A 71,890-nucleotide genomic window follows, 5' to 3' on the forward strand; every position below is an offset into this window, starting at 1 on the left:
CAGCAGCAGCAGGGCTATGGCACACAGGCCCTGTGTTTCTGCACCCTGGCTGCAGTGGAAGGCTTCATGCAGGGTTCAGCATGCAGTGCTGTGATACAAGGGCCCTGTTTTTGTGTGAAGGAGTGAAACTGCAGCACGTGGGGGCAAAAATGCAATGTGTGTGCTTGTGACTGGACTGCCTGAGATCCTCTTCTGGAGACTGAAGAGGCACATCTTCTGTGAACACACAGGTTCACAGAAGCCCATCTGAGAACCTGTGTGTTTCTGTAGCTCTCTTTGGTGACTGCTAGCAGCTGGCTGTCAATTGACATGGTCAAGACCATGGTCTGATGGTTAGGTTCTCCATTTGGGGACTCTGAACTGATAAACCTCATCTCCAAGGCAGCATTTGCTTCTCAAGGATTTTGTTTCTCAGTTGTGGAAGAGACATGGCCTCAATGCAGACTCCACCTGCCCTTCATTGGGTGCGACCAAGTCATGAACCAAGAGGTGAAAGCCACCATATCAGTGTTGTTTATTTCTCTTGTAACAATAAACTTGTAGCCCCCGAACTTGTAGTGTTGTCTGAGATGACACGTGCAGATGGTATTTAAAGTTCTGGGTTGCTTTATAATCATATGGTCTGATTGACTTTGGTTCCAAAGGAATTTATTACTGGTAATTTCCCCTTGATAGTGTTATAGCACAGAAGTGGAATTTGGATGGCAAGGTCTGCAGAGGGTGTGTCACCTACTGTACTGCAGATATGCCTAGGAGAGTGTCCATGAGTTTAAGGGGAGCCCAGCTTAAGCTGAGAGGCTCACAAACCATTTGGTGTGATAGGTTTGTGGAAGGCAAGTCCAGAAATGAAATGGTCTGTTCTTATTTGGCATCTGAGGCAGAAGGCTGGTGTCTGGTGATGAAATTCTGAGGGCTCTGATTTTGTCTTGAAGCAGCAACTCAATACATACTGGGAAAAACCAGGAAACTGTTTCTCATGTGTGTTTCTTACAAATTGTAGATAACAATTCCTCTGTTTGAAATTCCTCTGTTTGCCTTCAGGCTTGCCTTTTTAAGGATGTTTTTGTATTCTGTCTTTGAAGATGGAAACATGTGTGGGTGGATTTAAAAAAAAAAAAAAAAAAGGCAAACTTAAAAATGTAAACCTGAGAGCATTATATCAAATTAAAAATGTTGCCTGGATGAGGGTGGGAGCCAGCAAACTAGTCTGAAACATGGGTGTGGCAAATGGACACACCTGGGCAAGTGGTTGCCAGCGTATGGCGTGGCTTCTGTGTGCTTATGGCCGTGCTGTGATTGTGTTGCTGGGTGCAGGGAAGTGACTGTCAAAGGACAACGGTCAGACATGCTGGATCTAGGAGGTGTATGACTGATTACTTGCAAAGATAACGCATTAATGTTCTGAAGAGTGTTCTCAGGGAGCAATTCCCCACCCCTGTCCAAAATAGGAAAAGGCAATTCCTATTTTGAAATTAAAGAGCTGTAGGAGGAAGAAACAAAAATGGCAATGATAGTGTTATCTGCTGAGCTGTAAAGTGTGAGCTATAGTTGCTCTCTGGATTTCTAGAGTGTTGCTTTTCATGTACTGCAAAGGACAGACACCTTTGCTTATCCTGTTACTACCACTGGGCTTTCCAGGCCTGTGTATGTGGAATACATTTTCAGCAGGAGCTAAAGCCTGTAATTGTATTAATACAATTACACCAGCATTGCTGGTCCTCCTTGGCATGCAGAAACTAATCCGAAAGAGGTACTTCTTACAGGGGTAAAGGAGAAGATGCTTTCATCCCTGTCTTGCCTTTAGAGAACCATGTCTGCACAGGGACATTTGTTGATGTGCAGAGTAAAGCCCAGTGTAGGCAGAAGTGTGAGGCTGCCTGTCCTGCAGAGAGCTACCAGGTTGCACAGTGCTGCGGGCCTGACTTTCCACAGTAGAAGCAGCAAGACTTTGTGCAGCTCAAAAGGCAGGTTGTGACAGGAGGTGTTCTCTGGCTCACTGATTCTGAATCTGGGCTCCTGGGTGTTGCTCCAGGTGTCACAGGTAAGACAGGAGGTCTTCTCCTGCTGCAGATAAGGCTTTCTGTGATCTGCTAATGGTACAGATGCTTACTGTGCTGGACATGGAGCTTAGTCTTGTGTGTTGGAAAAACCTGCTCCCAGAGCCCCAGGAGAACAGAAGCTTGGAGATCCTGAGGAATTGCACCCCTAGTAGGCCGTGAACAGCAGGGACTTTATTGTCCTGCATGCAACCCAGTCTGGGGATCCCAGTGGGTTCTTGGGATACTGGCTGCTTAGCCAGGGAGTTGCTGCTGTCTAAGGGATGCCCTTTGATCAGCTCAGCAGCGCAGTCTGGTCTGGTAGGGATCACAGCTTCCAGCTACACTGGATTCTTCTAGGGACAAATGCCATCCCCAAGCCTGGCTAAATTCCACTGTAAGAGCAAGAAGGGATGAGTGGTACTTTGGATTACAGTGGGGCCAGTGATGTTGGACAGTGCTCATGGAAGATGTGTGGGGACTCCAGCTAGTGGGGCTGCAGCACACATGAGGAAATTAACTCAGAGCAATTAACACGTTGTCTTTGAGTACTTTACAGAGGATGGCGGAGGTTCCTGAACTCTAGATGCAGGGAAGCTTGAGCCTCTCTATAAGGAGGACATCAGAACAACAAGAAAAAGTGGAGCACATGAGAGAAATAATGAGATGAACAAAGGCAGCGTGAGCATGGCGAAACCAATCATGTCAACACTCTGATTTAATCTTCCAGAGAGTGGTAAGCCTAGTGGATGTGGGATCATTTATCTTGACTTCAGGAAAATGTTATCCCACGCAAATAAGATAAGGGAATATGTGCTTATATATATCTCTCTGTGATCAGGTATATGTAAATTTGGTGAGAGAATTATAGAGGAGAGCTTACATGACAGAATGTGAGGATTTATTGAGAAGAACTTTGCAGGGTTCTTCCTGACATCTGATGCTTTTTGTATTTTTATTTGCAATTAGGACAAAGGAATTAACAATAAACAGGAAACCAGGAGGAGCAGGAAGCTTGCAGAATGACAGGGCTCTGGTTTGAAACTGCCTTGATGAGCTGAAGTAATGGCATGGGAAAATTAGGAAACGGTTCAGCAGAGAGAGGTTCGGGTCTCCAGATAATGCAGTACCATCAGACCCAGTGCAGTTCTGCAGAAAAGCATCCAAAGGCTGCATTTAATTCCAACACAACCCAGTGACATGCTGTAGAAAGAAAATGATAAATATGAACTGGAGAATATCTGGTAAATTTAAAAGGGAGCATTGGATGATTCTGTCCATGTATGTTAGTGGAATAGATATATTCTGCCAGTTTTAGGTGCAGCTGTTCTGGTAAAATGCAGATGAGCCAAAGAGAGTGGAAGCAAGGAGGACAAATTTGTCAGCTGTTCAGAAAACGTGTCTCACAGAAGGAGAATGAGGTAAAAACCGGGGAAGACTGGGAAGCTGTGTGTCAGCTGTGGAGTAAAGCTTGCTACAGTAAGAAGGCTGCCTTTTGCCTGGGATCTGGCTAAATAGAGTAAGATGCAAGGGAGAGTGATTGCACAAGGGAGAGTGATCTAATTTTGACAGTGGAGAAAAGCTGCATAATTATAAAGGCATCTGTCTGCTGGGTTAAGTTTAGTGGGATGCTGATGGTCTTTCCATTGCTTGAGAATTTTGGGGAAAAAGTCCTTAGGGGATGATGTAGAAAAATGAGTGAGAAGGACAGGAAAAAGATGGACTCAGAAGCCCTGTGATGATGTGCTTTTGGTCCACAAATTTATACTTCCCGTTGGAGGACCTTCTTGCTAACTTCATACCGTGGTGAGGAACTATCATTGTGCTGCAACCTGAATATACCATGTCACGGTGATTTTGGGTTTTCTTAATGCAGTTTGGCTTGTGAAGCCTGGCAAGGGTTTACAAAAGCTGAGCTGACTCTCAATCTTTCTCACTTTTTTCTGCGAACCTACTACGATCCACTTTTACTACTTTGATGTCATTCTCCTTTTCCCAGCCTCTCCAGAAAACCTTCTCACCTGCCTGTTCCTTATCTAGTTGGTTTTGATTGAGAGAGTTTGCACTGCGGTCCAGCTATTTTTGTTGCTTTATGTCATCTGTTTGAGTTGCTGCTTGTTTTCTTTCCCCTTAGCATGGCCCATATGACAAGTCCCTTGCAGGCAGTGTTGTGTAACAGGGATATCTCCCATCTTCACACTGCATGCACACAGAAAGTTCTGGTCTACTTTCACTGTAGCTATTTAGGATCCTCACCCAAGAGATCAGTGCAGATTTCACAGGGTCAGCATGGTTGAGGGTGGAGGTACCTCTGAACTTCACCTAGTCCAGCTGCCATCTCAGAGCAGGTTCAGGGCATTGTCTAACTGGGTTTTGAGTGTCTCTAAGACTCCACAGCCTCTCTCAGGAACCTGTGTCTCAGGCAGAGTGTGTGACCACCCTCAGAGTGTTAGAGTTCCTTTTTATGTTTAACTTTCTGATCAAGCTCAGGCTGAACAGCCTGTCGTTCTCCAGATCCTCTGTCTTGCCCCTTTGAAGGTAAGGGTGACACTTATGTTTTTCCAGTCCTCAGGGACAATACCCTATTGCCATGAGCTTTCAGAGAAAACTAGAAATGACCTTGCAGGAACAAGGGCCAGCTTCCTCAGCTCTTGTGGGTCCATTCCATCAGGCCCTTGTCCATATCCAGTCTGTTTAAATGTTCCCTGACCTGATCTCCCTCCAACAAGAGTCAGTCTTCCTTGCTTTGGATTTTCCAGATCTCTTAGGGCTCCAGGGTGCCTGAAGGCTGATCTTAGCAGTAAAGACTGAGGTGAAGAAGACATTCAGTGCCTCAGTCTTTTCAGTGTCCCTGCTGCTTTTTCTAGTGCTCCTTTGCAAAAAACTTCCTCATTTGTGCTTGGAACTACTTTGGGAGACACAACAGAGTTACAGTTTGTATTTATACTTTCTGCCTTCTCAGGGCAAAATAAAAGTTTCACATTTCCTTTAAGAAAGGAGATGAAAAGCTGGAGATCTGTTGTGACACCTGCATCTTCCTAGTGCCCCAGTGAGCAGCCTTCTCAGTACCAGAAGACTGGAAGGTGGTCCATAGAATACCATTGCCAGTTGTTGGAACAGATAATTTGTTAAATGCTTGTCTCCAAGATCAGTTCTTAGCAATATTTTTTCCATAGGGACAGCAGTGTATTTCACACAGCCTTACCCCAAAGCTTTCACAACCCAAGAGAAGGAATGTTTAAAATGAGAAGGGACAGCATGACCCTTTTAACACAAAGTTTGGATGGCTGTATTGAGGGCTTGGCCTTGATTTGTTGATGTACATTCTCATGGGAAGATCTTGTTATAAACAAGTTGGCACCGAGCAGGAGAGGACAGGAGAGAGGAGCATTTGCCTTTATGATAAAGACCTTCCTCATGGGGAAGCAAGAGCTGCTAGTAGGTTGAGATGAGGGTTGTCTCAGACCAATGACACAAAAGGATGTCTTGTCAAAGCCTCCACCCACTCTTATACCAGCCTGGCAGTGCAGTAATTCCCTTGGTATTTTGAGGGGTCTCCTCTAGTTTCTCTGCAGGCTGAACCAAGGACTGCCTCCCCACCTGCCTGGTAGTGCATAGGACTTGGTATTTTGGAGTACACCCATGTAATTAGTAACTCTGTGATTAAGAGCCCAGCTGTACTGGCTTCCCTCTGGCTGCTGGCGAGTCCTCTCTGGAAGCAAGAGGCAGGTGCTCCTGAAAGTACTCCCTGCTCTGCTGGTTCTCCACGTCATGCATGGAGAGCGTGGGCAGAAGTCTGTGAGGGTAGGTCAACCTAAGAAAGGTGGTACAGGGTACCAGGAGAGTGAGGGAGTCAAACTCTTTCTGAGTTTGCAAGGTGCAGTTGGAGACAGCTGCAGCCATACTGGTATGTCACTGAGGACAGCCTTTCTTTTAGCCAGAAAGTTAACTTGCATGTGTGATGAAGCTGTCTCTTACTGCTTCTTCAGATGAAAGGGAAAAGAGGAGAATGGGATTAGGATGAGGTCTGATTAAATTGCCTGGGACTAATACTGGTGTGGGGATGCACAAATGATGACTGGACTGTTCTCTGGTGGTCTGACTGCTCATGCCTGAGCCTGGTCTGTGTTTGCACAGGTCTGTCCTGTCTTCCAGAACCTTTTCGGGATGAGGGCATGCTACTGGAAGAAAACTACACCTTACTACAGTAGTACTTGATTTAGCAAGAGTGATGTGTTTCTCACTCTCCTGTTTCTAATGAAGCCCTTTTCATATCCATGATAGCTGGTGGCAAATGAGGACACATGGGATGGGAAATTGCACAGATTGCCTTTACTAAAAAGTGACACCTGCAGACTAGCATAACAAACAGACACCTTTCTCATTGCTTGCTTGCTTTGTGATCACTGTGCTCCTGTCAGGGTTGCAGCCAGCAGCCCTTTCTCTGCCGAAGGCAAGAAGAAAAGGTGAGGAATGCATTTGGAGCCATGTGAGGTTGAAGATATTAAAGCTGTCTGGAAGTGAGAAGTACCTCTGCACACTGGTTTTTCAATGCCTGTCTCTTTGAATTCTCTTGCTTAGCCACGGGGGCAGGGTTGCAGTACTGGGTCCTTGGGAGAGAGATCTTTGCCCTGTGAAAGAAGCATTAATAGCATAATTCAGAGTAAATACAATTATGTGATGTATTTGTGTTTGCCAAAACTGTCTCAGTCCAGCTGTGTGGACCTGGGATTTATTTGCCTTAGTTGATTAGTTAGCTGCTGAAAGCAGCCCTATCCCAGTGAAGGTTCTTGCATGTGAGTCTTGCTAGTGTGTCCCATGCAGGTGACAGATGCCTTCTGCAGGATGTGTAAGACTCATTAACCTTGCTGGCAGGAGTTATATACTGCACTGCACTGGTTCCCTGATCAGACCTGTGCCCTATGCCCTGATGATGGCTAGTAAAAGCAGAAAGTTTCAAAGCAGCCTGCTTAGCAGATGTTCCTCTGCTGAGATTCATCAGGAAACAGGATGCAGCTAGAATCACACCTCTCTGATCAGGACGGGGGACAATAGTCTGCTTAAAGCAGAGAGACACTGAAACCAGGACCCTGTGCCTGTGTGAAGAGTGCAGAAGCCTCGTTGGGAGCAAGTAGCACATGTCTTTCTGGTTCATCATAAATCTGGGGATAGCAGAGTGAGGAGAGGGGAAGTACTTTTTATGGAGTTCTCTTGTACAGTTTGCTCTGTATGGAGCCATGTCATGAAATTTACAGTGCATGTAGCTGGCTCTCAGGCAGAAAACCAGCAGTATTCCATGATATATTAATTGCCTTATTTAAAATGATGTGTTTAACTGTTTCCTTTCTACAAGTCCTGGGGTACTGGGAAGGGAATGTGTCTCCTATTTCCAATACATGTCTTGGTGTTCAGTGTGAGGCAGTACTGAAGCCGACTTAATGTACATCTTTTTGTTGTCATCTGGATGCAAGCATTGTCTTGTTGTCACTGGCAGAGACAAGATAGCTGAAAGGGTTTTCTGAGTCTCCCAAAGTGACTCTTCTTACCTTTAGGCATCAAGTTACCTTATTCATTTTTGGATGGGGAGGAATGAATTTTAAGAGAGTAAGCAGTGTGGAAGAGAAGTGGAGGGGAGGAGAGAGATTTTAGTGGAATAGGAGAAGGATAAGATGGATGAAACTGGTGGATGATTTCAAGAAAGAAGGAGACAAGGCACCAGAGAAAATAATGGATCTAGGCAGATTCTGGGAATGACAATGATTCTTATTTCTGTTTGATTTTATTACTTGGAGCTGTGTGCAGGTAAAGATTTTATTTCATGGACTGGTGGTACAGGACTGAGGAGAAGAAGATGTGTGTCTTCTCAGGAGTTTTCTAGCTGTATATCCTTGTGCCACTTTCCATCTGCTTTTTTTGCTTGAGGTTGGAAGTTTGAATTTCTTGTGGCTTCTCCTTGGGTGCTTGCAAACAGTTCTCTCAAGACTTGCAAGTCTGCTCCAATGAGTTTTTTGGCCATAGAAACATCACTTAAAAATTATTAGGCTGAAAGGGAAGAGGCATTACCAATGCAATGCAAATTTAGCATTCCAAATGAGAAGGTAGAAAAGGAAATGAAGTTTTGATGGCCATAGAAACCTCACTTAAAAATTATTAGGCTGAAAGGGAAGAGGCATTACCAATGCAATGCAAATTTAGCATTCCAAATGAGAAGGTAAAAAAGGAAATGAAGTTTTGATGGCATTTGAGATTGAAGTGCTCATTGTAACTTTCAAAATCCCCCTTCTAGTATTTGCATTCCTTCTTTTCTCCCCTTTTTATCTCTTTTGACCCTGCATACAAGAGAAGGAATGAGGACAGAGTGTATTTTTTCTCTGTTGGTCTCTCTGCTTTTCACATGACCTCTAACTTTCAAGGGATTGAGACTTCTGAAAGGTCTTTTGATTTGATCAAATTCTCTTGATTCCCTGGGAGTATGGACACAGGAGAAAGAGAGTCTGACTTGTCAGGCTAGATCACTTGAACATCTGAAGTGCTTTTCAGAGTGGCAAGTAAGAGGTACAGGCATAGTTTGGAAACCTGCCTGTGAACAGTAGAAAACAGTACTTCAACATTTTTTTTGGTAGACTGTCGTGTTATGTGCTTTCCTCGGGAGTGCACTGGGACTAGGTCTCCAGAGGTTTGGCTGGATTTCAGCCTGTGTCTCCCGATATCAGGGCAGCTTTCATGCAGGAATCCTGCACAGGCCTGTGGAGAACAGGTCTCGAGAAGAAGGGAGACTTCTTGCACAAAGCTGGGGGAGCGTGAAGCAAACATAATCATTATTAATTCATTGGCATGTGTTTCTACTCTGCTCAGAGGTGTGCAGCACCAGAGAACAGAAAACAATTGTTCGGCATGGGGCACGTACCATGCACATGATGGATCTGTGCAATGGAACCATTGTGCATTATGAACTGGAAGGCTCTGAACCCAGGTTTCTGAGGAGTGTGAGTGTGTCGTGGGTTTGCATGGGGAAGGGTGCAAGTTTGTCTCTTCAGGAGATGCTGTGCCACATTCTGGTCTTCTGAAGAGCTCTGTCAGTTCTTTGATCGATGTAACAGTGTTTCATAGATTTCACAGAATATTTTGAGTCGCAAGGCACCCACAAGGGTCATCAAATCGAGCTCTTCAGTGAATGGCCCATATGATCCAGAGATCAAGAGCAGAGGCAGGCAATCTGTCCCTCTGTTGCTTACCTGAAGGCAGACAGAGCTGGAGAGCTTTCTGTTATAGTTTACAAACTCTTATTTGGAATAAAAATACTGTCTAAGTTGGCTTAATTGAGTGCTGCTTCTGCAATCCACGCAGCCTTTTTGTGCCCTGCTTCCATGCTAAGACTGTAATACAGTCTTGTGAAGACTCACAAGACTCATCTAATGTGATGCTCTACAGGCAGTGATCATGTGTTTGCATAGGCTTCGTTTATATGAAACTCTTAAAAAAGGCTTTGAATATCTTACAGGTGATGGAGTAGAATGCCTGTTTGTGTCACTGGAGTCAGCTCCAGTGAGCCTCCTCATTCAGTGCCTTGAGTCAGTGAAACAGTGATGGGTGTTGGCATGGGCAGCAGAAGGGGTCAAGGACTTGTGCCTGGATGGATGTGTGTCGAGGGGATGCATGCTGGGTGCAGCAGGACCTTGCTGTGCAGGAGGTGTGCCAAGGGTGTAGTTCACGTCTGGAGCCAGGCCCCTTGGGAATGGGTGTTGGGATGGGCCATGGGCAGCTCTGGACACCGAGAACAACTCTCTGCAAACAGGAAGGTGATTTCCAGCCTGGTTAGCTTGAAAAATGTTTTGGTGCCAGAGACCTCAGGCACCTTCCTGAAGGAGCTTCAAGTGGCCTTGCTAAGAGCAGAAATTTCTTGTGCCTACTGGACTTGTTCAGCTCCTGTGAGCTCTCCAGGTGGCCGTTTTGTACCACTTTGAGTGCTTTTATGTATCCATTTCCTTCTTTTACAGTGATGTCATGTGATCTCTGCTTTTGAAAGTGCCACCCCTTTTGCTCACCAATATCTTCATGTCTGTATCTGGGTGGGGTGGTCTTGTCCCTCTATAAGTCTTTTTTGCAGTCTCACAGAGTTGCTGAGATTAACCTCAAGGAAATAGGGCCCACTTGTTTTTACAATGCAGTTGAAAAGGTTTCAGCTCAAAATCTGCATCAAACAAACAAATTGAAATTAAACTTTTGTTTTCATCTACCATTCCACCTCTCTTAACAGTAACCCTGAAGAGTGATTTATTTGGGAGGAGCCAGTTAATGTTTGGAATCACGGCCACTGCTAAACAGCTTTAATTGCAGCTCAGCTCCTGGTACCATAATGAAGCAGGTTGTTCTCAAGTAGCTAGATCTGATTCAGCTGCTTTGTCCCTGGATGTTAAAAATTGAAATTTTGGCATTAAGTACTACAACTGAAAATTGCTTAAAATGGAGATACCAGGTGCACTTCTGAGTGGGTTAGTGCAGCCAGGATGAGTGGTTGTGTAGCCCTGCCACACTCCGGACATAGCAGACTTATTGCACATGAAATTAAAATTATTATCTGATTTCTCTCCAATCTCTGTGAGTCTGTTTTCTGTCCAAACCAGGAGCAGCTGTAGCTCTGCAATAATTGCTAGGCTTTTATTGAATCTGCCTGGGAAATGCCAGGTGAGATTAATGCCATTCTCTCTCCCACTCCTATGACTGATAAAAGTTTTACTGCTCCCTAATTGGAAACTTCTTTGATGCAGTTAAAACACATGTCTTTTAACTCTCTTGTCTCCTGTAGACTTTGAAAGCAGATGATTTATATCCTCCTTGTAGCAATTTGTTCTGTGTTTGAAGCCTACTGTCATGGCTTCCCTCCTTCCTCTCCACCCCAGAGTTTTTAGGATTCCTTAGCAGATCTCACACCTCTGACACTGGTCCATACAGCTGTGCCCTGAATTCTCCTCTAACTCTCTGGTATGTCCTCAAGAGCAGTGCCCAGAGCTGAGGTCTTTTGTCTAGTGTTCATGTTGCTGGTGATCGAAGCACAAGCTGAACAGAAATCCCAGTGCAGGCCAGTGGAGTGGAGTGTGAGCACGCAGTATACAGCATCCTCTTGTGTGCACACTGTTTCATGTCCTTTCTCTCCTGGTAATACAGACAACTCATGCCGTGACTTGGTACTTCAGCACAAAGCCAGTCTACCTCATTTCTTCCTTGTATTTTCAGAATAGGGAATATGCCTGTAAGGAAAGAAAATACATGGAGAACATCCAGGTTGGTGAATGGTGGGATTGTTCAGCCTTTCCTCTTGTATAAAGTCACCAACAGAAATTGGCACCAACACGAGGCTCATTGTTGATTTGGCATGGGTGGCAGCAAGACACTCTTGGCTTTGAAAGAGTCACGATGCCGAGCCCTTGGGCTTTGGCATTGTGGGGGCCAGGTGGGGGCCTGGTACCTGATAGTCCTGCTCTGGGCACCTGAGAAGTAGAAAATGAGTCACCTTCCTGGCAGTCAGCAGCGGGATGCATGGAAGTCCTGGCTCCCAACTCTTCTGGTGCCTTCATAGCTGCTATGTGCATGTCTATTCAGAGTGGAATGAGGAGAGCTCTGCTTTGTGGCTACTTCTTTCCTGGGGTGACACGGTCACGCTGCCCAGCTGTGGTTCCCTGGGTGAGCAGAGTGAGAGATCTCATTGCTGCTAAAACACTCCAATTCCCCTCCTTCCAGATGTGACCCCTATCATTTGGCTCTTTTTAACCCACATCAGATACTTTCTATGATCAGATTCTGCTCAAGTGCCGTGTTCTGGTTTTTGCATTGGTTTTGCGATTGGTTGTTGTTGTGGTGTTTTGCTTGTTTGTTTGCTTGTGTTTTCATAATTCCCATCCTCCTGCACATTAATTTTCTGCTCAGAGTAAGAGAAATGAGCTTGTGGATGGGGCTGAAGGTGCCAGACCACAAGCAGTCCAGGACTGTGTGCCGGAGAGGTCACCTCCTACCAGTGTGTGGAGCCGCACCCAAGAACTGGTATTTGTTGGAGATAAGGTGCCCATCAATCTTCTTTCAGGCCTTTCCCAGGATTTATGGAAAATAATTTCTTGGTCTGCTTCCGGCACTGCCAGGGATATCAAAAACACTAAGGATATCAAAGATGAGAAGTGGTAGAATAAAGCATTGACAAAATTTTGGGTTTTTACACTATTGGGGCTGACTCTGCTGCTGTGAGTCTTTCACAAAACACTGTGGTGCCAGAGTAGAGGGTACTCTCAGTTTGATCTGGATTAAACTACCATATGTCTGGGTTTCCTCAAACATATTTCAGTTTTTTCCATGTGGTTATTTTCTCCAGGACCAAGATAAATTCATCCAGAATTCACAAATGTCATACATGATTGTAATCAGTTAACCCAGGGTAGATGCCAGGCACTCACCAAAGCTGCTTACTCACTCCTCTCTGCAGCTGGACAGAGGAAAGAAAACTTAATGAAGGGTTCCTGGGTTGAGATTAAGGAACGGGAAGTGGTCATTTATCAAATTGCATCACAGGCAAAACAGGCTCAACTTAGAGATATTAATTGAATTTATTACTAAGAAACTCAGAGCAGGATAATGAGAAGTAAAATAACTCTTAAAAACAGCCTCCCCCCACCCCTCCCTCCTTCCAGCTCTACCTCCTACCCTAGCACTGCAAGAAAACAGGGAATGGGGGTTATGGTCAGTTCATCACCCAAGGCTGCTCCCACTGCTCAGGGAGAGTCATTCTCCTGCTGCACCCTGATGTCTCTCCATGGGAGACAGCTCTCCACGAACTTCTCTGAACGTGGCTCCATCTCATGGGCACCAGTCCCTCTCAAACTGCTGCGGCGTGGGTCACTCTTCCACAGGGCACAGTCATCCAAGGACAGGCTGCTCCAGCCTGGGAGCAGGGCCCCTCTCTCCACAGGTCTCCCACAGGATCACAGCCTCCTCCAGGCATCCACCTACTCCAGCATGGGCACCTGCATGGGGTGCAGGTGGAGCTCTGCATCCCTGTGGATCCCCATGGACTGCAGGGACACAGCTGCTTCACCACGGGCTGCAGGGGAATCTCAGCTCCAGTGCCTGGTGCACCTCCTGCCCCTCCTTCTGCACTGACCTTGGTGTCTGCAGAGTTGTTCTTCTCACATGTTCTCTCTCTGCGCTTCTCTGGCTGCAATTACAGCTCTGCAACCCCTTTTTGTTTTCAATTCTTCTGAAGTATGTTATCACAGAGATGTTACCATCTTTCTAATTGGCCCACCAGAGATTGGCTCTACTGGGCATGGAAGAAGCTTCCAGCAGCTTCTCACAGAAGCCACCCCTCTAGCCCTTTGTTATCAAAACCAGACCAGGGTAAGTGGGATGCAATTAGAAAACTGGGAGCGTGCTGATGATGATGAAGTACGTGTTCAGTTCAGTTGTACAGGCATATGCCTGTTTGGTTGGTCCAACATTTTCTCAGGAGTAGTAAATATGCCACAGCATGGCTTTCCTAAGAATGTATTGAAGTGCTGCAGACATCCCTAGGCTTCACAACCCTTCCAGGATCTCACTCCTTTGGCAAGGGCTGAGACGTTTGCAGTCATGTTTTGCAGGTGAGTCATGAAAAGCTAACATTTCATAAACAGCCATGTAGAAGAGTGAGAGCTAAAGCAGAAAGTCCCTTCAGTGGTACTGCATTGTATTTCTGAAGACAAGTGGTGGAACTGGAGTCTGTCTTTAACTGCCTGTTCTGTAGAGGTCACACAACCGTTTAGATGGTCAAGTTTGGTAAGCACCGAAGAGATGAGTAGGCTGTGCTTGAGGGTATCAAAATACTTCAGTGGTTTTCTAGGCACCCTTTCAGCTGCCAGAAAGAAAATTCTCACCTGTTCTGAGTACTGGGCTGAGATTTGCTATGGCTTTGCTTTTTTATCTCATAATTTCAGACCCAACTGCCAAGCTCTGTCTAAGAAAAAAAAAAAAAAAAAAAAAAAAAAGAGATAACCAAGCAACAGATTCTTGATTGATTCCCTTCTGCTCTTCTTTCCATGACATGTCACTGACTGCACTTGCTGCATCAAGCTTTCATGAAGTTTCCTCTGCTCTGTAGTTGAAACTCTCCTCACAATCAGATTTGCTTCTTGGAGTAGTAGTATTCTTTTGGAGTGAAGACCCAGGAATACCTACAATGAGAGACTACAGAAACAATTTTAAACTGTGTGTCCTTGCTATAGCTCTTATAGTTGCATTATCCTGCTTACAGAGACAGAGGAGCTACTTCCTCTCTTCCTGCCAGCTGTGAGGAATTCTGGAGTATTTGGCTCTATTTTGTGTGAAGTACAACATATTCTTTCATGAGATAGTGTTTCCAGTGCTAATGATGCCTTGTGAAGGCTGACCTAGAAAGAGACTAGATGGAGCTAAAGAATAAAGTAGGTATTTATTAAGAGGCCTCAATAGATCCACCTTGGGCAGCACAACCCAAAATGGCCATGAAAGTGGATGACCAGACATGGGGTCTCACACTTCTGTAAGTTCTGGTCCATTAGCATATTGGAGCTAATTGTCCAATTACAGCTTTAGCCCATGATGTCCCATCCTTGTTTTCTCTCTTCAATCCACCGTTGTTTATGCTCTTGGGCCTGAGATCTGGATTGGCTGTCCTTGGGTCCCCAGCTAGAGAAGGAGTTGTTTTATCTACCTATTCTGTGAAGAGAGCTTGCTATCCCATAATATGAAGCCTAGACGTACACACTAAAGCAGAACAGAATCTGAAAAATACAAAAGCTAAAACCTGAGGCATCACTAGGGTTGCATATCTCAGCAGGCAGAAGCTGTCTGGAAACACTGTCCAGCCAGGTATCTGACCTGCTAAGCAGGGGTCTGAGAAGTGCTTGTAGTGATCTTTGTATCCTTCTCCAGGAGTTCTTGGCAGCTTCAGGAAAATACCTACTTAATGTTCTTTGCTGGGAGAGGTGGTAATGGAAACCACAAAGTCCCAGGATATGTTCCCTGAGAGCTGAATAAGAGGACATTGCTAAGGACAGTCTTTACATCAGCTGTATGGTTAGAAATACATGAACAGTACTATAATCTCCACTGTATCACTCCATCTCGGTTCTCCACTCCCCCACAGGGAGGCTAGCAATATTGGGAATTAGGTCAGGATGATGAGGAGGGAAGGCACGAGGCTGATTCCTGGATTGCAAAATCTGTGCTGTCTTCCTTCTTTCTCCAGGATGCGAGGGCTCTGCGTTACCCTAGAGGCAGAGGGTCAGTGACTTCATCAGTCACTTTTATCCTTTTGTCAGTTCAGGATCAGTCTGTGTGCTGGCACCAGAGGCCCTAGCAGCAAGTGAGGGAGGTGTTCCACCTCTTTGACCAGAAAGAGGACTCAGACCTCAGTTCCAGCAGCCTCTCAAAATCTGCTGTCCAGCGTTCATGGGTGGTCTGCACGCCCCTGCTGTGGGCACCCTGGCATCTTGCTGTGCCACAAGCAGTGAGGTGAGCTGGGGATCCCTCAGCTCTGGCTTCAGGCCTTACCCAGTGCTGCACACACAGGATTTTCAGGTCATTGGGCTCTGACCATGTGGGCTCACACATGGCTGTGCGACAAGAGACCCTCTACACCAGGCCTGACCCTCCAGTGCAGGGAGAAAGCTAATGCTTTAGCTTTTTAGTCCAAAAAACATTCAGGGAAAGCATATTGTTAAGGGACTGGGCAGAATATTAAATTTTCGGATGTTTTAAAATGCACAAATATGCCTTTTAATTATTTGGATGTGGTAGTGCCTGTTCTTGCAATGTAAAAGCAATCCTATCTTAAAAAATATTGGTATATTTTTTATCACTTTCTTCCCCCTCCACCCCATTCCTTATACCAAAAGTTGCTTTTTGCACGTTTTTGAAAATGGTTGCCTGTCCAAACAGAAGTTTCTATGAATGAGGAAGAAATGTGTAGTCATCACTTCCTGACAGAGGAACAGGTGAGAAAGCTGATCCTGCAAGACACACTTCAGGTTTATTGGGTTGAAAGTCTGCCTTGTATGGGTGTGCATCTTGGTATGTTGGCAGTGGCATTTTTAAGGCAGTACAAGATACAGATGGTGAGGTCCAGAGGCCCTAAAATCACAGGATCACAGAACAGTTGGAATTGGAAGTGATCCCTTGAGATCATCTAGTCCAATCCTTCTTCTCAAAGCAGGGTCAACTAGAAAAGTTTCCCAGGACCATGCCTCCAAGGATGGAGACTCCATAATGTTTTGGGCAACTGGTGCCAGTGTTGGACAACCCTCACAGAGAAAAGGTGTTTCATTGCTTATAAGTGGAGTTTTCTGAGTTTCAGTTTGTACCCATTGCTTCTTGTCCAGTTGCTGGGCGCTGCTGAGGAGAGTCTGCTTCTTTCTTCTCTACTACTACTCTAACACTGAGGTATTGGTATGCATTGGTAAGATCCTTCTGCACTTCTCTAGGTGAAGAGTCCTGGCTTTCTCAATAATTGCTCCTCTGTGCTTGGTGACTCCATTCTCCAGAAGAGGCTTGAAACTTCAGACAACACACTCTCTCCCAACTCGAAAGCAGTGTAGCTGGAGTTACCTTGCAGCCAGGCAATTTAGTTCATTTGGAAAGATAATAGTCCTGCTGTAAGAAGCAACTGCTACATACTGCTGCATCTGGGCAGTAAGTGATTCCTCCCCCCACCTCCTGGTGTGAGTAAACCTAACCACTAAAACTGTAATAAGCATGAAATTGTTTGAGAACACTGCACCTCTGGGGCTGTTTGGGGAGGTAGCCAGTTGCATATAACCTCAACTCACTTTCAGCCTGTGAGCATCCCTTCTTCCAATATCAGCTTTCAGGATTGCTGCTTTCTTTTTCAAATAACTTGAATTTCTTTGTTTTGGTTTGCCAGAGGTAGCTCTCACTGTGTAAAAGACCCTTTGCACCTAATGTTTTCTGTGGAAGATATTTATTCAGCTAAAAATATGGACAAATCAGGGTTAACATAGGTGCAACATGCTAAGCTAACAGAGAGCAACAAAGATGACTATGAAAGCAACTGCTAATCTGCCAGGCATGTGTACTTGTATTTGTCCAGGGTGGGGTTGGCTCTGAGCTGTGTCAGTAGAACTGGGAGGAGGCAGGAAATAGGATAGAACTTGTGTCCTAGTACTGTTCGCAGGACAGATCTTCCAGTGTGACGCAGGATTTAAGCTTTCTGGAGCTTTGTATTGATGAGAGCTTGTAAAGCTCCAGTTTGGCTGCCCAGTATCAAGCCACGTGGTTCCTTAGCCTTTGACAGACATCCCAAGAGGATGCAGTACCATGCCAGCAACATGGACATTTTGGTTTAAAATTGCTTAGACCTCCACTTGTCTGGTGATGATGCACTTGGCTTCCTGCCATTGAGTGCATGCATGCTTCCCTTTACCCTTCAAACATGTGAGCGAGCTGTCTAAGCCTTGCAATAGCTCAAAAGCTACTTGGCTGGGTTCCCTTGTCAAATTGGAGTATTGTTGATCCAGCATCACTGATAATACTGTTCACCAAATGCACATTAAAGAGGTCAATATGGGGCAAAATCATGCCTTCTGCCAGTATTTCCCTTTATTCCCAGCTGTTGTGTGAGGTGCTCTTTCACACATAATCTTCCTGCCTTTGTTTTAATTTCTGCATTTCTTTTCATTTGGGCAGTAGAATCTTCTCACTACACTCATTGTATGCCTTTTACTATCTAAATCTTGTGGGATCTGGATTTAATAGTCTTAATTACCTTCTCTGACCAGCACTAATAGTTTCCTATTTGAAAATAGCCAGTTGAAGGACAGGATTCTACCCCTCTGCTTTCATGAGACCTTACCTGGAACAGTGCATACAGTTTTGATGCCCCCAACATAATAATGGCATGGAATGACTGGAGCAAGTTCAGAGGAGGACTACGAAATGGCTAAAAGGACTGGAGCACCTCCCCACTGAAGACAGGCTGAGAAAATTTGGGCTGTTCAGCCTGGAGAAAAGAAGACTGCGTGGAAACCTCAATAGCAATCTTCCAGTACCTGAAGGGTTCTACAGGGAAGGTGGAGAACGCGTCTTCACCAGGAAGTGTAGTGGCAGGACAAGGACTAATACTTACAAACTGAAAGAGGGGAAACTTAGATTAAATATCAGGAAGAAATTGTTTACTGTGAGGGTGGTGAAATACTGGAATAGGTTGTCCAGAAAAGCTGTGGATGCCCCATCCCTGACAGTGTTTGAGGCTGGTTTGGATAAGGCCTTGAGCAACCTGGTCTAGTGGGAAGTGTCCCTGTCAGGGGGGTTGGAACTAGATGGTCTTCAAGGTCCCTTCCAACCCAAACCATTCTGTGACTCTGTGACTCTATGATTTTATGAAATCAGTTAAATCAGTTCCATTAAGCCTTACTGCTCTCTGTGAGAAGGGATTCTTGTGCTTAATATGCTTTATGTGTCATTTAAACACCATTTAAAGTGCAGTCTGCCAGAGAGCTGTAGTGCAGTTATAAACCAGACGCAGAACTTAATTGTCTGTGGAAAAAACACCAACAGGTGACTGTAGCTATTCCTATGATCTGTCAAACTTCTTTTTTCTGTTCCTGTGAGCAAAATTTAGAATAAATTTTGGTCCTAAACCAAAAGGGGCTAAACAAAGCATGCATCCACACTGGCTTGTTCACTCACCATCTTTCATGCTTTCCATGAGCAAGATGTTGTATTTTTCATGCTTTCTGAACTCTATCATACCAGAATTCATCTCCTCTTAAACTTGTTGCCATGTGGCCCTACCCCAGCGATAGGGACTGCTGGCACATGCACAGCCCAGCTGGCTGGTGATGCTGAGAGTTGTCTTCTTCCCTGCGCTCTCCTCTCTCCATCAGGGATGTGCAACAGAGTTATGGCAAAGGGGTGAATATCAGAAAAAACTGCATCTACAGCTTGCTGTCTGAGGCTTGGTGTGAGCAGCCCAAGTGGGGACGGTGAGCCTGTGGTGGGGAGAGGGGAGTGGGGCTCTGCAAGCCTTGCCAGGATGGCCTGTCCTTATGCCTTGGGACGTTGTGTTTCTCTCCTTGCAGATGTCGTGGCACCCACAGTACCACAGCTCCAAGTTCCGCCACGTGTATGGCAAAGCCGCCAGCAAGGACAAGTGCTACGACTGTGTGCCCATCACCCACAACGTCAATGACAACCACTTCTGCGCCGTGAACCCCAGCTTCATCGCGGTGGTGACCGAGTGTGTGGGCGGTGGTGCCTTCCTCGTCATCCCCATCAAGCAGGTGAGCTCCCCAGAGAGCTTACGAGGGCGTGTGAAGAGGCTGGAGGAGGGACAGGCTTTCTAGGGAGTCAGATCGCAGAGGATAGTCAGTTAATGCTGTTGCCCAAATTGCAAAATGATGGAAGAGGCCCCAGTTGCCCTAGCAAGTGACTCCTGGCATTAGTGTATTCATATGTCTTGCATTGCTGCTTGCAGATTTTTAACACCTTTCTTCATTTTACAACTCATTTGCCCTTCTTGTGTAATCATCAGAATGTGCTGTTCAGATGTTTGTCTCCTGGGAGAAACTGCAAATTAAAAAGTATTTAGTGGATAAAGGGGCAAAACCAGAAAGATGCTTTAGTGACATGGATTCAGCTGTGACCAAAGGAGAATATGGTATGTTTTGCTCTACCGTCTCCTTTGTGAAAGAATGGAGACACAGTTATCAGGCAATGAAGCTCTTAAACTTCAAGCAGTGATGCTGTGAAGACTTCTCTTTCAGAAACAAATCCCATGTATATGAGTTTTCATGACTTAGGATCTGGTGTGATGGAGAAGCTGACTGTCTGATGTTTATTGCTTCAGTAAACATCCAGGCATGCACTGGATTGACTTCAATATGGGATTATGATCTCTCTGGAATCAGGACAGAACAGATGAAAGGCAAAAGTTCAGCCTTTAATTAAAAGTTAATTGATGGTGTTATTGCAATGCCACTTTTTTCAGTATATATTTGCTAAGGATGAAAGTAAACTGGTTGTGCTTGAAGAACCTAATACAGTTTCCGGCCCTTCTGGACTTTGTTAATTCATTCCTTCAATGCTGGTGCTGTTTAGAGACTATCCTTCTAAAATTAACCACTACCCTGTTTTTCTTGACTGATTCACTTCTGCCCCCACAATGATGGTCTGTTGAGGCTCAGCAACTTGTCTTTATCATAGAACTGCATCTGTAGGCAGACAGCTGTTTACTGTGGGACCAAGCTCTCAAAGTACTGGCAAAAGTAGCTGAAGGTGCTTGTACTGCTTAATGTTAATTTTTCTGTCTTCTCACCTCTTCTCAGCTTGGCTAGTCTTTGTAGTAATTTTTCCTTCTTACACCTGTCCATATACTCCACCCAGTTTTGAAATATTGCATGCTGAAATCAAAGGCATGGTAGAACTAAAAAAGATACAGAAAAGGATAAAGCATGTCAATGAAAATGTCAGTACTTTCATATGAGGAAAGACTTTACAGGTCAGGCCTCAGTCAGTCTGGGAAAAAAGGCAAGATGTATAAAGCTGTGAGGAGAAGATGGTTAAGGAGCAGCTCTTTTTGATTTGTTTCGTGAAGAGGATTCTGGGGACCAGGGAGCAGACCATTAGCAGCAGATATAAATGCTGCTGCAGTTCAGATGTGGGGCTCACTGTTCTGGATGCTGATGAGTCTGGAAGAATTAATAGCTTCAAAATGGAGCTGTGGATAGGAGTTGGTTCCTTAAGGGTTAACATCTGTTTGTGGATCAGAGAAATTAGGTGCTTCACACAGCTTTCTCTGAATACCTGAATACCTCTGAATAGGTCTCCTGACCTATGCTGGGAGGTAAAGGAGCCTCAGCCTCCCAAAGAAAGGGATTCCCTGAGTCAGGACCTTTGGTACCAGCTACTTTGTTTTGTCTGATACACTTCCTAAGTGGTACCATCTGGTGCAAAGCAGAAACTTTTGACTTGTGCTTCTGATGGTGACTTTTTGTGCCTGCCATCTCTTGCTGTGAAGGTGAGCCATGGCAGTGTAAGTGTCCAGTGAGCATGGCAAGTGTCCAGTGTACTGGAAGCGTGGAGGAAGAGCGCAAGAGACCAAGAGCCAGGACAACATTTGGTCAAAGCAAGAGGTAGTAGCCAGGACAGGGAGGGCTACAGTTGCTGAAGAGGATAAACAACCTGTTCAGGGAGCTGTTCTTGTCCCTCCCTCCAATATTTTTTTAGTTCATTCTGCACGTGTTGCTACTAGGGGGGCTGCCTGTCTAAAGGATGTCTTTGAATGAAGCCTCAGCTTTGCTCTGTTTAACTGCACCTCCTTGCTTGTTTGTTGTACTCCTCTCCTGCTGAGTCACAGATACCAAGGTGTCTCATCTCTCCTTGAATAAATACCACTTTTTTTCCTTCTGCACCAGTCTTCTTCTCTGAGAGCTGGGGGGTGGGGTAGGGCTGGGGACAGTGGAGGTTATGTAAAGAATGAGTTCTTTGCCCTAGATACCATCCTTTCAGCAGGCCTTTGCATTCAGCTTTTAAGAAATTAGTAGAACATTTGCCATCACTTGGGAAATGGTCTGTTACAGGGTGTGTCAGTGACATCCTGGTCAATATGTGCCACTGAAACCAGCTGGGTGGAAGGGCAGCACATCTCAGCAGAGAGGGAAGGGGCTGCTGCCACAGGGGCTGCCTGGTGCCCAGAACAGGCTGACTGACTGTAAATCTTACAAGTTCGAGGAGACATGAGCTCAGTGACTGTAAATGAGAGATCAACTGCTTTCCCACAGTGTGGCCTGGGTGTAGATGTGTGGGGGAAGTGCATGCACAGCATGCCAAGGAAAGATCTTGACTGGGAGGGATATTTTGTGGCCTTCCTTTGAGAGATGAAGTCCTGCCTTTTTTCTTTCCTGATGACCAGACTTTGTTGACACTGCATCTGTCTCTTCCTCTGCAGGAAAAAAAAAGTGAGAACAAGGTCCCAAGAGACAGGAGATTATTTATGCCCAGGTCTGCAATCTCCAGTCTTTCAATGTGTCAGCACCAGGTGTGAGAGGGAGGATATCTGTGGCTGTGCAGACTTCGTAGATACAAACTCCCCTCCCTTCTCTCTGGGAACATGGTCTGTGAAATGAAACTGATGATGACCCCTCGGCCTTGTGTAACTGACTCGTGTGTGAGTGCTGTGCTGCTGCCCTTCAGGGGCAGAGGTGGGGCTGACTGGCCTCGCAGTGATCTACCCTGCACAAATCTGCTGGGACGGTTTTGACAGATGTTCCACTAGGAGTGATTTTTGTCAGCGAGCTCCAAGCTTTTCAGAAATGCTAGAACTTTAGAAAGGGAGTGGTTGAAAAACTGCTCATTTTCAATCTCTGCAGGAAGCTGTGGAAGTCAGGTACCACTTCATGGAATGACAACACATCTAGTTACTGAAATAGTTTTTGATCAATAGAATGAAATTTCCTCCAGCAATGAAGATCTTCACTTCCACATGCAGATGTGCATCTGAGACTAGCAGCTCTAGCTTTATGTCCTGTATGTTTGCTGGCTCTTGGGGCTTCATGTGTGATGAGTCCTCGTCTTGTCCCAGGGCTTGCAATGGGGCAGGTGAGGCTGGTGGCTGGGAGAACAAGGGCTCCTTTTCCAAAGCCTTTTGGGAAATTGGGAATGGGGTAAGAGAGCTTTGAAGCATGGGTCAGGCAAACTGGGCTTAGGACAACCTGGGAGTCTCCCAAAATGGAGTGGGGAGCAGACAGGCAACTAGCTCTGGGAGGGGACAGAGTTCTCTTAAGGATCAAGGGATTCTTGTCGATCCAACTGTCCACACTTTAAGCTGTCATCTTGAAACCAAGCTCTGAAGCCTACAAAAGGACACTGTGGGTGGAGGAGCACTTCTTATTAAAGGCCTTTTATCTCTCTTCAGCCTTCCCAAATCTCTTTGCATTGTCGCTGTTATAAAAGAGAATTGGTTTAGACTGTAGTTTTAAAAACCACAGTCTTTTACATTTCAAAGCCATTTGGATGTTCAGTTTAAAGCAGGTTAGTCCCAGTTTATGCAACAAACTTTCCAGTGAAACCAGAATAGTTGCACACTGGTGTCCTGTTCTGTATTCAAAATTGCAAAAACCCCCCAAAAATTTAAAATCTGGGAAAATTATATCCTATCCAAAACCTGCTTAGAGGCAGCAGTGATTCCCCTCAGCTCTGCTCTCCTAAGGCCCACCTCTGGAGAGGTGTAGGGAGTAGTACATCTACAGAAGTGTCTGCTTTCTAGGAGAGCACACATTTGCTCTGCAATTTGGTCTGCAGTTCTTCCAGGTAGGAAGCAGTAAGCTGGTAAGCACCACCAGCTTGCTATTATGTCTCTCTCAGATTGCCATTATGTCTCCCTTCTTAGTGACTGACTTTTGCTCTTTAGCTGATGCCTGGGGTGGGTCAGGGGGCTCCCCACACTTCTCCTGCTTCTTACAGAGGAAAGCAAGCATTACTTCAATGTTAATAAAATCACCACCACCCTTTCTGCGATTTAAATATTCAAACTTGACTCTACAGCAGAGACCGTGCTGGCAGTGTGGGTTTATTCAATGCAATATAAAAGAAATAGATAGCTTGCTGAAAGAAAAACTGTAATTTGTAATTTGTGTCACAAATATCTTTTTGCTAAACCCAAAATGTAAATAATTTTTTTTTTTTGTTGTTTGTGGGAAATGTCTTCTGAAGGAGAGTTTGCTGTTGTTTGTCCCTCCATCAAAAGATCTTTAAGAAATGTTGAAGATTCATGTAATTCATAAATGTGTCTCCTCCAAATTATGCTTTGGTGTCTGAACCTAATACTGTCTTCCAAATATGTAAGCATGCACTGAAGTTTTTTCACAGCAGCGTGTTCTTAGGAAAGCTTGGCAGTCTTTCTTTCCTTTGTGGTGGTATCATCAAGACTTGACTAGAAGGGCAGCAAAAACCCATCCTTACAACACCGAGAGCACCCAGGGCATTTGGAGGAGAGCAAGCGGAAAGAAGTTTCTTTCTGGAGCTGCCTTGAAAATGTCCTGTAATTCCATGGCTTACCTTAAGTTTGATTATATATTTTTTTTCCAGACAGGCAAGCTTGACCCACATTATCCCAAAGTATGTGGGCACAAAGGAAATGTTCTTGATATCAAGTGGAACCCATTCAATGACTTTGTAATAGCTTCGTGTTCAGAAGATGCCACAGTAAGTTTACCACCTTGTACTCTGTGTTAGTACCTGGCTAATGTGCTTTTGGAGGATGAAATTGAAAGAAATCAAAAGCTCATGAATATGAAGTGATGTGAGATGTGAAAGCATGCAAACACTTGTTTAAGAAGTCAGGAAAAAGTAAGATTCCTTTCTTTCTCCTGAGTTCAGACCTGTCTGATGCCTTCCATATGATATACCACATCAGTGTAATGAGGAAGATCTATTTTGTTGGGGCTTGTGCCTTTTTTTGGTGTGTTTGTATGATGAAAACAAAGTATGAGTTTAAAATGGAATGATATTAAAGTTTAATCTCTTTGAAACTCTGTATTTAAAAAAGCTTTAACACAACACTGTCTGGACCAGCTCTTTCAGATTAATTCCCCACAGAGCAAGTTTGAGCTTGTTCCTGCACTCAATTGCTCTGTAAAGTCATGCTGGATCAGTTGTGGTGAGCAATATGCATCATATAGTTCTGCAGTGGGTGCTTTGGCTCTAATTAGTGTGGTTAAGATGCAGACACTGTAGCAGTTGAAAGATTTCAGTTATGTTTGTAAGGGACAGTTTAGCTCATATTTCCCTACTGGAAGGTGTCATGGATTGACTCTGGCACAGTGCCAGTGCCCCCATGAGAAGTGTATTCCCCAATCACTTTCAAAAGGTCTTGTAAAAAGTGTGATGTTGATGTCTTTGATAGTGAGGATGTCTGACTAACTGCCATGCTTTTTTCCAGACATCCCCTGTGAGATCCCACTGGGTTTATTCTCACTCTGCCATAGAGCATCAGGGAGGTGTTTTATGTTATTTTCTCCAGACCTGGCTTGGTTCACATGCTCTGCCATTTCAGTTCTGCCAAAAAGTCACTCTTGATTATAAGCTTTTTTGATTGTCTTTCCTGTTTAGTGACTTGTCTTTGCTTGTTTGGATACTCCTTTGCCTTTTTTTTTCTTTCTTTTAAGGCTTCTTTCAGTTTCTGAGCTGATGGTAAAGATTTTATTGTATCTTCCAACCTGTATGCCAGGCTCTCATGCTGTCTTAGGAAGTATGGCATGGTATGACTTACTTGTGGCAGGGGGCACCACCTTGGTCACTCTTTTGAGCCTCATATGATAAATGCACACACTCTCCAAAAACATCCCACTACAGTTACAGAATCACAGAAGCGTTTGTGTTGAAGGGGAGATTTCTTTCACCACCTCTCTAGTCAGAGCACCTGTTCGTGATCTTCACTCCTCCCGTGGGGAATTTTTTCCTTCCAGTGTAGTTAATGACTGCTGTATTCTGTCCTCCTACCTTGCATTTCAAGACAGAGCCTGACTCTATTTTCTCAGTAGTCTTGTAAGTATTGAAAGCTTTTATCAATTTACCTGGAAGCTGTCTCTTCTCCCAGCTGAGCAAGCCCATCTCCCCCAGCTTTTACTCGCAGGGTAAAGTGCTGCAGTCTCCTGAGCATCCTGGTGGGCCTCCAGCATCTTTCTTGCACTGAGGGGTGCAAAACTGGATGCACTATCCCCAGCTTTCCTTTCCAGTTTTCTCCAGAAACTTGACACTGGATCATTCCTCAGACTAAAGAATGGAAACACATGAGCAGGTCTCAGTACCAAAAGTTATTTCAAGAAGTCTGTCTGTCTGTGACTGTACTCTCCTTTTACTACTCTCCCATCCTCATCCTAGCGCCAGGAAATGGTATCTCAGGGGTGACATGGAGACATCTCCTCCCTGCCTGCTAAGTAGCAATGACAGCAGACTGTCTTTCTTGGTGTGACTATCTTTCCTGATACCTCATAGCTGGACCTTGGATGTCACTTTGTCCATGCCCTACTAAAATCTTTGGGTTGCTCCAAGCCTTGAGAAGATCTCTAAGGCTACAGGTCCTGTGGCCTCAGTAGGTCCTTCTTCCAGGTGTTGAGTATACTTCTAGTGAAAATGGGATGCCTCTGATCTCCAGGCATTACCATATTGCCATATACATCCATTGCTTTTGATGCTCTCCTTTTGTACCTTCCAAGAGTTTTTGTATCTTCTCTGTGCCTTCATGCTGTGTAGTTGAAGGGCAGCCAGAGACTGAACAAATTATTTTCTTTTGAGCTCTCCTCAGATTTGCTGTTACTGCTTCCTTCTCATCTCTTGTCTGCTGTTGGACTCTGTCTGTGGGGTCAGAGTCTTGCTTAACCTGCCTGTTCTGGAGGGCTCAGATTGGACACACTGTTGAGACATCTTTACGGCAATATTTCCTCTGTTTTAAGAAAAGTTTGAGAAAGGTTTTTTGGGGTCACAGAGGTGTCCACCACTTCCACTGGGCTGGACATAAGAAGAAAAGTCTTCCTTCCAGTCTGTTGTTAGAAGCCTGGTGCTCTCTTCTATTTCTGATCATGAAGTAAGCCAGAGGGCAAGTAAGACTTGTGTGTAAGCATGCATCTAAGTGCTTACTGGGCTGGTCCTCCCTTTGAAGAAGGCTACAAACTTCTGAGTAGATAATGGAAATTTCACTTCTCCCACATTTCTCAGAGGTTTCTTGACTGTTAACCAGCCTTTCTGGAGCTTGCTTTGGTGGTACCACTGTTACAAAAAATTGGTAAAAATAAAAGCTTCTTAACACTACTATAGCATTAAGTAGCAGACATTCTTTATTTAGCTGGGTGCATGAGGGGATATCTCCTCTGAAATATCATGCATGCTAACTACAAAAGAAACTCCTGTTTAGATACCGTATTTTATGTACATAGTCACTGATTTTTCCCTGAATAAACATGTATATAATAATAATAATTTCCCTCAAATCAGTAACATATTTTCTCTCTCTTTTACGCATATGTTCTTCTGTCCTGGGTATCTCTTTGGTCATGCCTGGTGGTCAGTGACTCTCAAAGTCATACTTGACCGTCCAGTCAAGTGGTAAAAGTTGGCACAACTGGGCTGGTTGCTTTCCAGTTCTTCTTCTTGCAGAATGGGCATTATGCAGTTATACAGACCAGTGGTTTTTGAAGAATAGGCATTGTGTTAGCCTGCCAGGTGCAGACAATTTTTTTGTCTGACAGCACTACAGCTATCTTTTGTGGTGCATAGCTGGAGCTATGTAGAATGGTACTTTTGGGCATGGGAAGGATTGTATGTTCTCTGTGAACAGTGAGTTCCAGTTCTCACTGCTGTTTCAGGTGGGCTTAGGGCTGAGGCCTGTATGAATGCCTAGGGGCTGAGAGTTTGAGCTTATCCTCTCACCCCTTCTGTTCTTCTTGGCAAATCATCAGGCATGAAGAGTTCAACTTGTTGAAGTTCTCCTGCCCTCTGGTTAGAGGGGCAACTCTGCCTTTTACTTCGTTTTATCAGGCTTTTTTTGATGTAGCAGGGTAGACAGCTTGTTCACGCTTGGATTGTCCCTGCTTACCTGCAGACCTGAGTCTAAGATCTGCATATTCTGCAGACTAAAGAACTGGCAATTTCTGCCATTTAATGCAGCCTCAGATTCCAGCCAGATGCTTCTCTCTGCTTTTGTCACCAACCATTTCACAGCACGAGGAGTGGATGGTTCATTCTAGGCAGTTCTTATCAGCATGAACACAACTTATTTTTCCCTTTTCTAGTCTCTCAGCCCCATTCCTTTAGTGACAGCTGTGAAAACTGTAAGGAATCAGTCAGTCTGATTATAAATGATGATTTATAAGTGATGTTTTCTCTAACTACTGTAGAAGTTCATATGAATACTGCTGGACTCTACAGCCATTATATTTCTGGCAGGCTTGATTCCTTAATGGGATAAACACTGCTGAGAAGGGTGCTTATGATGTTTTCCAGGAGGTCCCAGAATTTGGGTCTGCTTCTTACTTGTCTTAGAAAGGAGCGATTCTCATCAACCAAACAGTAGGAGACTTGGGCAGCTGTGGCTGATTTCCACAAACTATGTTCCAAAGAGCATTTTGCTTTTGCTTCAGGCTAAGAAATAGATAAATTATGACATAAACATAGTAATTTTCATTGAACCAAAGGATTAATCATCTGTTAGCATCCTAAATACTTGTGTTTCTAGGGTTAGTGTGAGAAAGACTCCTTTTATACCTGCATAAGTTCAGCCCCTCTTGCTGGTTTCTGCTACTTTCTTCCACCACAGGAGGACAGAGCATTTTTTTCTTCATGCAGCATCCTTCTAGAAGGACCCAGAGCTGTAGGTGAGCCTGTTACAAGACAGCACACTCCCAGTGCTGAATGGCTTCAGTGCACTGCCCTTGGGAATAACTTTTCATAATTGTCCTGACAGGTGTAAGGGTTGGATTGCCAAATTTAAAGAAACTCTGGTAGGACTGCTGTCTGAAGATAGAACATAAAGAGGAGTCTTCAGGTCCACAGTATAGTAAAGATACAAATGACAAGGACAGGTGTTCAAAAAAGCCAGTTGCATTCCTATTCACTACAAAAAGAATAGTAATTCCAAGGCAGTTAATAGCTGTTGGTAAATTCTGAATTAGCTTCTCTTCAGGAATCTCACAAAGACCCATACTGTACCATTCAGGTTAAAATCTGGGACATCCCCAACCAGTTGCTAAAAAGAAACATTACCACTCCGAAGAAAGAACTTCTTGGGCATGCTCGAAGAGTTGGTCTGATTGAATGGCATCCCACAGCTGATAACATCCTCTTCAGCTCTGGCTATGACTACAAGGTGGGTCTGTGCTCCTAGGACACTCTGTTTGGCTTGGTGTTTTGAAATTTGTTTTAATTTCAAGCTGTAAGATGTTTCTAAAGAGTTTGGAAGCTTTCTTCAGGGGTAAATTCTATGGTGGCCTAAAGGCAAAAGGATATTGCTATAAGCCCAAACGGACTGTATAATTTTCCAGCCTTCTGATGAGCTTCAGTCTACTCTGCACTTGTCATTTACTGAATTGGATACAGCATGCAATGCCATCCACTTTTCTTTGTGCTACTGCATATATATATGCACTGATGTTGTCTATTTTTATGTAAAAAATGTGGTTTCAAAGGAAATTAATATTCTTTCTTAGATGAAAATATTAATTCTTAGATGACATTGACACATTGCTGTTAATATCAGGAATTATTTTAAGTGCTGAAGAACAAACACTTGTGATGGTAAGACCTATACATGTAGAGAAAAGATGAAGAAGAGAATAGAGTACAAAAAGTCCCTCGTGTGAGGCAGCAAAGGGCTGATTTTAAAAATTATTTTTGCTCCAGATAATGATCTGGAACCTTGGTGTCGCGGGTGCTGTTCTTTCAAAGCCAGTGAAGATTCTTGATGCTCACAAAGATGTGGTCCTCTCCATGTCATTCAACACAGATGGCAGTCTCCTTGCCACTGCTTGCAGGGACAGAAAGATACGTGTGATAGACCCTCGTGCTGGAACAGTCCTACAGGTAGGTTGGGTTCAGAGGTTTATGGTCCATCTGATCTCACCTCTTGGAGTGTTTCCTCTCCTGGGTAGCTTCATTGCCATAAAAGATGATGCATCTGCATTTCCCAAGGCACGATATGGTGCTGTTTCCTTCTATTTTCCATAGAATGCTTGCTGTCATTGATGAGAACAGGGATTTTGTATCTTGATACCATGTTCCTTGCTCCTTGAAACGTTACTTGGATTGTATTGTTTTCATAGGTATCTCCTGCAGCCCTCTGAGGGACATCATGGGAGGGAATGTAGAGATCAGGTGGACAGGTGGATGCAGGTGTATGTTTGTCCCAATGACAAATGTCCCAGTGGTTGTTCTTTTTGCCTGGTTTTGTTGGCTAGGTGCAGCTTGTAGCTATTTGCAGAGGTTTGTGTACACAGAAAGTCCTGCTTGGAACTACTAAAGTCTGCTGTCTTGCAAAAATGTGAATTTATAGTTAAGAGAGGTGAGATTGACTCACCTGGTCAGAGCAGGGTGCTGATAACACTGGCAGTATGGGATTAGTCCCTGTATGGGCCATTCACTTTAGAGTTGGACTTGATGATCTTCGTGTGTCCCTTTCACTCAGGATATTCTATGATGTGTTGTTGAGATTTTGGGAATGATCCTGAAGAGTTTAGGTCACTATTTTCAGATGCCTGGGAAATCCTGCTCATTGTTGTTCAGCTGGGCTCAGCAGATCTTTCAGATGTGAGTGAATGAGAGTTGTCAGGTAACATGAAATGTTGCATGAGTAAGACAACAGATGTTGTCTTACTCATGCAGTGTCCTTTCTCTTCTACAGGAAGGAAACTACAACTCTCACAAAGCCAGTAAAGTCTCATTCCTTGGAAACATGAAAATGCTGTTTTCTACTGGAACATCTCGGTGGAATAATAGGCAAATTGCATTATGGGATCAAGTGAGTTGGACCAAAAATCTTAACCTTACCAGCTTCTGTTTTCTGTCTTTTGCTGTCACTTTAACTTTCCACCTGCCACATACAGAAGAACTGATTTACAACAGGAATTCAGAAATGACCTGTCAGATTGCTGAAGGGTGATAGGTCTTACTGGTGTGAGACATAACTGAGTTTCTGGAGAAGTTTTCAACAGAGAAGCCTAAGAGAAAAAAGTGAATGCTGTGTCCATGTCCTGGTTTTGTCTGGGATGGAATTAATTTCCTTAGTAGTTGGCACAAGGTTGTTGTTTGGATTTAGTGTTGAAAGCACACTGACATTTTGAGGTGTTGCTAAGTAGTGCTTACCGTAAGTCAAAGACTTTTCAGTGTCTCATGCTCTGCCAGTGTGCAGGTGCACGAGAAACCAGGAGGGAGGATATCCAGGTGTCATGGATTGACCTTGGCACAGTGCCAGTGCCCCCATGAAAGGTGTATCCCGTCATGATCAACTGGGGGGACTTGGCCAGGAGCCATGGATTGCTACTCAGGGACTGGTTGGGCATTGGTCAGCGAGTGGTGAGTGGTTGTGTTGTCCATCACTTATTTTTCTTGGGCTTTATCCCTCTCTCCCTTTTCTTTTCATTACAATTGTTATTGTTCTATATTTTGCCTTTTTTTTTTTTTTTTTTCAGTTACTGAACTGTTTGTATCTCAACCATGGGTTTACCTTTTTCTGATTCTCTTCCCCATCCCACCAAGGGGAAGGGAGCAAATGGCTGCATGGTACTTAGTTGCTGACTGAGTTAAACCACAACAGCCCACTACAAGAAGAAATTGTTCAGAGTACCTCGTGGTTACTGTAGCTCTCACTTAATGTGGCTCTTACTGGTCTTACTGGCAAACTGGTCCTGGAAAGAGAAATGAGCTCTAGACACAGCATACTCAGATGATACCCTCAAAGAAGAAAACTGTGTCAGGTGTTTTTAATTTCTGATGATTCCTGATGGTAGAGTACTGAGGTAGTGCCTAATTGGTCATTTCCAAGACATCTGATCTCCTATCAGGATGGCTGCTAGCCTTATGAAACCCTGCTCTCATCTACCTTTCATATGCAGTGAGATGTTTTTACTTTGTCAGCATCTAAATATGTCCCTCTGTACCAACCACCATGCAGCACAATCTTTGTAGTCACACTTTGTTACCAGACAAAGCTGGTAGACCAGGCCTACGATTTGCTGTGTTTTGGCTATGTTTGGACATGGCTTCTTTGCACACGTGAGAGGCAAAGCATGATGCTGCTGCCTGAAGGCTTTCCACAATGCTAAGCCGTGCTGTGACACTTCATGGGTGTCATGTCAGGGTTTTACATGCTTGGTTTAAGAACACAGTGGGAAGATCTGTGAAGCAAGGTATGTAAAGCCTCCTTAGGAGCAGGGATTGGCACAGAGCCTGCTGAGCAGGCCTCTTTCTCACGTCCACACCCGTCTTTGCATCTAAACAGAGGCTCTGGCTTACTGCAGCCTGAAGCTAGTCAGTTCTGCAGGAGAAATGCGTGTTAACCCTATGCTAAATTCATGTTTATATGAGAATCGCCACATGGACAGCCATAGGACACCAGAGTCTGCCCTGTCAGTCCTCCCAAAATCACTCCCTTCATCGGTGCAGAGGTAGCTTTGTACAAGACATTCAAGCTTTGCACATGGAGTGGTGTGCTGTGTCCTCCTACATGGCTTACCTCAGAAGGCCAGTGGGAGGTTCTATCCTTGCAACAGGCACCTTCCCACTGTGCAGTGCTGAGACTGCTTGGCTGCTGTGGACTGCCCTTGTGTGTGGTGCTGTCCTTTTCACTGTCGTGAAAGTATTCCCTAGACTAGAGGTTTTGAGAGAACATGAGTAAAATTCAGTGTGAATTTTACACCAGTGGTGCAGGTGTACCCTGAAGGCCCCTTCACCTCCTGCAGTCTGGCTCATGTAGAGGCAGGCAATGTTTCTTACTATATCTATCCTGAAATGCCATCAGATGCCTGAGGTGTTATAGTGGTAGGAACTTCAGTCAAGGGCTGGGACAGAGCACCCATTTCTCACCCACAGAGCTTTGCAGCAGTCTGTGCATGGCCCCCTGCTCAGGGCCGTGGATCATTACAGAGCTGTGCTCACATGCCACTGCCAGGTGGGGTTCAGGTGAAGTGTCTTGGACTTGCCTGTGACTGACAGGTGATTGCAGCTGACTCTTTTTCCTGTGTCCTGCCCAGAATGACCTTTCTGTGCCTTTACTGGAGGAGGATCTGGACGGCTCCTCAGGACTACTGTTTCCCTTCTATGACTCTGACACACACATGCTTTACTTGGTGGGAAAGGTAAGTTCTTTTCATGTCAGCAAGTGCAGGTCTGTTTGATTCTGCTGTCAGCCTGTGTTGTGACAGACTGACATCAAAGATGCTCCTGAAGCACGTTAACCTAAGGATATGAGCAGAAGTGGTGGGGCCCGAGGGTGCTTCGTCATCAGGCCACATTTACCACCTTTACAGATGTACCATGTTTATTGTGGAGAGGTAAGCAGCTGGGTCCTACCTTCCCATATAGGAGTTTGAGGATAAACATTTGTTTCATTGTTGATCCTGCATGACTTCTTGGGGCCAGGAATTCTTCTCAGACTGTTATGCTGAACAGCAGTGTCTGGCTGATGTTGATTTTCTTTGCTTTTAGGGTGATGGAAACATACGGTACTATGAGATAAGCCCTAAGAAGCCATACCTGAACTATCTGATGGAATATCATTCTCACTTACCACAGAAGGGAGTTGGTGAGTGGCAGAATGTCTAATGTTACAAGAGAATTGTGATTTCTTCATTTTAGAGGCTGCCAGAGTCTAGGACTATCCAAAATACTCTTGAGAAAAGAGAATAGGTCAGGTTCCTCCACACAGGTTTACAGGTACCTACAGTCAGCTTGGTGTAGCTCACCTGAATATGATAGGTGATATTACAGGGTCAGAGCTTGGAAAGGGCACTTCTGACCAGCAAGGGCTGGGCAGTTTTACCCGTCACTGCTACATCTCCTCTCACATACCTAGTCAAGATGGAGAGGAGGATAGTCTGGATTTAAAGGCGGAGAATGCTCCTTGCCGTTTGTCAATCTCTTTCAAGATTTTTGTCTTTGAGCTCTATTTCCATCATTCCCACTCTGTGATTTCTCTGGTAACAGATGCTTCACAGCTTACTACCTTCAGTCTTTATTGCTTGTCTACCTTCTTTTTTACTGACATTTCCTATTTAGAAATAGATCTGTTATGATTAGGTCATCTCTCCTCCCTTGGAGACCCTTGCTTATTAACCTGTCTGTGTACTACCCGCCACGCTGTTTAATGAATTCAAGTGAGAGAATTTAGCTTTCAGCCCTCAGACCTTATTGTTAACCCTTTCTTGAACCTTCTCTGGTCTACTCTGAGTCATATTCCTCTACAGGTTTTTAGGATCATTAACACCCTTCCACACTATCTGTGGACACTCCTGCTCTTAGAGAACATCGGTAGGGATATTTGGCGGCACTGAATTTTGTGCCTGCAGGTTGCCTTAAAAAAAATTAAAAGGAATATATTATTTAAAACTTAACTTTAAGGATCTCCTCATTATTCAGTTTTTACAAGCCTTCCACTACAACATCCTTATTTCTCATTGTCATAGTCTCCTAAAAAATCATTTCACGCAAAGTAAGTGTACAGATGTTTTTAAAAGGTGAATTAAGTCTACTTCCCTAACCTGCTTTGTTGAGCTGATCAAGCATACTGCAAAGGTTATTGTACAAAAATTCTTTTCCATGTTACCAAAACAAAATACTGTGTGGAGGAGTGGAGTTTAGATTCACTTTTAAATGAATTCATAATGTAAAGTGCAACAGGCCTTCACATAGAATCTACTGTTTAATGAAGTCACTGGGTATTAGTAGAAAACTAAGCTTGTGTGCCATGAAGCAAGGTCTACAAGCATAAGTAATTTCTTTTTTTTAAGGAAATTGATGTGAATATAGCTTTGAAGTATGCAAGGTAATGAGAAAGAAACCCACTGAGTTTATCAGATACTTAGAGACCTCGTGTGCCTTAGCCAATCCCTAAAACACAAATGGACAGAATCGATGTTCACACCCTTCTCATTCTCATTTCTGTTTTGGGGCGGCACTGGAGGAGGATACTGGCCTGGTAGGTATTTCAGCCACATAGAGCTATTCTGGTGTTGTTTAGGTGGCCTGAAATTCCTTCCTAGTGATCCTGATACTCAAATCCTGTGGCATTATCTGCCAGCTCTGCTCTGTTCTGCTCACTCTATTTGGAGCTCATTAGAATGCATAAGGAACAGGAGGCTTAGCATGAAAACCATGCATGTATGTATGTAACAACATGATCTGATAGGAAAAAAAAAAATTTATTCTTGTCATTTGTGCCACTGAGCCAGTTTTGGATTCACACCTCAAACCATGCTGATATGGTGCTGATGCTATGACTTCTTTCATTGTTGGATGACCCTTTTCACATGGCTGATGACATTAACTTTCCTAAGGAGATTTATATTCCATTTGTTTCATGCTCTTCCCCCAGGAATGATGCCAAAGAGAGGTCTTGATGTGGCAGCTTGTGAAATTTTCCGTTTCTACAAACTGATACCAACTAAAAGCCTGATTGAGCCCATCTCCATGATTGTGCCTCGACGGGTAAGTCGACCTCATATCATGTTCTTATCAGAGGCAAATATCAGAGAAAAAATGAGGGCACTGCCTCCTCTCTGTGACTCTTGGGGGAAGGAGAGTAGGTGGAACAAGAGATTTTTTTCTCTCCTTTCATGGGGGACGTAGCTGACCTGTTTCTGGGGCAGCCCTATTTGGTAACTTAAGAGTTACTCAGTTTACTCGGTTTAATAGCTGACTTTCCAAGACATGCTGCCACGTCTGCTAGCTGTCTGTAAACTTCTCCAATAGAATCTGTTTGACATAATGACAAAAGAGGGAGAGGGATTGGATCTGGTGGTGGGTGGCATAATAATCTCCTTGTGGAAGGAAAAAGAATCACCCTGGTAAAACAGGAACATGCGTCTATACCCACTGGGTGGAGTTGTGTTACAGACAGCTGTTCTGCAGCATGTAAGGCATGACTGGGGCTGATGCAGGAGTAAGTCTCAGAGCTGGTGTCATTAGAGAAAGAAACAGGCCTTGAATCTGTAGCTAGCCAAGGTAGCTCCTGTGTGACTGTGTGGGCATAGGTACATGGGAAATGTCAGTACTGTGCTCTCTACTTCCAGAAAGTAAATAATATAATATAAAAATATAGAAATATTTTTAATATAAAAAGAAGGTATGAGTTTCTTGAATTCAGACACACAGGGGAGCTAATGCTCACTGCAACTCCCAACCAGGCGTGTTGCTCCAGCTTTATCTCCTTGGCCAGTTTCTGTCAGTTATAATCAGCTGATGCTTCGGGACTTGTCCATCCTTTGTACCTATGTTTTCATCCTCAGGAACATGATTTCATGGGAGTTGAGTTAGCCTATGTCAACCTCCCCCAGTCTGAAGACTTTACCAGCATGAATTAAATTAGGCCTCCAGATGTAATTCTTCTGAGTTGAGATGAGAAGCAGAGAGGTACAGAGCAGGTGAAAAGACTTTATGTCCATGCCAGTGAGTGCTCATGACACTCCCTGTGCTGAAGGGGAATAAATTCATTTCTTCACCACAATCTGGTATGACCTCTTTAAGCCAAAATCTCACTGATGTAGTTACTCTGGCCTTTTGTTTGCTTCCAGTCGGAGTCATACCAGGCAGATATCTACCCCATGACTGCAGCAGGCCAACCGGCACTGACAGCAGAAGAATGGCTCACTGGGATTAACAAAGGTCAGCACACATGGAGAGCTCCCCAGCCCTTCAGCTCCCCTGTGGATGCGATAACCTGGTCAGAGAGTGAGAAAGCTAGATAAGTTTTCCCAGAATTGGTGTGGGAGACTTTACGGAGCTGGTGATAAACAATGATAGTCAATTCTTAAAAACAATTTGCAGGTTTTTCTAGTATCTTTTTTCCTGTTTGTCTCCTAAGATTGTTTACAAATGGGCGTCTTGTTAGTTAGTCAATCAGGTGAAATGTATTGACTAAATGACCAATCAGGTCTGCCGAGCTGCTGTCCGAGTTTCTCTACTCCCCCGGGCAGGGGAGGAGGTCGCGCCGGCTGTGCTGAAGGCACCACAGCAGACAGCCGGGGGGGGGCACTTCCTAGATGCGCCGGAGCGTCCTGGGAGCGCCTCAGCAAGGGGCAGCAGCGAGCAACAGGCAGGCGAAGTAGAAGAAAGAAAGGAGGGACCCTCCTCGGGGGTAAAATCCAGAGCCGTTTATTAACTCCAGGGGAACCAGCCGAGCAGGGACCACGAGACAGGAATACAGCAGCTTATAAAGGGGGCGGAAACACGGCACATTAACCAATGAGGGAGAACTCTGGAGTGAACAAACTCGTAAGAAACGTGCCGGCTAGCCAATAGGGAATGTGACAAGGAGGGACCCTTGTTCCCGATCCAATCACCCACCGAAGAGAGGAGAACTTTCTGGAATATGGGAAGGAGACAGTGGGTGATGGACAGGAACTTGGGGAGGGATTGACAGAAGGTAACCAGGGAAACAGGGGAGGAGAGAACGAATTGGCACTCTCAGAGAGAGAGGTTCCAGGGGAGGGGGAGAGGGGGATCCCAGGACCGAACCATTATAACTTTAGGGGGTAACAGAACACACCAAATGAATCCTGCAACACAACACAGGTCCACCTGTATTGACTAGGGTATAAAAAGAAGTGGTTCAGTAGAGACGGGAGGTGGTATTTAGCCTTCTGTCTGTCTGTGTCATTTGTGGTACTCCCCAGGGCTTGGGTAAGCTGCTGCCAGCTCTCTGGCCTATTACCTATCAGGGAAAGATAGAAAGGAAGAGACAGAGTAAGTATAGATGGAAGTTAAAATAATTTGTTGTCTGTAAATTCTGGCAGCTGCTCCAGTCAGGTGCCTCCATGTTTATCTCGGAATGAATTGGTTGAAGCTAGTTGTTAAACTGAATTGCTTACCAATAACTTTGGAGTGTGGTTTGGGAGTGCTCACTTGTCTCCTCCCTCCCTAGGGCCTCTCTTGGTATCTTTGAGACCAGACTCTGAAGGTGCAAAGTCCCTACCACAGTTTCTTGAGCCAGAGTCCCCCATGGAAGCTACTGCCCTGAGCCAGCAAGAGGAAGCGCAAGGAAGGATGTCACTGGAGGACCAGCAGATGCCAGGAGAGATTGAAAGTAGCAGAAAAAGGCAGAAAGTGGATGAGAGTCTGCCAGAAAATGAGCAAATGTGCCTCTCCAATGGCTTTGACATATTTGAGTATCCACCACCAAAAACTGAAAATGAGGTATGAATGTCTGGGGTGAAGGGTTGGGACTACAGGGGAAGCTCAAAGCCAGATGATGCAAGAATGCCATTCACATGGTGTCAGTTCAGGGAGGATTTATTTTGCAGGCCTGAGTCAGTGCAGTGCAAGCTCTTTGTTCTTTGTGGTGGCAGAAACTCTGCCTGCCCTGACTGCCACAAGGGAAGCAGAAGTGCAGCCCAGCAGCACTTCAGCTGAGAGGGTCTGGAAAGGAGGGGCAGTCAGCATTCTCACTTCCCAGGCATTCTTGTGGCACAGACCTGCCTGGTGACTGGCTGGGCACAGGGAGGTCCTTGTGACCTCCAGGTTCTGGAGAAGAGAAGGGGGTTTATGCAGGATAACTCTTGGATGAGAACTGCAGTTAGCAAGCCTATTTTCCAGAAAATATGACTGCCACACCCTGTGGTGTGAAAAATGATGTTTTCCTGCACTTTTCTGAGCTGGCATCTCAAGGTTACAGAAGCAGCCCTTGTAGAACTGAGTGCTCTGCTGCATGCATAGTGAAAGACAATGGTAGTCCCAACTGGAGGAAGAAAAAGGACTTGTCCAAGGTCAGAGAAGGAAATGTGGCAGACGCAGGAATTTAGACTCCAAATACTTCCTGGGAAACTTATGCAGTCACAGCCCAATCTAGTGGACAACAAGAGCACTGCTGATGTTATCTGCTGGTTGAAGGCCTCCTCCTTAGATGTTTCTCTCAAAATGATGTGACAACTCTGGTGGCATTGCCAGGTTAAGCCTATGTTTTCTTAGTATAAAGTAAATAAAATGTGTTTTCTTACAGCTTTTACAGATGTATTACCGGCAACAGGAAGAAATCCGTCGACTACGTGAGCTGATAATCCAGAGAGATATCCGAATAAAACAGCTAACACTGCAGCTCAAAAACCTCTGCATAGACACAGACAATAAATGAGGTTGCTGGCCTGCAACTCTTTGTACCCCTGGACACAGGGGGAAGACCCCATTGCCAGCAGATAACTCCTAGGTTTTTTACTGGGGGTAAAATTGATATTCCAGGCGGCATGGACTTCCCTGGCTTGTGGTGGTCACATTTCCCTAATCATCACCATACACTTTTTGATGGACTTGCTGCGCTTCTTCAGGCTCCCATTGCTTACCTGCTCACCAATGTCAGAAGCTTGTGTATTAATGCTACAGAGAGACTCTGGAAAGTCTTGCTCTTTTGGTCCTGGAGAAGTTACATGTTAAGCTCCAGGAATGACCTGTTTTGCTGCCCCTCCCCATGACAGGAGAATGGGAGACTGAAGGCAGCTACCAGCTTCTTTTCTTGCCCTAGGGCCCAGCAATGTGGCTCCTGACCCCTTGCTCAGGGAGTCCACTCTGCTGAGCTTCAGAGGCACCTCTAGCTTCAAAGTGATCCTTAAGCACTCCTCTCACCTCACAGCTTGACCCTGCCCCCAGGTGGTTTGTGAAAGCTGTGGATGCCCTGACCTAGTGCTGGGGATAATCCCATTCTGGGGAATGCACTGGGGATGCCAAGGGCCAGTACTCTTTTGATGGGAAAAGGAGAGTTGGTGTTGGATGTCCTACAATAAAAAGGTCATGGTGTGGGCTAGTTCTTACCAGAGAAGCTGAAGAGTCTCTCTGTCATATGAATTAGTGGCCTTCTTTCCCTTCTTCTGCCAAAGACCAGCTGCAGTCAGCTGGGGGTCATCAGAGATTGAGAACAACATTTAAAGCTGCATAGTGTTGACAGTGGGGGAATTTGCGAAGAGGGTCTAAAAGAATAAATGGAGAGCTGGACCAAAGAACACTGAGAGTGGCCTTGCAATGCCATTGGCCTTCACCTGCCTCAGCACACTGGGGTCAAACCCATCTGGTTCCACAAATATGTGTACATACAGGATGTTGAAGCATACCTTAACCTGCTTCTCCCTATTTTGATCCTCCCTAATATGCCCCAGCCCACTGCAGACATTTCAGCAATGGTGCTAGAAGTGTTGTGTCAACCACAATAAGATCACAGGGCTGTGGCCAGTCATGAACAGCCCTCCAGGACTGCTGGAGTGTCACTTGTCCTTAATGACTGCAGTTGCTGCTTCCCTTCACTCCCAGGTGCCAGCACCTTGTCCCATTCCTGCAGCTGTCTACAGCTTCAGCTTCCCTCTTGCCAGCTGTATTGTCCAGCCCCCTGCATCCTCCTGTGGCCATACTGATCTGTGCCCTTCAGCACCAGCTCTCTGGCTCAATGCTGGACCCATGGAGATGTCTTAAACACAGGCAGAGCAAGCAAACACTGTTGAACCTGTAACTGTGCACCTCTATTGTGGCATGTAGAAATCATGGAATCAGCTAGGTCCGGGGGATACATCTAGGACGCATCCTTGTCACCAGATGTGTTTTACTGGCTGCATTTTTTTTTTTTTTTCCCCATATGAAATAAATTATTTAAATTATTTCCAAAGTAAAGTAATTTTTCTTATAGAAGTAATCAGGAGATTTTACATTCTCTTGAAAATTGTTTCTTTGTTATTGTGTGACTGACTAGCATAGAGAATGGGGCCGCTATGGTTCTTATCCTTGGGTTTTGTTGATTTTAGCTCTTATGGAAAAGAAAGTGCTTTTATTTATGCTTTGGTGAGACTATTTAATCAAAACTTCTTTTTTAGACAGTATGCCTGTAAAAGCGTGGACTGTGAAATGTATCTGAATTTGGAGCTTAACTGCAACCACTAATCTTTTACTGGAAAAAACCTTGAGGAAATGGAGTTATGCGTTCATGATCTGTGCCTAAATAGTATTGAGTGATCATTCTAACAGTTTCAAAACTCCTGAAAGCTTTATAAAAAACTGTTGAACATGGGGATAAAAAACAAATCTTTGCAATGAAAAGCAAATATAACTGAATAATAAATATATTTAGAGTTTTGCATTTTGATACATGCAAGATTATTTTTTAAATTATTGTGTTTTTGAAGTGACTGAAACTTAAGCTCAATCAAGGTCAGAAGGGAATGTCACCTACTGTCTACTTTGCTTGCATCAAGCTGTAGCCTTACGTTAGTAGGTGGGTTTTATGCAGAATTATGCAGATGGCCCTTTTTACATCGTTCCCAGTTGCCCTTAATGCCACAAAGGGATGGCCATTGCACACTGTTCTGAATTGCTGTGTGTGTTGCCTTGAGTGAACTCAGTACTGCTGGAGATGCATTCTGTGTGGTGAGGTGTTTGCTGCTGTCTCGCAGTCCTGGTTCTTCTCTTGTGCAGTACAGCTCTGACCAGGCTCTTTTAGATATTCCACATGAGGAGGGTTTAATGCATTACTACCAAATTTACTTATTTGAAGACAGCATTTTGATTTAGCAGACTGAAGCAGCATGGACAAAACACAGGATAACACCTGCAACCTCCAGCTAGGTCACAATACAAGCAAAATTCCCACTGTGCTTTCTGTCATGATGCTAGGTATTGCCGGTCCCCAGGAAAAAATGTGTGGTCTGAAGCCAGCTCAAGTCTGTAGCTCTCTTTAAAGATCATTTTGTTGTTTTTGTTTTGCTTTGTTTTGCTCTGATTCCCATGGGCATGGTAGCTTTGATGAAAATCTGAAGAACCATGGCTTGTGCTCATGTCCTTGGAGCTGTCTTTCACCGTAGTGGTTTGTTGATCCGTAACAGCTTTGGGTATGGAAATGCTCATGGCTGCGTTTGCGACGTAAATGTTTTTTGTAGCATATTTTAGGTCAGCGTGAGGAGAAACAATGGTGGGAATTGCTGGAGGAAGACTGTGCTGGGAACTTTGTGCATCTGCCATGTCATCAGGACACTGTGACCTCTTGGTCTTGTAAGGAACCTTGTGCTGGTGAGAGTGCCTGGACAGGCACTGTGCCCTTCCTCAGGGGCTGATACAGTCTCACTGCTTGGACCAAAACCTAGGAAAAGGCAGCAGCAGGCAGATTTTTGTGGGAGGCAGGGGAAGAACCTGCAGCGCTTTTGCAACTCTGGTGTTATGGCTGCTTAACTTCAAAGACAGAGTAAAACACAGCCCTGTAGTGTTAGCTTGCCTGCTGGATTTAGAAACACAGCACTTCACATCCTCACCCTCTACTCCAGGGCAGCTGTCAGCTGCAGAATAACACCTAGACAGTAGTTGTCATTTTATTTCTCTTCTTGCAAGGCTGTACCCTTGGTGTGCTCAAGGAGCTGCAGGCAGAGGAGAGCATGGATATGATGTGCCCTTGTTTGTCCTGCAGTGGGAAGCAGCAGATCACCCTTGTTGTCTTGGGCTGGGTAACATCCATCCCTAGGACAGGGTGGATGCGAGCTGCAGCGGGGCACTGAAGTGAAGTTGGAGAATCAGGAATTGCCTCTTGGACATGCTGCAGCACTATTTCAGAGCAGGATCTCTGAGCTTGTGCTGCTGGAGCCACTGCGGTCTGTCTACAACTTGTGTGTGCTGAGGAGCCCAGGACTGGACTTGGCACTCCACACATGGCCTCACCAGCGCTGAGGGTACGGGAAGGACAAATTCCCCTGAGCTGCTCTTAACGCACTTCTAAATACAGCTGAGGATAGTAATGGTGATTTTTGCAGAAGGCCAGTGCTGCTGGCTCAAACTCAGCTTACTGTCCAGAAGGACCTCACAGAACTCTGCAAAGCTTCTTGTCAGGTTCGCAAGTCCCCAACATGTGTCAGTGCATGGAGCTACTCCCCCTTAGCTGCAGGATGGTGCAATTGCTCTTGCGGTGCTTTATCACTTTCCTCCCTGTCCAGCTCTGCATTTTGCCTGTTGAGTTTCCCCTGAAGTGCAGCACAACTGTCTACTGCACTTTCCACTCCTTACACTTTTATATGCTCTCTAAACTTGCTTGAGTCTATGCTGTCCCATCCTGCAGGTCTCTAAGGCAGAGGTTCAACAGCTTAGGATTTGTTTTGTAAACAGTTTTTGTTTTCTGCTCAGAAATCCAGGCTGACTACTCCCGAGCACCTTCTGATTCTTCATGCCTTTGGAAATGCTCTCCAAGAGGATTTTCTCAACATCTTCCAAAGGATTGCATGAGGCTGTAGTTCATTCATCTTCTTCCTTACATGGTTAGAAGGCAGGGCTGAGAGTAATTTGCAACTTTTCTGACTCGCCTCCACGTTTCAAAGAACACGGAGAGTGGCCTTGCAATGACACTGGCCTTCAACTTCCTCAGCACACTGGGCTCAAACCCATCTGGTTCCACAAATATGTGTACATACAGGATGTTGAAGCATACCTTAGCCTGCTTCTCCCTGTTTTGATCCTCCCTAATCTGGCGTACAGTAGGTATCTACTTATCTACCTCAACAATATCTGTTTTTCTCTGCTAGCTTTCCCTCTCCTTAGAACCTGGTTATGTTCTTCAGGTTCTCACCATGGCTGCTATGGTTGTGGGAATCAGAAGCCTGCTATGAGCAGCAGCTCTGCGGCCGGTGGTTCATGCACAGTTTCTGCTGCGTCCTCTTTGGGCACAGTGGAGAAAACCACTTGGGAGTCCACGCTCTTCAGCAGCTCCCCTCTAGCCTGCTAGTTACACTTGGTATTTCTCAGGTCACCCCTGGTGGTGTCTTTGGTACACATGTGAAAAGGCACCACTGCACAGCAGAAAGCCAGATAAGCTTGGTAGCCTCTGCACAGCATTCTCAATGAAAGCCCCACACAAGCAGCAAATCTCCCTAAATGATAAGTCTGATCAGCAGATGTGAGGTTTCTGACCCCTGCAGTGGACAGCAATGTTCCTCTATTTATCACTTGTCATTTCCTTCCAGTTGTTTTAAATGGAACCTTGGAAACCCCCTTCTGTTGGCCCTGACAAGGCCAGGACTGAGAATACATGGTTAGAGTTATCACACTTAAAATTCTGCACCACTGTGCTACTGGCAATTGCTGCTTCTGTCAGCAAAGTACTCTCTCCACAAGATCTTTGTGGAGAATTAGAGGAAAAAAAATTATGATTTTAATTTTCTCTGTCACAACACAGCAAACACTATGCCCAGTTCTCTCCAAATCCTTGTTTGTGACAAAATGATGCACAATAATCTGTTTAAGCAAGTTCTTAGAATGAATGCATACATAAATGAAGATTGTTTCCTCTTCTGATTTTCTCTCCTGTTGTTTTAGCATGTATTATCTTCAGTAGAAATTTGCACATCCAGTAACTCTGATCCCACCATAAACATTCCTTGAGGATTCTCAGAGGAAGGGGCTTAATAGCAGAAAGAGTTATTTGTGTTTTTTGTCTTTCTCAGTGCTTAGTCATGGTATGGATATGGAGATATGGATAGCATATGTGAGGGGCATAGAAGTGGATAGAGGCAGCATAATTTTATTTCCTTTAACAATAGAGAGGTTGGGCTTTCATCTGCTTTGAATGTTGCCTCATATTCTTCTGTCTGTGTTAGAGTGAGCGACTGGGCTTCTGCTTTGTATTGGATTTGATGTTTTATATTTTTAACATCTTGACTCATGTGGGTATATTGGATCAGATCTTTCAAGGTCTATGGGAAAATACCATCATTACCTTACCTCAGCTTCAGGTCTTTACATGCCAAAATTGAATCTTTGCACTGACTCCGTATCTCTGCAGGACTTGATGTGAACAAATTTGAGCAAGGAACAAAAAATTCTGGTGAGTAAACCTGAGGGGTAGTCTGTAGGGTAGAATCACCTAAAAATGAAGGTAAAGTGTTTTGAATCAAACCTTACTTCCTGTCGATAAACTTTACAGAACTCATCAGCTTCTTTGACTTAATCTGGGAAGCTTAATTTCTAGGTCAGTTACAGTGTATCTGATTGTGATGCAAAATGTTTAGGTACATTTTTTGACAGAGCCCGGGACTATGGATTCTTCAGTTTTCACAAAGATGTTCCTACAGAATTTTTTCATGTGAGTTTACCTGAACCTTTTGCAAAAAGTATGTTTAACATGCCCATTGTGAGTTGTGAGGCAGCTTCTTTTGGAAGATTTAAATGAAATTCTGCTCAAGCACTGTTTTCATGAAGAAGGGAAGATGCTTTTTCCCAGCAGTAGAAGTAGCAGCATTTATGGCCAGGTGCAAATTAAGGAACTGATTTTACTTTCTATTTCTGCTGAAAGTGGTTGAAAACAAATTCAAAAGAGGGACTGTAAGTGTTTTCCTAAGGCTCAGTTACTCTGATTTGAAGTGTGTCACACATTTTTCTACACCCATAAATTTTGTCTGCTCATAAACCCACAATTGCTTTTGCTGGTGATAAAGTTAAAAGTGCACTCCTTCTCAAGCCAAGTACATTTTTAGTGAAGGGAAGCACACTGAAAAAGTGAGGGGCAGATGAGAATGCATGCCTTTTGTCTGAGAGGAGTGGTGAAAAGGAATATAGTTGCCATATCAAAGAATATTTTGAGTTGAAAGGGACACACAAGGATCTCTGAGTCCAGCTTTTAAGTGTATGGTCCATCTTTTAAGTGTATGACCTTGTTTTAGGGCCACAAAAGTGGATCATAGCAGTTCATACTCAGGTTCTTAGAGTGCTTTTGTCCCTGACCCTTATGCCTAGGGGGATGTAACAATTCTTTAGGAAGCTTTAAAAGCCTCTGTAAGTGGAAAGAAAAGGCTTGAAAAAGATTTTTTTTTGCATCATCATAAAGACACAATGAAAATCAGATGCAGTCAGTGGAAGTGTCAATATACGGAAAGAAGAAACCTTAGTTTTAGTTCAAATGATCACTGGAAGGAAACAAATCACTGTGTTCATGGTTCATGAGAACATGATTCATCTTACAGTGATGGAACAGGTGTCTGAGATCCTTTCATGAAAAGAACATACAAATAAACATCTGGCTCAAAACGTGCTTCTCTCTTCACTGGAAGATAAATGTAGAAGAATTGTTTGTCTATTCATTTGAATTCAATACCAGAAAGGAGCAGGTCAGTACACCAAATATTAAGCCCTATCAGCTACCTAAGGATGACCATGTTGCTATAGAAGATGTTCCTCTCACAGGACCATTTTAGCTGTAGGCTCCTTTGTATGTGTGGAAAGGAGTTTTTTATGATTTTATTACTTATTGCAACAGCAAGCATTGGATTACTAATTTTGGGAGTATATGGCTCTTGGAACAGTACCTTTAGACACCAGAGAAGAAAGGCCACCACCCAGTTCCCTGGTAAAGTTCACAGTGTTTTTTTGCAGTCAATTATTACCCAATTGAGCACTGAAGAAATGGAAATTAAGCCTGTTGGTCTTTTCTGCCTGTCTTACTGGAGTATGCCCAGGCTCTGGGCAAGTTTTCTGATCCAGTGGGACCACTTAAAGTTCCCAGAGTGCTCAATAAAATTTCCTGATGGTTAAGACAGACTGATCTGTATTACCCCTCTAGAGCTGGACTTGGGAATTACAGTTTTCACTCTCCCACCTCCATGTGAACCACTGCAGACTCTCACCCATTTCAGGGGGGCTCTTGTTTCAAAAAGAGGGTATTTTGAGCAACTTCTCTTCAGGGTTATTTTGATCAAGAGTAACAGTTGCTGTGGTTCAAGTACAGGCCCTGTCATGCAGAGCCCATCAGTTTTTTTCCCAGACTCTCCTTGCCAGACAAGGCAAGAGTCATGGAGGTCTGTGAAGCAAGGCTTGGTAGTGTGAACTTCCTTGAAAGTGTTGTTCCAGAGGAGAGTTTGGTACCCTTTGTTTACAAGATTGACTCTGTACCTGCCATTTGGCTCCAGCTGCAGCTGACCCAGAGTTTCAACTCTTCCATGCAGGTACTTTGCTGAATTGGACTGCTTTTCACAGAAAAACCCTTGTGAGAGAACAAAAGTTAGTTTTAGGTGCTTACGCATCTTCACAAATTTGCTCCCTGATGCTTTGTTCAAGGTGGGGAAAACAACTGATGTCTTTGAGGGCTCATTTTGTTCTGGGAATCTGGGACCTTGAGGTTTTTTTTTGGCCTTCCTTCCTCTATGCATTGTCTCTATTCTTTCCATGGGTGGTTACTTTTTAAAATTTAGTATGTAGTAGCTGATCTTTGGTTATGTAATTGATGCTCCACTCCAAAAGCACAAGACCTTGAGTTAAACACTTGTTTAAAATAAATTCCTCCTTCCAGATCAGTGATTTGTACCACTTGTTAAAAAAACCTGGGAGTCTGGGAATCAATGAATTGCAGAGAGTTTATGTTTTACTATCAAAATGATAGTAAAGGTGACAGATCCTTGCTTACATCTGTTGCAGCTATCAGTGCCTTTAGGTGAAATTGAATGCAAAGCCCCACAATCCGATACTTCATTGATTTTCTACACCTCTCTTTCTTTATGTGCTTGACTTCTTTGTGTATAGACTTCAGGGCTTTTTGTTTTATTCTAAGGTTGTTCAATTAGGGAAGAAAGCCCACACCTTCAGTGAACATTAACCAGAATTCTGTTCTGCAGAGATTTCTCTGCCCTCAGTGTAGCATTACCTCAGTCCAGAAGGGGGAACTATTGTTTCATGTATTGTAAGTCCAAGCAAATAGAGCACATACCAATGTGAAGATGAAAAGATGAAAATGGTCTTCTCTAGCAACAATAAACAATGAGGTGTGAAAATTGAGATATTTAGAGACTTTAACAAAACACCAAAATATCAGAGCCTACAAACGCCATCTATCTTTGCTTTTAGAATATTCTTACAATGGTGATTTATATAAAAATGTGTAAGTATAATTGAACTGTTCACCATAGGATAGGAGCACCTGAGATCACACTAATTTTCTGCCATGTGAAATAAATGATATTAATTGAGTTATTTTGGTAATGTACTTGGGTTTAATTTGATTTTATGTTAAGTGCATTAGCCTTTCTGGAGAACAATAAATGCCCTATTAAAAAATGGATTTCTTCATTTGCAGCTTTCTTCTACAAGCCATTGCCAGAAATCAGAAAGGAGGAGTGTTTTCCTTCCCACAGGAATTTACTTAAGTGAACACTCTGTCACTTCAAACTTAGATGTTGTAAATGCCTCAGTTTCTTTAAGGATCACTTATTGAGAGTAATTCTATAGTTATAGTTTTATTATTCAGTTCTTGTAGGAACGTGCTGAGATAATTTAACAGCCGGTGCCCTTGTAGCTAATATTTGTCTTTGGAGAAGGGGCTTCTTTCTTACATCTGCTCAGTGATGATGGTATGTTTCAGTTGTTAACAATACTGTTTTTAGCCTATATGCTCAACATTAAATAAAGCATTTGTATCCAGACATATTGTCCTGTTATTGTGCATAAAATCATGCAAATGAGTGTCAAGTAACAAGTGAAGGCACAACACAAACTCACTGAGCTGCTATCAACTTTTTTGGATCCAAGACTGGGTATGTAATTTAGGACTGAGAAAGCGGGAGAATCATACCTTAACTGTTGTCAGGACAATGTGTGGACATCATGTGTAGGTGTGGTCTCCCTAGAACTAGTACTTAGTACATGGAAGCAAGTCTGCAGAAATGTTAGTACTGATGCTAGCTAGCATCTGTACTTAGGTTTGAATAGAAAGTGCAGGGCTAGCATGAGCTGCCAATCAATGGTTTGTCAACCAAACCACAGCAGTATTCTCACTGCTACTACTAGACAACAAGGGAATGTATGCAGACTGATAACATCAGGGAGAAGACACTGTAGAATGACTTGTGGTTACCAATAACAGGCTAAATGCATTTCTTAAGTGAATCCACATAAAAGCAGAAGAGTTTCATATGTTGTGTGTCAACACTGCACTTTGCAGTATTGCTAAAGCACTTTTTAGTCTGAATCTGGGAGGAAATGTTTTGCCAGTTACAATGAGTTTGTTCTCACTTTCTGCATTTCCTAAATGATGGAATCTATTTTGCATGGTTCTGTGTTGAATTTGTCTCCTTCTTCATCATTCCTTGTATCTTCCTACTGATTTTTGAATTTTACTTAGGAATAGTGAGACAGTGGCAAGACAGCTGTGGTGGTTTGTGCTTTTTTTGAGCCATCAAAAAAAACCCCATTAAATTTCAGCTCTTGAACCTTAATGATTGAAAATGATATTCCAAATTATAAGAACACAGCTTAATTTGCAGTTAAGGTCACAAGACATTTCAATGACAATTTAGAGTAGCTCAACTTTTGTCAATAAACTAAGTAGATAGGACTCCAGATGATACCTTGGGGCTATATTATAATATTTTTCCACATATTACTTGTATTTTGCTTTTACAGCTGTATTTTGCCACCATGTGAAATGCTTTGTAAGTTTTCTGTACAAAAGGGTTTTGCCATACAAGCATACAAATGTATTCAAGCAGATGTGATCTGGAACTCATTGGGGAGAGTAAGTGTGATTGACTCCAGTGTTTTCTTCCTTCTTAGCTGATTTTTGATTCCAGTTATGTATAGAGCAGAGCTGAAAGGACTAAGGGAGTCATCAGTCCATGTCTCTGCCTGATGCAGGATTAAGTGCACCCACACCATTCTGGCAGGTGTTTGTCTGACCTGTTAAAACCTCCATTGATGGAGATGTGTGTCATCTTCAGGTAATCTGTGCCAATTCTTTTCCATCTTTACCCTCAACAGGATTTACACTAATGTCTTGTCTGGATTTTCGTTTCTGTGCATTAAGGTTGTTACTTTTTGTCCTATTTTGTAGAACTGTAGAGTACACTATTCCTTTTTATTCGACAATAGCAGTTTGCCTTGCTGGAGATTAAGTCCCTCAGTGAAATTACCCTCAGTTCATTCTCTTCTGATTCATCTCACTGATCCTCTGGGTTAGTTTAAATGGTTCTATTCAAATCTTGTGATGCAGCACCATATACAGGCTCCCAGATTACAAGGGTGCATTCAAAGGTTATCTTGGCTGTAGCCATGTTTCTGAATGCCTGTATGATTCTTTTTTACCTATAGAAATGAATGGAATCATGCTCAATACATTCACTATAAGCCTGGCCTCCCTTTCTGTAGAGCTGCTATGTTCTTTTTGCCTCCTATTTTTCAGATTATGTTTTCTGTTTGTGTGTAGTATTTCATGCATCTTCATAGAAGTATTTTATGAACACCTTGAATTAAAAATGTGCCTGAGGAGGATTGTGAGGTCAAACTTCAAAATTGTGCCATTAAGAGCTAGATTTTTTTTTTCCCCTGGAAGTTATAGTGCTATGTTAAATTGCAACAACTGGAAATTCAGCTGTCTTAATTACTGGAAATCAATGAACAGTTGTCCAGCTATTTTTGCTCAACCATTCATGAAGTTGGGTAAGTGCCTTCCTGGCTCCAACTTTAATTTTCTCCTCTTATGCTGTTTATAAAATGACTAGATGCCTTGACATCTTGTTCCCTGGAAAAGAGTATGAGAATGATCTAAGTACAGAGTACCAGAGGATGCGTTCTCTTTCTCATAATGAGGCCTCTTTCTTGAATTTTCAGTATTGGCAGAAAGTCTTCTATTTCCCTGCTACACATGGGTTTCTTGAAATACACAATGTTGCATATAACAGAAAAATATTAAGTACGTGCTACAAGTATTAAAAAATGTTGGAGAAAAATTATTAAGTGCTGACAGAAATTGAAGGTAGGAAGGAGCAGGATGGAATTAAGTCTTCCCTTTCAGTTCTAAAATATCGACAGCTGAAGGACAGTATCACAGAAATGCTGTGCCACTTTGGCCTGTGACATTCTTGGATTATGAAAGAGTGCTTATTGGATAAAATTTAGCACTGTGAGTCACAGTGTCTCTTGTAAAAATACCTGGGTGAGGGTTTTCTGGGTTGGTTAATGTGGAAGTTTAGAAAAAAAATTAGAAGTCCCTTCAGCCTTAAAATCATTGAGTGAGGAAAAGATCAGCGAGAATACTGTTAACAATACCAAGAACAAGTAATGTGGAAGGGAACAGAGAAGATGAGGGAAATTCAGTACTAATAGGCAGTATGACTTCTAAAGAGGGGCGAATGAATCACAAAGCAGGTTCAACTCCGTCTGCTGGAGTCTGATGGAAGATTGGACTCTTAAAGTGTCCATAACTCACATATAAACATAAGTATATAGACCAAGCATGTATGCACACACAGGCATACTTTAGTATTTGGAGTGTTTGTTTTGCTATGAATAATTTTGAAGGTTTATTTGGGAGAACTTGAAAATGAAATTGTGTTAAACCATGAGAGAAAGACACTACTATGACTAACAGTGTGGAGTGTAAATAATGGTTGGCTAGTCTATGTGCAGTTGTGGCTTTCTTAAAGACTAAATTAAGAAGCATCTCCTGAAAAAATAAACACTAAGCCATCATTTTTTCAGAGAATTGATAGATCTTAGATTTGGGACAGAGAAATCAGATGATGTGTACTCCATCACAAAGAGAGCTTATATGCTTTCTGGGAAGAGTGTGTGAATCATTTCACTTGTGTACTCCTGCTAATGGGCAGAACCATCCTTTCTATTGGCATAGAACAGAATGTTTCAACAGAGCTGTCAGATGAAAGCACAAATATATCTTCCTAAAATGAGGAAAACAGTTTTCATAGAGCTTGATTTTACTTCTGACCTTTAAATTTGGGATGTGGGGAAAAAAGAAGGGAAGGTGATGATTTTGGTGGCAACACTCCTCTATTAAACAGGTTCAGTGTTCTGGGTCAAAAGGGGCATCCATCAATATCCAAAATACTCAGTGGAGCAGCTGTGGTGGTCCAGTGTAGGCAGGTTACAAACCATTGCTATGTATTAGCCATCTGGGAACAATTGGAAACGCCTGCCATCATCTGCCAAGGGCAGCAAGTTGTAGAAGCTATGGTGCATTATGATGGATTAGCTCTGCAGCTGAAGGTGTCACAACCCATTTCTCTGCATCTTCTTTGGGACAACATTGCAAAGCAAAGGCTTTTATTGTTGCAGTTTCAGGGTAAGGAATCTAATTTGTAATGATGCTGTAGGGTAGAAGGGAAGAGAGGCTTAAATAGTCACCATACTCGTGAACAAAGCATGCACTTCAGTTCAGCACTCGGCTACCTTCATGGTTACCTACTTCAGGGAATTCCTTATTCAGGAATTATTTACATACTTTCATGGACATTGGAGAGGAGCCATTAACACCAATCTGGGGCTTGTTTGCCAGGATGTTTCTTCAAGCATTGGTGATCTGCCCTCTCACTCCTATCCCTCTATCTCTAACTAGCTATGCTCTGGCTGACATTTGCCACTCCCATCAGCCTTGGGCTACTCTGATAGTCCTTGGCAGCCCAGCTCCTTGCAGTTCCTGCCTCAGGGAAGGCACTGAGTCTGTGGTACAGGGGTCTGTGGTACTGAGGTCTATGTGACACTGGCTTGGACACTTGTAGGGAGTATGAGGCCTCCATTGTCTTCGCCCTTGCCATAAGAACCTTTCTGAACAATCTCTCTGTCCCTCTTAGATGCAGCTGATGAGGTAGTTCATCTCATCTCATCTCATCTCATCTCATCTCATCTCATCTCATCTCATCTCATCTCATCTCAATCTCATCTCAGTTTCCCTTTATCCTCATTCTGCTCCAGTACAGCAGGTTGTGCAATGGGTAACTAATCTATACAAATATAGGCATACAATGTTATACAAATATAGGCATTTACTGTTGTGATACTCCCATGCACATGCACTAACACACACCTGCTGATGTGTATGTAGGTATTTTATGTAGGTAGTAGACTTCTTTCAGTGTGCAGCTGATCATATTGACATTGTTCCTGAAGCAGGCACCAACAGGAAGTTTTGTATTTTTGTTTGTTTATTTGCTTGTTTGTATTTTTTTTTGTTTTGTTTTGTTCTTTCAAAAAAGCCTGGAAGCTATGCATTTTCATTTTTAACTTTCAACTTTTCTTTAAAGCAGAATGGCATCTGGTTGTGTGAATCCCAAATACCCTTTACTTCTGACCACTGTCCAGGCCTGTTTCCTTGGAGATTAAAAGGAAAATAAAATACCATATTTGTTGGGCTAACTACTTAGACTGTTGTTGGCTGTTGGCTGATCTCCCATCTCAAGAAAATAACTGCAGCTGACCTTTTGATTGAAGATCTTTCAGGAAGGTTTAATTATGTTTAAGGAGGAACAAAATGGTCTAAAACATCAAGCAGGAGGTTCCTGCACGTCTGTCCTTCTTTTGGCCAGGTAAGTGAGGGTTTTGTACAGAAATGCAGGACATTTGTGAGGGAAAGGTGAATACTTTCTTAATCTCAGAAATTCCTCCGTCTTCTGATAGGTTTTGGTTTTGTCCCAACAAGCAGAGAAAACGTGATTTCTACTTTCTGGGATCAGATAACTCTATAACTCCTTTAACTGGAATTTGAATCCTGAACCTGAGCAGCAGTTAGTGTGCATGACCTTGCACTGGAGCAAGACAAAGTCTTGGCTGAACTAAGTCATAACACCTATACTCTATCATGTTGATATTAGCATCAGTAACAGCACGTCTTCAGCCCTCACTGATTTCCTCTGTAGCGATGGATATCTAGTACTTTGCAAGAATGATAGCAGTAGCAACAAGAGAAGGGTCATTTTGATGGGGACAGGGATGATGTGAGGACTTTCTGTCCAGATGATTCTGTAATATTCCATATGACATTCTTTCCTCTGTAAGACACAATAAACGGTCTCAAACTGCAGGCTCCTTGTGATAAGATGATAGATGTTATGTGGACTTTTTCTTTGAAATGTGAAGCATAATCTACTCTTGCAACAATATTTATCCATTCCTCTTCACTAACCTTACAGTACTCTTTCACAAGCCCATTAAGAGACTGACCATCAAAAGAAAAATAGAAAATGCGGTATAGATACCAACCAAAACATTTATTTGTTACTCCTTACTGCTTCACACATAAGTGAGGTTGGACCGTTGGGATGGGTGGTAAAGTGTGATATATAAGATATATATTTTATAAGCCATATTATTCAGGGACTGGGAGACGAATATTGTGCTGGTAACATGAAAGGCTGAGTTACAGAGCAAGTGCAAGTACACAGGATGTAGGAGAAGACTTGCAGTGAAAAGAGGCAGATCTGGCTACAATCTGCCTTACTGCACGCTGCCCTATGGAAATATGCTGTTTGTGTAAGCCAGCGGCAAGTAGCCACGTAGTGCAGTGATGGGGAAAGCCAACTCTTTTGTGGCTTTTTATTCATGCTAAAAGGGTTTGTGCCTGTAGCCAGATTGTTTGACAAACTTTGGGTGTTCCCTCTACCACAATGGTTTTGTATCGTGAGGAAAAATGTGATTTAAAGAAGCACATCAACTAGATTTAAATTTCAGTGAAAGTGTGTGTACAGAACACTGAAAAGAATGTCAGCTCTCCTTGTTTTAAGCCCAGAAACTTTTTTTTGCTAACCTTTTGGTGAGAAATGAGAGAAGAAAACACATCATTGTGTGTTATATATAGGTTGTAATTACTTTTCTGTCTTGTATAAACAATAGCCACTGTTCTCAGAGAAAACAATTGGACATTTTTATGGAGAGCTCCTAATGGACCAGCACAGCAACATTCTTTCTGAAGTTCCATAAGGAAAATGCAGAAGAGGTTACCTATTGGGGTATTATTAACTTAAGTCTTGCCACACAAGACAATGGTGGATTGCATATTAACTCTTGAAGAGGAGCCTCATATGTCAAAGCTATCAATGCAATCTTAGAAACTGCAAGTGTAACACAGATAAAATAATGAAAAAATGGGAAGGAGTAATCTTAAGTGTGAAAAGGAAAAAATATGCTAAGACTGTTCCTTCGGAAAGCACAGAATTCCTAACAGGTCTACAGACAAAGTGTCAAGGGATGAGGCAGAAGAGGGTACAGTCAGCTTCTATTTCTGCTGTGAAGGAGCCAGGGATTGAATACCAATATTCACTCTGCAACCAGGGCAGAAGTGAGTGGCCTCAGGGAGGGGCTCTGAGCATTCTTTCCTTGGCATCTGTAGAATAGACAGCACCTAAACAAGCTTGGGCTTATTCAGGAGTGGTATTGGTGCTGGTGCTTTTCAAACTGCTGTAGACAGTTCAAACACCATAGACTTGAAGAGGAAAACCCAAGGTGTGTGCCAGAGCAGAAAATAGTGCTTGTGACTGCCAACAGGTGGATGAGGTATACATGGTAACTGTCAGGCTCAGAACATTTAAAAAGGCACAGGGGCATTTAATATATCAGTGCCTGGAAAATTAGCTAAACATTTCTTAGAAAAATGTTAATCTTCCACCTGTGGGGAGAGACCTCACAAGCCTCTCCTGCAGATTTTATTCTGGAGAATTGGCAGAGTGTTTGCTGGGGATAAATGACAGTGAATAAACAGGTTGGATCATGCCATATCACTGCTCTCTACTCTGCTGTCCCAATAGATGTGTGCTTTTGGGCCAGCATCTGGTGTGGGGTTTCATCTTGTTTAGCTGGAGGCACTTGGTGTGCATATATTTGGCTCCAGACCAGACACACCAACTATGCAGTCTGCAATCAGTGGAGGAGCAGTCTGCTTCTAAGGAAGGAGGATTTTGTCTTGGGTAGGAAAAGTTGGTTTTTCAAAATAGTGAAATCTTTGCATGGTGTGAGGACCCTGAACATGGTGTCACAGTGATCCTAAGGGGTTCATCAAAGGCATCACTTAGAGAGATCATTCTCAGCCTTAATCTGTCTGGAGTCTTAAGACTGGAGAAGTTTTCTTTCTGTTTCTCAAAGGAGGTTATTGAGGACAAAGACACTGTTGATGCTCAACTGTCAGAGTAAGGCACTGTATGTACTTCAGGTTTGCAAAACCCTGTGAAAGACATGTGCAGCACTAATTGGCTTTTGTTATTTTCTTAGAGCACCTTCTGGGGCATTCATTCCTGTGGCCTCATTTCAGCTGCATAGCAGGTATTCATCATTATTGCTTCTTTGCCTGCTACAGAAGTTTTTTTCTCAGCATTATGAAAAGGCCTAATTTATTGTTGTAGGGATGCATGCCTTTGGAGAAGCTCTGGCAATTCTTGGAAGAGCTATGTAAGATATAGTAACCCTTGGCTATCAGCAGCAGTTGCAAAGACAGAAGAATAGCGAGTGTATTTTCCACCTGCTTGTGCAGGGTCAGGGACAGGTAGACTAGAGCAAATTGAAATAAAGTGACAATGATCCCAGCCTGAACACAGCAGATCTCGTATACAGGTAGATCAGGGTCTTGGGTTTCTGGGTTGTATTTGCTATTGAGTCCTTTTCATATCCTTCTGAAGATCAAAAAAAAGTAGCTACATTTTTCTTTTCCTTTCTCTGCAAAGGATGGCTCCATACATTTTCCTGCTTCCAGCTAAAAAGTTTGATTCTGCTTGGATGAGGACATAAATGTAGTCTGAAGCAGGGCAGGAAGGAGTGACTTAGAGATACGCCTGAGCAGGGATAACTGTTTCATGTTTCATCTCCAGAAACAGAGGCATTTTCCAGCTTTGGAGTACTGTGATACAGGGGAGCATATCTCTCTTAAAACCCCCCAAACTGATGAGTAATGAAGGCTAGCTACCACTATTGTTATAATTTGATTATTTTTGGTATCAGAAAATCAAGCCTTCTGTTGATCAGTTTCCTCTTTTTCTGTCTTACATATAACCACAGCAAAGACAAAGTACATCACATTCTGTATTTGTGGATAATGGCTGCGTCTGAAAGCAGCTGTGGGAGATCATAACAACAGAGTTAAGGGACCTGAGATCTGCTACAGGGCTTCTAGGATTATGCAACAAAATATTACTCTGTAGTTGGAATTATATCACTAAATTATTTCAATTTTGTTTCTGAAGCTATTATTTATAAATGGAAGTAATAAATATGTGCTTACTCTGCTTACCTGAACAAAATGTAGGATCATAGAATCATTAAGGATGCAAAACTTCCAAGACAGTCAAGTCTCTCTTTTCAGCAAAAATCACCATTTCAAAAAAACCCATAGCACTAAGTGCCATATCCAGTCCTTTCTTGAACATTTTAAGGGATGGTAACTCCACTGCCTCTCTGGGCAGCCTTTTCCAATGCTTGACAACTCTTTCTGTGAAAAAATTCAGGCATAACCCGAACCTTTTCTAGTATGGCTTGGTGTGGTGTCCTTTTGTCCTATCACTGGCTATCTAGGAGAAGAGACCAACTTTCACCTGGCTACAGCTTCCTCTCTGGTAGCTGCAGAGAGAAAAAAGGTCTTCCATGAGCCTCCTCTAGTCCAGGCGGAACAAATCCCACTGTCTCAGCTTCTTCTGTTAGCTTTTACTCTCTGGGCCCTTCTCCAGCTCCACTGCCCATATCTGAATATGCTCCAGCATCTCCAGGTCCTTCCTGAATTGAGGGCCCCAGAACTGGACACAGAACTTGAGAACTTGCCAATTCTGAGTGCAGACAGACAAGCAGTGCCCTAGTCTTGCTGGCCACACTATTGCTGGTACAGGTCAGGATGCCGCTGGACTTCTTGGCCACCAGGCCACAATCCTGGCTTCTGTACAGGTACTGTTGACCAGCACTTCCAAGTCCTCTTTTCCAGGGCAGCTTTCCAGTCACCCTGCCCCAGCCTGCACAGGGTTGTTGTGAGCCAGCCTGACACTTGGCTTGCTGAACTCCAGGTAGACAAAGTCCCCTCATCCACTAGGCAGGTCACCTGGTCATAAAAGGAGACCAGGTTGGTCAGGAAGGACCTACCTTTCCTAATCCCATGCTGGCTGGGTTTGATCCTCTGGTTTCCTGTATTTATTCTGCAACACACTTTCAGTGACAAGCATATGCAAAAAGTAATTTTATAAGACTTTTACTGTAAAAAAAATATTCTCTTCACATAAACTTGAAAGACTTCAGTATTTCAGCCATGCCAATGAGTTTATCAGTGCATCATTGTGTAACTTGATAATACCATAAAACTGTAAAAGGATACACATAGACCCCACAAGCTAGTATGTGAGTGGGCAGAGACACAGATAATTTCCTTTACTGCAATGGCTACAAACATGGGCATGGTGAGTAAGACCAAAGATCTAGGGCAGGATTCCTTTTTCAGTCATAATCAAAACCAGGTGTGTAGAGGAAATTAGGACCATGTGTAATTTTCCCCAGGGTCCAATTATTTTCAGCTTGGAAACTCCCTTGTTTAGAACTGGGATCAGTGTATTCTTCCGGCTTGCTAAATATTCCACAAGGGGACACAGGAGACTAATGGATGAGAAGCTAGTGGAAAAGCTTTAAGCCTGTCCTACTGTGAAAACAATACTTTAAGAAATCATTGAAACAGATACCACAATGATGAGGAGTTTAGAAAACCTAGTCATGTATATAATTCTGTAATTAACATGTTTTGCAATGAAAGGTGTGATTACTGGGTAAAATAGAATACAGTTTGCAATGGCTAAAATGGCCAAGGACGTGATCTCTGAGCATCTTTCTCTGTAACTCAATGACTGTCAAAAAGGCTTATGTCTACTTTCTTATCTACTTTTCTTATCTACCCTGTACTTCTAATCATAAACTGTTTACTCCAAGAACCCCTCCAGCAAGTTCAAATAAACAAAGCAACTGGTAAAGTGGTAGCTGTATGTGAGTGCCTGGGGAGAGGGATGTTATAAATGCTGACAATAGATGGGCTCAATATATTGTTTGAGAAAGTTGTAGCTGGCTGCCTCATTCATCATAGTGACAGCAATACTGACAGCTCTCTGCAGTGCTTCATCTGTGAAATGATGGATCAGCAATGAGGGCTGGCTGGCAGGAGGCACTTGAAACATCCAGGGCTTTCAAAGTCTACTTTCTCTGTAATGCTTTATTCGTGCTGCATAATGGACAAGCACAAGCAGTGTGCTGAATTATAGGTTTGAGCCTTGAGGTCCAATCCAGGGATAATTTTCCTAAATCTGCACAATTCTTTCCTTTTCAGATGCACACAATAGCAAAGCCTGTGGCAGAAGTGGGGAAGGTGAGACCTCTTCAGGGCCTGGCCACTCAGAGCTGTTTGAAGCCAGTGCAGAGATGCAGAGCAATGACTTAGGACAGCAGGAGAGGCCAGACTTATCTGTGATTTATAAGTGGAATAGAATTGGCCTGGATGTAGATGCCGATGACCAGAGATTATTTAAAGCTATAAATCAGTCTATCAGTTGTATGCAGAGAGGCAAATTAATGATGACATAAATCTAATGGCTGGTGTAGCTCAAGGATAGGTGAAGTTACAGTGCCATGACAACAGCAGCAGTATTCAGAGAGGATGTGAAACAGAGCTTAAAATCTGGCAAAGATAGGTTGAATAAAAGTAGTATGTGCAGGACATGAGTGAAATGCTCCCTGACAGCACCATGATACCTGGCTTTTTCTTCTTTATTGCTGTGAAGCTGATAGGAGACTTGTTAAGGAAGAGCAGTAGCAGCATCTAAAGCTGTATTTTAGTTAAGGGTCACTGTCAGTGCTTTCGTTATAAAACTTGTTCCTCCAGATACTATAGCACTGCAATAGAAACATTCACTCTGGCCTGAAAGGTGCTGTATGACAGTTTGGTCCAGGAGCACAAACAGAGGAGTGAACAACCCAGCTGGAAGTCTGCTGAAGTGAAGGGCAAGGCTTTTGTTTGCTTTCTGATAAGGCTCCTTGTAAGCTGAGTGGCTGTGACATGAATTTGCAATGCTGAATATCCAGTGTCAACAGAGCACAAGCAGTGAAAGCACATGTTTCCCTACAGGGACTATTGTCTGGGCACACTAGTTTTATAAGATGCACACTAAGTGAGCATATTGTCACAACATGACACAGATCTTGGTCAGTTAATAATTTCCCCTTGCCTTAAAACACATACCTATGGTGTGAGCAGGGCCCAGTCAGTGCAGCTTGCAAAGATGGCATAGGTCAGACCATTGTTTGGATCCATAACACTGGGAAAGGGGTCAAAATATCCAAATTAGTCTGAAGTATTTCTTTGCCATGAAGTCAGTCTAAAGAGAAAGACAATTTCAAAGGTGAGCTGTGATATGGAAGTGTATGGTTCCAAATTTATTATCTCAGTCCAGTGGCTGAAATGAAGTAGGGTTACAGAGGAATTGATAATAAGGCTCTAAACAGGCATTGTCCTGCTGAAGGCCTTCCCATGACAAGGTCCACCATGCTTTCTTACAAGGGAGTCCAGCTGGGACAGGTCCAGGTACTCTGTGGAGGAAGATTTTTTCACATTTTTTGAGGGTTGAGTGGCTTGAGTTGTGCTTCATTCAGCATGTGATTGGCAAAAGAGGTATTTACAACTTTATGAGTGTGAAAGATCCTCCAGCTGAAATGGAGATTCCTGTGGTATAAGACATGGAAAATGAGGATTCTTCAGCCAGTTAAGTCTTCCTCATGAAGTACAATCAGGGCAGTAAAAGAACTTTTTTCAACCTCCTTCACTTTTCAGACCCCTAAAGATAAAGATGCAGGCAATGGTATACTGAATTTAAGACAACAACTATAGGCTTGTTTCTCTTAATTACCTTTTTTTTTTTTTTCAGGTGTGCTTAGTTTGCAGGCCTTATAGAGTGTGCAGACCACACCAAGAAAATAAGCTCCTTGAAATGGGTATTCTAAGATGAATTTTCTCATGTGGTCATAATTTCTGATTTACTTTGAAATAAGTGTCAGAATTTAAACTGGACATGACCCAGCAAGGTGTACTCACAACCCAGAATGCCAGCCACATCCTGGGCTGCAACAAAAAAATCCCCCCCTTGACCTCCTTGGCCAGGAGGTCAAGGGGGGGATTCTCCCCATCTGTTCTGCTCTTGTGAGATCCTCAGTCCTGAAGTACTGTGTCCAGCTCTGGGGCCCTCAGCTTAAGAAAGATGTAGATCCTTTCTAGTGCTTCCCAAGGAGGGAGCCAAAAACTATGAAAGGAATGGAACACCTCTTTTGTGTGGACAGGCTGAGAGAGTTGGGCTTGCTCAGCCTGGAAAGGAGGTCTCCCTTCGCTCTTTCTGGAGAGAGTTTATTATGGCCTTTCAGTAAACTTAAAGCAGGCTTATAGCAAAGATAGAGACATACTTTTTAGCAGGGCCTGTGGTCATAGGACAAGGGGTAATGGTTCTAAACTGAAAGAGGACGGATCCAAACTAGATTTAAGGAAGAAATTTTTTATGCTGAGGGTGGTGAAACATTGGCAACCTGTTCAATGGTCAATGCTGTATCCTTGGAAGTGTTCAAGGCCAAGTGGGATGGAGCTCTGAACACCCTGATGTATTTGAAAATGCCCCTCCTTATTGCAGGGATTTTGAATTAGATGACCTTTAAAGGTCCCTTCCAACTCAAACCATTCTGTGATTCTGTGATCAGCTCTCTCCCAAATAACTGAAGCACGAAAAGAGTTATCTGGCTGTGAAGATCTGCATCATCTTTTGGCTGGAGTCTAGTTTTGCTATTTTTTGAGAGCAGGAATTTAGATGTGAGTGGTCCTGAGCAGTGTGGTGTGTACCCTGTCCTGGAGCTTGTATAGAAGAGCTGTTCCATGACCTCTTGTGTGGTTTGCACTGCTCATCTAGAGACCTCAGCCAGAATTTTGCTGCTGGAGAAGGGCTCCTCTCTTCATGGTCTGATTTTAAGTCAGTACTTCATTTGAAGTAAGTCAAACCAATCAGGCTTTGAAAAAAAACCCTATATTGGCTGGCTTTACTCATTGAAACTCCATAAGTTAAACTGACATGGAGCTTAAATTGTGATCTGCCTGTCAGAAGAAGTCAGCAGTGCCCAAGAGCAGGGCATGTTTGTGATGTGGGACATGTGAAGCTTTTTCATGCTTTAACATGTGTGAAGACTAGTTCTGTTTGTGGTTTTGTAATTTCTTTCCACAACAGTGAGTTTGGGAGAAGGAATATATTTTCATTAATCTGTATTTTTTGGTGTTTTTTAAAGTATTTGATTTATAAGACTTAAAGAAGAAAAGAGTTCACCGTGAGACATAATTTAGGATAGTCAAGTTTCCAGCTTGAAAAATTTGTGAAACTCCTTATTTGATTTACAATCGCATTTTCAACTTTGTGTGCTGGTATTTCCAGAGCTACTGATAATTTGTGTATTCTAAAACAGCTGATACATTTTGTGGCACTGGATTTGTATATTTCTGCTACCTCTTCATTTTTATAAAAAAATAATTAATACTATTTTGATCTTACATTTTAATTTCTAGAGGACATGCATTTACCCAGACATCATTTAAGTACAGGGTTTGCTTACTGATTCATCATTCTAACAGGAATGGGAAAGAACAGTTGCAAAATTAATCCAGTTTATAATTTGTCCAATATGGTCACCCACCAGCCTGGTGAAGCCCTGTGACATTTTCTTAAATGTGTTGTTTGTTTTAAGTAGGTTCAGGATTGCTCCAATGCATAGAACTGCTGGGAGGGGGACAGACTGTCCCACTGGGAAATCTTAATACCATGCTTTATATTCCAGATACACTGCTACCATTATTCTGTGCTGGCATTATGCAGATCTACTTACTGGGATCACAGTCCTATTGTCAACTCAAGAGATATATGATAAGAAACTGACTGAAGAGAGGGACCTGACACAGGGCTGTGGACCTGCACACCTTCTACTTATCACTCTGGAGCTGAAATATGTGTTTTTCATCTCTACATGAAACTTGTGAACCAATGAAAGACAAAGTACTCTATCTTTAAAAAGTACCAGTCTGGCACTACCTAAGAACTAGTGTATTTTTATGTTTGGTTCCAATAAAATCAAAAGATCATTTAAAACATTCAGATATGATTTAAAAAATAGCTTTTTTGCTTTTTTCTCCTTTAAACTAAGATCTTAGGGTGTATGAAGATTTGCAGTGCAATTAATAGAGACTTGGGCAATATTATCTATTGTACAGTTATTTTAACTGTACTAAATGGCCTTATAGCTGTTCAGGTTTTTTTTTCCTACTATGTCCTAATGACACAGTAAACAGCAGAGCATACATCAAAAATGTGCTTATCTTTGATATAGCTACTTACATCTTACCTTCTATTCATCGTGTATGAAGTTGTATAAGTTGTAAATGTGACAGCAGTATATGATAATGCCAAAAGTATTGTGATGAAAGTGTCAGAGTTTCAGGAATAAAGAATTCAGAGAGATGAAAGAAGTCAGAAGCATCTAGACTTGTGGAACTTGAATCCATTATTTGTAAGCATGCTTTTATCCTTAAACACAGACCCACTAAACACTCCAACATCTTGGAGTCACTGAAGTATGAGAATAGTGAGCATCTCTGGAAACAGTTCCTATCATTGACCACCAACTCTTCCTCATAACAAAACCTTAAGGCACTGCTTTTAACACTACAATGCATGGATGCAGACTCTTTGACAGAATCCTTGAAAAGGAAATCCCTTGTAGAGATGCACCTGTAGACATGTCAGACACCTGCTGTGTGGGGCATGGGTGGGCCCAGCTCTCTGGGAGCAGGATGGTGGAGACGTACCACAATGGGATGCACAACAACACCACAGGATAGCAGATGGTGAAAGCAGATGTGGGCCAGCCCTGCACAGCTTCTTTCCCTTGCAGATTATTTCCCATGCACCACATTATTACTATATTAGGCTGTGGGGTCAGCAGGACTCACAGTGCAGTACTGGGTAGTCACAAACTCCCAGTTCCTTGGGAAACAGTGAGCACAGGCATTAACTGCAGGGGCTGAAGTCCCAGAAGACCTTTTGGTGAAACCATATCACCTCTAGGGAATACCAGTGCCAGGACACTTCTTCCATGATGTCCTGTGGAGATTCCTTTACTGGAGGGGTGAGAGGTGGGTGTCAACACTCTTGTTCTCACCATGCCTTTGAGGACACCTTAGATAACCCCAGCACTGCAGTAACTGGCACACACCCCCATGTGGCTTTTGGAAGCTCATGAGGAATGCTTTAGATACTATGCCTATGCCTTTGCCATGACATCATTTTCAAAACCTACATAAAGTTACTCAGTTCCTACACACATATATTTTACATGTTACAATACACAGGGAGTAGTAGAATCACGTAGTGAGTTTATGACCAAATGCTCTGATGCATATTATTTCATGTTAATGTAGGGAGGGAGAAAAGACCAGGAGATACTGCCTCTCAAGAGCACTGCAGTAAGACTGAAAATATGAAATACAGACAATGTATTTATAGCCCTCATCTATCTCATTCAGAGCTATCTGACATGAAAAATTCAGACAGAGTCCTCCATTTGGGACTTTTCCAAGCTTGGCCCGTGTCCCAGTCAAAGACACGCATACTTGAATTAGAATACCTGAAAATCGAATTTAAAATAACACATTTTAGTGCATTTCTGTGTTTATAAGAAGATTCTGAGTAGTTGTAATTCAGCAGGGGACCAAAATCCTTTTCAAAACTGTGTACACCACAGAATGGAATTGTTATCCAGAGGTCAGTTGACCTCTATGCTTTTAATTACTTTTGGGATGATTATCAGTTACTGTAGGCACAAGCCCTTGGGATGTGAAAATAGTAATTAAAAGAGTGAATTTTTATGAGGAATGATGGACAGTAAGTTGTACATCACAAAATATCTGCACAAGGCAATGGCATCTAAGCATGGCTACTTTAAGTATGATTCAAATTTTTTTTCCATTTAAATAGGTCAAGCCATGAACTGAGACTTTAGAGGGCTTGCTAAGTTTTCAAGAGGTTTGGGCTCCATTTACTAGATGTCTATGCCTGTTCCATCTCCATGAGTTTGGATTGCAAACATCATTGATAGCATCATATGGCTTCAGCCCACTGGTGCTTGAAGAGGAGGAATAGCAGCAATAAGGAACTGAGTGCTGCAGTGTTCTCTGTCAGAGTAGGTTTTTTATGCATATGACTCCATTTCTGCCTTTTAGAGTGGCTCCTTTTGACACAAAGTCTTACCATGTGCACTTAGTTTGGCTTACGTCTGCAAGGAACAGAATTTCATTTATAATTTTTCCTAAAACAGCTGCTGTGCTTTCAACTCCTTTAAATCAGAGGCTCCTGCAGCTGCATATTTCAGGGATGCAGAAGGCTAGTTGTGTTCTCAGTATTTCTTTTGATGTTAGGCAGCTCAGGAGAAGACAAAATTGTGAACACTCCTTGGGTTATAACTTGAATTTACAATCTTGACAGCTCTGTTCCGGCACAGTGCCAAAAAGCTCTTGGTACCTTTAAACAATGATAGGACGAAGTGATATTGTCTCCTAAGGGACAACAGGAAACAACTTGGCCTTTCAGAAATGTTACATTGATGTGTTTTCTTAGATTTCTTAGGAATATCAAGTCTAAGTATGGTAATCTCCTGGTAAAACATCTCAAGGGATCTCAATTGAAAGAAAGGTATGATATGATAAAACTGCTGTATGGAATGAAAATAAGGAAAAAGAATGAAAATGGGAAAGCAGTTTCCTTTTAGATAAACTGTAAATCCTCAAGAATAATTTCTCTGTAGGAAAAAGGATTCTTTGTTCATTAAAGAGCAGCTTGAAGGGACACTTTCATAGCAATTGTTGTGTGATGTACGCGCATGATGGACTCTCAGCATAATCTAGAACTTGTCATTGAGAGATAATACCAATGAATTTGTCGTTCTTTATTTTTACAGCAGTCATTTCTGTTTCATCTTGGGCAAAATAAATACCAAAATCCAATCTTGTAAGTCATGCCTCTGCATCAACAGTGAAAGGCTAAACAAGAAAAATGTGGGCTAAATGAGGCAGTCAGTTTTCATGAAAAGAGGCATAGATAAAGACAGAAGTGCTCAATACTGTCTTTTCCTCACTCTTTGCTGGTGGACTCCCCTGAGACAGAACTTAAGGAGGGTGAGAACAAACAGCAAGTGGATGAAGGTTGAGTCAGAGATTACTTGCACAGACCCAACACCTGCAAGGCTGTGGAACTCCAAAGACTGCACCTAAGGCTGCTGAGAGATCTGGCCTATGACTGGGTAGGGTGACCTTCAAGCATTTTTGTAAGGCTATGGAGAGTTTGGGGAGAATCCCAGCAACTGAAGAAATTTCAAACCTCTCTTCAAAAAAGGAGATGGAAGGTGATCTGGGGAACATCAGGGCAGTCAAGTCTCACTTGGCTTCCTGACACAATCATGGCATGCATTCAGTTGGAGCACATCCCTTGCTGCATGAAAGAAAAGGGGATTGGAACCCGGGATGAATCAGGTCTGAGACGGCTGGTTACTTTGTGTGATAAGGGAAGAATATGGAGTATAACATCGGCAAGGTTTCCATCCCACAAGGTCCTTGAATCCACACTAGAGATTAGAGTCTGGGTGGATAAATACTTGCTTGACTGGCCAAGATGAGAGGTGGTGGTCACCTGACCAGATCTGCCTAAAGGCTTATGCCCCACGGAGTCTTTCAGGATCTTCTCTGAGGCCTTTGGTTACTGTTTGCAGTAGTGAAGAGGGGAAGTCACAAGATCACTCTGTCAGGTTTGTAGGTGACATCAAGGCTGTGGGTCTGGGCTTGGCTCATCTGGAGTCTCAGGGCACCCAGCAGCACCTCAGTGCCAATGGAGAGGAGATCAATGAGACAGGGACAAGCTCCTCATTGCAGTTCATGGCTGCATGCAAGAATCTACTTTTGCTTTCTAAAGCCAAGCCCTGGAGGAGATGCCCTGCATGCCCTGTGGTCTCCACTCTTGGAGGCTGCAAACTTAGAGATGAGCTGCTGCTCTGTGCAGGTGATGAATAAGGGACCTTCTGGGGTCCCCATTTCCCACCAGTGCTCTGGGAAGAGCTCTATGGCTTTATGAAGCAGAGAAAAATAGAGTATTGTTTTTTAAAGTGCAATTGAAAGTATCATATCAGCACAGCTGATTATGCAGTAGATGGAATTTTCAGTCTCTGCTTTACTAAAACATTTTATCATTTTAGGCAGTAAATAGAATGAATCAAATCCATGATCAAAATGCTGTGACTTTGCAGTAGGGAAGACAAGGGCAGCCTGCTCCCTGTGGTCTGCATGTCAGGTGACGTGGTCTTTGCTTAAAGTAATTTACACCTTTGTAATGCCATTGTAAAACTGTTACTGTCCTCATTGCTCAGTTTTTTCCATCTACTTTGAGGGAGTGGAAATCAATACATAAAACTGGAATCCAACATTTTTTTATCTGGCAACTTTGAAATTTTATCAATTTCTAGAAAAAATTATCCTGTTGGCATTTTTTCGCTTGTCCAAAACTGAAAGAAGCATGGGTGAATAAACTTTTGAATATCTTTCTGAAACTAGCCACTCCTCTCCTTTGAGACTTTGCCAAAGATGCAAGGGCTGTTATCCTGATTTCTGAGTAATTTCCATGGCAATATTTTTTCATTCATATTTTGGTTTTGAACTGTCAGTCTTGCTACATATCTTATTATTCAGCCTTATCTAGACAGAGACTTTTTCATAGTGCAAAGTCTATCTGTTTTGGTATACTCAGGAGATTTTGCAGTGGTAGCTATCATAGTAAGAAGCAAGCAGAGGCCAGGAGATTGATTTTCTGTGGCAATAGAGATGAGTCTGATATTGATAGGCCTAACTGAGGGCTCATGCTTCACCCAGCAGGCTTCAGAAGGCTGTTTGTTATTTCATTTTTTGGCTTAGAAAAATGTGATAAATGACCTCTTGTATTGCTTTGTGGCTCTCTTTGCTCCACTTATTTGTTGTCATCATGCTCCCATGAATATTTCATCATTATTTCTACAAAACATTGCCCAGCAGGTTACATGAACATTAGTGTTTGAGAAAACAGAATTTTTGAGAACCAAGCTTTTGAAGAGGTTTGCCATTTATTCACAGCAGAAGGATGGAGAGGGTCATAAGAAGCTCACTGACTTAATGAAGAGATGAAGGAGGAGGTAGTGAAAGAAAACTGAGAGAACTGATAATTCTGCAAGCTTTTGTAGGCAATATAATATGTGCATTCACGCCATCTTTCCCCTTTGCTTACTGTAATTGTGACACTGTGTTGTATCTTTATAAAACACTTAGGAAAGACACTGCAGGTTCACTGCTTCACTGCCCATGACAAAAAGAAAAAGATTATAGAAAGTAATAAGCAGCAAGCATTGTGCATGCAGCTTACTCAAGGCAGCTGGAAGCACTGTGCATTGTGTGGCAGAGCAGCTCTAGAGAGAACAAAATACTGCAACAATAGAGATCTTGATAGGATTGTAGCTCTGTTACTCTAGGAGAGGTCATCTGCACATACCTTTTACATTGTAGTGGCTGACTGCAGAGTTTGGCCCCTAACAATTCCCAGATATGCCATTTCCCAGCATTCATATACCTAAGGTGGTTTAGAGGATGAATATTAAAGGACATGACCGAGAGAAAATGTCTTGTGAGCTCAGTTCTATGCTTTGCAAAATATTAATTTTCTCTGTATGTCATGAACTGTGGAAATTCATATATTCTGTGGTTATAAACTCATCAGCTCATGAAGAGAATGGTGGTTTTGTCCCACCTTCTCATATAAGATGGGACAAAAAGAGGTGAGAATTTTATAAGAGGTAGGAAAAAGGAAGAATTTGAGCTTGTTTTAGGCAAAAGAGTTGAGAGGCAGATGCAGGTCAGTGTAGTGCTTTCGAACAGTTGCTGGTTAGGAAATAGGTATATTACTTTTGGTGTTGCAAGGGTCAAAAAATTGTTCCTCAACAGCAGGGGTTCCAGTCCTGCTTAAGTGCAGGAGTTTTTTATGTGCTAAGTTGGAATGAGCCATAACTCTTCCCAAGTCTGCTGTCAACATCCCATTGCTTTTTCGTAATTCACCAGCTGGATTCTCCACACATGTCTACTGGATTAGCAACATCCCTGGTGCCTAGACCTCAGCCTCCCACCGTCTCTGTTTAATATGTGGAGTATGCATCTAGTCATATTGCAAAGTATCTGTGGCGACACCTCTGCAAGCATTACTGTACTGAAGTACACGCAGGCCTTCGCGCCATGGGTCAGTGTCCTAGGGTGACGTTATGATGCTTGTATCCCCAGTTGTGTGTTCTCTTTATGCTGGATGTTACGTTCTGTGCCTTCTAGACTGGCTCTGAAGAATGAATGTTTTGTTTTGATTTTCGTTATCAGCCTGCTCCCCCACGGCTGGCGGGACACAGAGACTGGGCAGTACATAGTGCGGCTTTGGCTTTTTGCGTTTGCTTTTTGCTTTTGCTCTTGCTTCTGCTGCGCTCCTGCTTTGCTTCTGCTTTTTGCTTCTGCTTGTTAGTTAGTTTAGCTAAGCAGTTCAAATCTTTCCCTGGACTGTTTTTCCTTTCCCTTTTTGGAACCATTCAAACCTGCTCTGGTCTGGGACTTGGGAAACATTGAGAGTTTGCATATTGTGGCTGCAGCAGCTATCCCCAGCGCCAGAGGGAGCAACAACAGAGCGACCACTCTCAGGAAAGACTTTCCGAATTTGTCATCCTTTTCAGATCAGTGAAAGTGTTGTCATCTGGTATTGTTCATTTTTTGTGCTGGGGGTGTTTTGCCTGTTAAATAAACAGGTTCTTTCCACTCCTCTCTGAGGAATCCTTCCCAAATCAGTAGGGGTGGGAGGCCATGTGGGTTGGCTTTCTGGGGGGGCCCCCTTTTTGGAGGTTTTCTCCCAAATTTGCCATAATCCAGGACGGTCAGTAAAGAGGCCAAGCCATGCACACAATTGTGTCTAGATAAAGAGAACACAAAATTAGCAGGCCAACTCAAGAAGAAGGTTCATAGGATTGCTAGGGCCACTCATAGAAAAGCTTTGCACTCCCTAATGCTCTGCCAGTTCTCTTCTTCTAAATGTCAGTCAGAGCACAATATGTGGCAGCTGATATTTTAGATAGGCTAGTTGGGCCTTAAGGCAAAGATCCTGAATACAATTTGCTACTTGCCTGTGCCTGAGAGATGAAGGCTTTTCCTGCCAGATTTGCTCTACATATTGATAGGGAATACTTGTCCCTGCTTTACACGGTAGTGCAGCTGACTCGAAATCAAGGCTGATAACATTGAACCTCTAAATAGCTCTTTATCTTTCTGTGTCAATTTGCAAGTCAGGACCAAATATATAGAGAAGAATAAACCTCAACAAAGAACAGTGGAAATAAGTAGATGCACGAATATAATTGTAGGGTGAATGGATGGAGTGGATAGAATACCTGTGCAGGTGGAAGTTGATGCTGAATAACATATAAAAAAGCAAAAAAGAAAAAAAAAAGAAAAAAATAGAAAGAAAAAAAGAGATAAAAAAGGAAAAAAGTGTAAAAAGGGTGGGATACATCTTCCACTGGTAGAAACTGTTGTAACACCATTTGAATGCAACAGACTTTCATCAAAAGCATGCTCTTACAAAACAGATGACTCTGTTTCACAAGATGCCTCTGTTTTTCAAAATGCCTCTTTATCATTAATGACTAATTCCTCACAGTGAGTCCATAAGAACAGAAGAAAACCATTTTTGGTTCCTGTTTTCACCGAGCATTGTCTTCCACCAATGATATAGTAGCAAAATACAATCCTTATGCACTTTTTACATTCTCCAATTTTCCCAGTTTAGAGACATTGCCAGTGTTTGTCCCTTCACTTTGATAAAAAGAGTTCTTTACTAGTGCTGTAGTATGCTGCTATATTTATTTCTGTCTTCTGTCCAGCACCTTATTTGTTCTCTCTTGGAGACACAAGCAGAATATTAATGAAAAAGTTTAGCTAATTTACTTCTTTATTTCTTTTCCACTGAAGAAGCACTAATTCACTAGCAGCATATCAGTAGAAAGCAGAGTCTGAAGCTTCTGAGAAATACAGCAAAGCACCAGGGATATATAACTTTTGCTGGGGAAAGAGCTGAAATTTCTTGCCACATCCCTAACAGACGCATTTATGGATTAGGTAGAGATAATAAGAAAAGAACATATTCATATATCCATTGTTTAAGAGGTCAAACCTATGACCAGGAAGTAATTTTGATTTATTGCAGAATAGTGGAAACCAATTTCTGCAACCAGTATACCAGACTCTCAAAGGGGTTAGGTCAATACATCCCACTAAAATGTGTAAATGTATATTTTAGGTAGAATTTTATACAGTATTAATAACTGATAGTGTTAAATGGGCATTGCAGTGCATGTGGTATCACTGCTTTATCACTTTTGTTAGAGCCCACATTGCAAAAAAAAAAAAAAAAAAAAAAAAAAAAAAAAAAAAAAAATTGCTGAGTCATGTTTCCCAATTAGCCTCTTGAATTATTATTATTTTTATATTTCATGTTTCTTGGAAATCTATCTATGCTAATCTATCTCTGACCAGTTGCAGATCTAGGGTTACAATTGGGCTGTTTTTAAATTGGCTTATAAAATACTCAAGTTTAAATAAGTAGGTCAGTGTAAATACATTTTATTTTTATATTTTTATATTAATTATTCTGAAATGCACTGGGGGATGAAGGTATAATATTTTGTTTCTCTAGCAACTTCAGGATTTTTAAGAAGATATAAAAGACCACATGAGATTACTCCTTACCTGCACCTTCTAGAGCAGCATAGTTTAAAGTATTGTGGAAAGCCTCTTTATCACAGGTTTTTTGCAGATCACCTAATCTAGGGATGCTGCAAGCTGTTACAAAGGATGGTGGTGGTGTTCTCCTTGCTCTCCAAGCTTCCATCTGGAGACTACAGCTGTGCAGCTAAAAGAGAAGACAAATAAGACTTCACAGAATCACAGAATCGCAAGGTTGGAAGAGATCTTAAAGATCATTGAGTCCAACCCATGCCCTAACACCTCAACTAAACCATGGCACCGAGTGCCACATCCAGTCTTTTTTAAACACATCCAGGGATGGTGACTCCATCACCTCTATGGGAAGACCATTCCAGCATTTTATCACCCTTTCTGTAAAAAAGGTCTTCCTAATATCCAACCTATGTTTCCTTTGGTGCAGATTGAGACTGTGTCTTCTCATTCTCAGTTGCTGCTTGGAGAAAGAGGACCAATCCCCACCTGGCTACAGCCACTTTCCAGGGAGTTGTAG

The 71,890-nt window shown here is 43.0% G+C and overlaps 1 protein-coding gene across 1 annotated transcript; it reads left to right on the top strand.

The window, feature by feature from the left end:
- The first annotated feature begins 19,135 nt into the window (after positions 1-19,135).
- CORO2A (coronin 2A) lies at positions 19,136-38,883 on the top strand. Its single transcript, XM_041398394.1, has 11 exons — positions 19,136-19,336; positions 24,141-24,257; positions 28,765-28,914; positions 29,448-29,627; positions 30,445-30,561; positions 32,792-32,896; positions 33,246-33,342; positions 35,131-35,243; positions 36,329-36,419; positions 37,678-37,949; positions 38,752-38,883. The coding sequence occupies exons 1-11, from the start codon at positions 19,136-19,138 to the stop codon at positions 38,881-38,883; spliced, it is 1,575 nt and encodes a 524-aa protein (XP_041254328.1).
- Positions 38,884-71,890: the final 33,007 nt, after the last annotated feature.

Source organism: Onychostruthus taczanowskii, unplaced genomic scaffold, assembly GCF_017590055.1.
Source record: "Onychostruthus taczanowskii isolate IOZ18803 unplaced genomic scaffold, ASM1759005v1 scaffold145, whole genome shotgun sequence".
In the NCBI taxonomy this organism is placed as follows: Eukaryota; Metazoa; Chordata; class Aves; order Passeriformes; family Passeridae; genus Onychostruthus; species Onychostruthus taczanowskii.

Coding starts and splice junctions, on each gene's coding strand:
- CORO2A (XM_041398394.1), top strand. CDS start 19,136: ATGTCGTGGCACCCACAGTACCACAGCTCCAAGTTCCGCCACGTGTAT. Junction 28,915..29,447: donor GCTCTGGCTATGACTACAAG/GTGGGTCTGTGC, acceptor TTTTTGCTCCAG/ATAATGATCTGGAACCTTGG. Junction 35,244..36,328: donor CCATGATTGTGCCTCGACGG/GTAAGTCGACCT, acceptor GTTTGCTTCCAG/TCGGAGTCATACCAGGCAGA.